At 43.3% G+C, this 70,537-nt stretch overlaps 3 protein-coding genes across 3 annotated transcripts in view; all 3 read left to right on the top strand.

The window, feature by feature from the left end:
• The window catches only part of KATNBL1 (katanin regulatory subunit B1 like 1), a 14,839-nt gene extending 4,580 nt beyond the window's left edge, over positions 1-10,259 (top strand). Inside the window, exons 2-10 of the mRNA XM_084208295.1 lie at positions 3,410-3,537; positions 4,311-4,351; positions 4,712-4,991; positions 6,352-6,470; positions 6,653-6,703; positions 6,788-6,877; positions 7,433-7,522; positions 7,888-7,981; positions 9,465-10,259. Of these exons, the coding sequence (XP_084064421.1) occupies positions 3,424-3,537; positions 4,311-4,351; positions 4,712-4,991; positions 6,352-6,470; positions 6,653-6,703; positions 6,788-6,877; positions 7,433-7,522; positions 7,888-7,981; positions 9,465-9,497 (912 nt within the window). The 5' untranslated portion in view covers positions 3,410-3,423 and the 3' untranslated portion in view covers positions 9,498-10,259. The remainder of the gene's footprint in view (positions 1-3,409; positions 3,538-4,310; positions 4,352-4,711; positions 4,992-6,351; positions 6,471-6,652; positions 6,704-6,787; positions 6,878-7,432; positions 7,523-7,887; positions 7,982-9,464) is intronic.
• A 15,677-nt stretch (positions 10,260-25,936) lies between these two features.
• On the top strand, positions 25,937-31,805 carry EMC7 (ER membrane protein complex subunit 7). Its single transcript, XM_084207391.1, has 5 exons — positions 25,937-26,182; positions 28,416-28,535; positions 29,033-29,171; positions 29,703-29,783; positions 31,349-31,805. Exons 1-5 carry the CDS (start codon positions 25,947-25,949, stop codon positions 31,499-31,501), a joined length of 729 nt encoding a protein of 242 aa, XP_084063517.1. The 5' UTR covers positions 25,937-25,946; the 3' UTR covers positions 31,502-31,805.
• A 16,772-nt stretch (positions 31,806-48,577) lies between these two features.
• On the top strand, positions 48,578-50,877 carry LOC311155115 (fibrinogen-like protein 1-like protein; the record flags this gene model as incomplete). The annotated part of the gene is made up of 2 exons (XM_084208032.1): positions 48,578-48,725; positions 50,177-50,877. The coding sequence occupies 2 exons, from the start codon at positions 48,578-48,580 to the stop codon at positions 50,875-50,877; spliced, it is 849 nt and encodes a 282-aa protein (XP_084064158.1).
• Between the last annotated feature and the right edge of the window lie 19,660 nt (positions 50,878-70,537).

The following is a 70,537-nucleotide window of genomic DNA, read 5'->3' as shown; positions in this document are numbered from 1 at the left end:
ATTGTCAACAGTCTTCATCCCCTTTTGTGAGGTAATTTATGAATATATTGAACAGCATAAACCAATGCAGACTTTCCCCAAGGATCTGGAGGTGATTTTCTGCAGTGTGGAAACTGCTTAGGCAGTTTATGGCTGTTCCTGAGATACTTGTGCATGCAAGAGCTTTCCCTTTTTTTTCACTTGGTTGCTTAGTTTCCTCAAGATTTAAGTGAGGGACTTGGAAACTCAAATAGAGTCTATCATTTAGTTGCCCTTTTTATTTGTTGTACTACCCCATACTCTTAATAAATTCCCTTAATTTTGCAGAGCAGGACTTCACAGAATCATAGTATAATTTGGGTTAGAACATACCTTAGAGATTTTCTAGTTCCAATTTCCCTGCCATGGGAAGGGACACCTTCCACTTGGCCAGACTACTCAAAGCCCCAGCTTGGCCTTGAAGACTTCCAGGGACAAGGCATCAACAGCTTCTCTGGGAAATGTGTTCCAGTGCCTCACCACCCTCTCAGTAAAGCATTTTGTCCTAATATCCAATCTAAATGTGCCCTCTGTCAGTCTGAACTATTACCCTTTGGGCTATCACAAATGCCCTGGTAAAAAGTCCCTCTCCAGCTCACTGTAGCCTCTTCAGGTACTGGAAGGCCACAGTGAGGTCACCCTGGTGCCTTCTCTTTTCCAGACTGTGTTGCCTTAGTGACAGCCAGGCTGAATTTTTCCCATTATATTATTTCTTTGTGTCCACTAAGTCTATTCTTGATTACATTGTTTACTAATTAGTGCAACAGAGATGTCAGTCTGAATCTTCCTTGAGGCTCTTTAAATATTGACTGTGTTTTCCCCGTGTGTTTTCTTTAGGTACTTTGTCAGCTCCAAGGGAGCTAAAAGCACTGTTGTTTCATGCTACTTCTGCATAATCTGAGACCCTCAACAGGTTAAACTATGGAAACCTCTTTAAACTTTTGGACAGTGAAGTCATACAAAAGGATTTTACTTTGCTTCATCAGATGTGCCTTTATATCTAATAGTCTTTTGACCTTTTGAGTTTCTTTTACCAGTTTTTAAGGAAAGAATTTACAGTTCTGTTCTTTCATTCTGTTTCAACTGGGAGGCTGGGGTACAATATGTTCTTGCGTCAGATTTGTTAGAGTGTAAAATTCTCTTAATTTTTCTCCTGGACACACATGACCTTTCGTAAGGAACTTCCTTCCATCCAAAGTCCTGTCTCTCCAGTTCAGATAGCTCCAGTTTGGGTATTTTGAAATATTAGGTGCTCTTATAGCCCAATATTAAAAACTGATAAGCTAATGGAATTTCCTTGGTAAGACATTTTCTTTCTAGCCTTCTAATATTTTACACTTCTTTTAAGCAATAAGTATTCTAGTTATATAGTGCTGTCATTTATTTTGGTGATCAGATTCTTGTGTACTGCTTAGTGTGAAAGATGAGGGTAGATTGAGATAATTTAAATATTCGAGATTATTTAAACATGGAAAAATAAGGAACGGTCACTGTTAGGCATGAAGAATTGTAAGCTGATAGCGTGTTATGGGAGTAGTCACAAAAATTAATCAGAAGAGAGATTAGGGATTTTTTAGCATCTGATGAGGTGGCTGTGGGTTTTAACACTCTGGGGTTGGAGATTGTCCCCCTAATATATTTTAGTTTATTGCTTTCCCCTCAGTATTATTCTCAAACAGTGGATAGAAGAAAAAAAATTCAATACTTATTCAAGTCCTTTTCATCACTGACCTGAATAAAAGGATGGATTTGTTGGATTTTAGGATTGTTCAGTTTTTCTTCAAAAGTCCAGCTCTTCAGCATATGCCTTTGTGTTGTGCTCCAAATACAAATTTTTGTGCACAGCCCATTTTGAGTCCAAATAATGGTTTTAACCGGTCTGATAAGCAGAGGATAAGGTGTTTGTTTATCTGAGTTTTTTTCTAAACTTCAGGGAAAAGTTTATTTACAGACCTGTGTGGAAGAACTAGTAAGTATGGAGAGCTAACAAAGCGATCACTTTTCATCACTGTCTCAAAGTGTGAAAAAGTTAAGGTAATGAACCAGTCTTAAGCCAGGCTTGAATCTGGAAAAATACTGGCCACCAGCTGTTAAAAATATTGCACTAAATAATGCTGTAATTTGAAGTTCCTGTTGTCGTCTGAGGGCTCTATGTTCCCATCTTACAGAGTAAGGGATTCTGTCAGTAAATACTCCAATTTTGAGAGACATCTCAAGTGGAGTTCTTTAATACTGATCCAATTCCAAAGAGTACCAGAATATTTGAAGAACTTTTTTTTCTTCTACTGTATCCTACAACAGGGATTTTAATGTGCCTGAGTATAGCATCTGTCTTGTTTTGGGCCTGCCACCTGCTTGTTTCATTTGATGGCCTTTAGTTACTGCATGGATCTTCATGGCTAATAAGCTGTTTCCCATCTGGCTTATTCAGTGCTCAGTGTCTTAGTCTTTTAAATGCCAAAGTTCTTAATGTGAGATAAATCTGCTACATGGAGTAAAAAGGATAGGGCTGCTGCTAAAGATTGAGGAAGAGACTGGAGCACTCATGTTGAGACCAGAGTTGTACCTTTTAGGGGAAAAAAAAGTAATATTGGAGTAAGTAGTTGTCTTTTAAAAGTAGCATAGGATGTCTTGCTAAAACATTTCAAGAATAATGCCTCTCTGATGATGTAGTAGTTGAATCTAGTCTCAAGCAATGGATCTTCTGATCACTTAAAAAATACGCAAAATCATATGTACAGCTGTCTCAATCTTGGTGTTGATTCTTATAAAAATACTTGCATACTTCAAGACAAAGGACTTTAGGCATAAAATAAAGTTGTGGGTTTTAGTATGAAAAATGGTCAAAGCTCTGCTTTGACAAAAATGGGAGGGTAGGGGGGGACGAACATTTGCCAATAAATAAGGAGATCTTTCACTTTTTTTTTTTAAACTTTTGTTATTTTGATGAAGCTTGCTCTCTTCCTGAAAAACAAGAGTCAGTTTTTTAGCTCCCTTTTGTACTTGGAAACAGATATGAAACCAATTGTTTTTTTCTAGGCGGCAGATAGAATTCCTAGTGTGAGGAAAGAATACTTTACTTGAATTCTTGTTTGTATGGCACCTCTCAGTGCAGGTGTAGAAACTGGTGTGAAAACAAAATCTCTGCCTTGGTTTCTGGGGTGATTTTGGTTTTGTTTACTCTTTCTTGAAAGCTAAATAGGGATTTTGAAATTCTCAACATATTAATAATAAGGCCTCCAGCTAATGTGCACTAAAGGATGATGTCTTGGGTTATATCTAGAATGGAAGATCTTGCAAATAGTTGAATTCTACTGTTGCTAGCTGCATTTGAAAAAATCTGACTGAATGTTTTAGAAAATACAACTAAATATCTTTCTCTTGAGAACAGGGATTTGAGAGATTATGGCATCTGAAGCTCACAATGTTAAAAAACAGAAAGTATTGCTTATTGAAGGTCATCCCATTGATCTCCCCAGAAAAAGAATTTCTTCTTCCACTAAAAAGATCATGAAGGAGGTAAGCTGTTTGTGTTGTTTGTTGGGTTATGTCCTCTGAAAAAAGTGAAATAAAGATTTAAAGTTTATAGTTCTGAGCAGTCTAAATCTAGAAGCACAGCACTACTAAACATTTGATATTTAGATGTGCAGTAGAACTTTAAATTGTTTATGTAGCAGTTATATTATGAAAACGGTATTGTAGTAGATATAGGCAGCGGCTGCACAGATCAGTGCATATTGTCCATCTGAGCAGTAGGTACTGATTGATGCAGTCTTACTCATGTGTGCTTTTTTGCAGTCTAGCCAGAAATGTTTCAATACAGGAATTCTATCATGAAAAATTCTTTCTTTCCAAGAGAGCTACATGGCACAAGTGAGAGGCGGAATAGGTGAAACCCATTGATTGAAATAGATCTGTCGTATAATTGTACAGCTTCACCTAGCATGTTGGTAACACGTAGATTTTCACTGGATTCTGGCGACTCAAAAGTAGTTTTTATAACCTCTTACCTTTGTTACTGGCTGAAGAGTAAGACAGTGGAGTACAGAGGAAGCACTGGAGAGGCAAACTTACTGTAAGACCTCTTCAAACAGTGGTGAAGATGTCAATATCCTCTGTTTATTGAAGTTTTTTATTAAAACTAACATTTATGACAAGTGTTACCAAAAAACTAGCATAACATTATCTTGCTGATGTGCACAATCTAAATGTTACCGTTAATGCTAAATAGTACAGACAGGAGTGTTTGACCCTTTTTAGTAATACAGCTTTTTTTATTTCCTTTCTCCCAGGGTAAGAAATCTCCAAAACAGCTGGCTTCATACACAAACAGGTAGGAGGGCTGTGCTGTTTCTGAGTTTAAAGTGTGACAGAGGTGGGGAGAAAGTCACAGTTGAAATTGATTACAGCACCAAAGCAAACACAAAAGGATGATAGATCTTGGTTTTAATAACAGTTCTTTGTTCTTGTGTTTTCTTCCATAATAATGAGTCTCTGCATTAATAAAAACAGTGAAGAATATTGGTGGCATGACTTCTAATAACCCAAGTGTCATTAAGATTTGTATTGGGGGAAAAATGTTTTCAGCAACCTGAAAGCTGACTGCTGAATTCATAATTATATATCTAAACATAATAATGCAATTGATTTGGTTTGGGTCAACCTTCACTAAAATAGTGCTTTATTGTTGCAGAGTAACGGTTGGAAAAACGGTGACCAGTCCCCTCTCTCTTTTCAAAGTGGTATATTGTAAAAGGAAAGTTCATTGTTATACTCCAAAGCCTTGTTACAGAAAGAAACTGTGCCCTAAATCTAGGGGCCGTGACATGGCAAATAAAGAAAATGAACTGGCTTGTGCAGGGAATCTGCCAGCAAAACTTCACAACAGTCGGACACACTTGCTGAATTCTAGTGACTCTGGCTCGTCTCAAACAGAAGGCCCCTCATCCAAATACAGTGCATTTTTTTCAGAGGTGGGTAGAGTTTGAAGATACCGCAGTTTAAAAAAGAAGTGTTCGTAGTAATTAGCTGTGAAAGTTTTCTTTCTTTAGATTAATTTCCTTCAATTCTGCAAATATAAGGTTTTTTGATTTAATCTGTCCATTTATGGTGATGCAGTTGTCAATAGTAATAGTCCTGTCACTTTTCTTCATATTTGTGTCAGGTCAGAAGCTCAGATCTGCCAGACTTGACTGGGTTAAAATTGTACCAGCACCAAAGGAGAATGTTGTTTTGACCTGTGTAGGTTTCATGAACTGGCAGGACATGTGTCCACGTGTGTGTTTATAGAAGTGTAAGAATGTTCATATATCAATGAGAATAAACTGGTGAGGTAGATTAGGACAGTTTTCAATAGTTTTGCACAAAGTTGATACTGCTAACTTAAGTGTTTGTATGAGTTTTATTTCTTGTTGGGATTGGTTGAGGAAACCCAGACGATGCTTATAGGGCTTCTGAAACTGTCTGAAAGGTCAGATATTTAAATTAAATGGATTTTGTGACAATGAAGGCCATTTAAGGCCCTTAATGTTGAAGTTTGCATTTCTGTCGCAATAGATTTTTGCTACTCCTTGGGCCTTGCATGCATTTAAGGTGAGGCATGGCAGGGAAGGTAAGATCAGAAGCTATCACCATGCTGCTGTCTTGTCACAGTGCTGTAAATGTGGGTTCCCATGAGGGAGAGCCCTAAGAGGCTGCTGGGCTGAAGGCACAAGTCTGCAGCACTCCTGCATGGTTTAATTTGATGGTTTCAAGAAAAGAGCAGAATAGCTACAATAAAGAGGTTGCAGAAAGATGGGCAAAGAAATGAAGATGGGAAGTTTCATTTTCTGAGAAACTAAAGAGCAGATCACTGGCCTCTGGTCTCAAATGACTATTTAACTGGTTGAGAGATGTGTGTGGCTCTGCAGTGTTCATTCCAATCCAAGGTCTAATTAATTAAAATGCCTGACCTTCATTCAGAGAACAGGCTTTTTCAGAAATGAACCTTTTCTGTTGGAGTTTGGAATAATACATGTAATTACTTGTGTCAAAATTAATAGTCATCTAAGTAAAATGTTCTCAGAGTTGGTGAGAATTATAGATTAATGCACATGAATTCTCATTTTAATTATTTGATACCTGTCTTAGGTGGTAAAGAGGTACAAACCCTATTCTTGCAGCTTTTGTGTAAAGTAATTTTCCCAAGGGAAATTTATGGGTTTAAGTCTATTCTTAGATAAATTTCTAAAAGAGACTTATCAACATACAGGTAGAATATACCAGATTATATTTGAGTAGCTTATTGTTTTATGGCTGGCTACTTAACTTTTTTATATTTTTTAAAACGTGCAGGTTTCTCAGGACCATGAAACTATGGCTCAAGTTCTTTTCAGCAGGAATCTGAGACTGAACGTAGCTTTAACCTTTTGGAGAAGGAGAAGTATAAGTGAATTAGTAGCCTACTTAGTGAGGTAAAATAAGTCTCTTCTTTTATATCCTCAAAATGGCAGCAATCTCAAATATGCCTCAGTATTTGTAGCAGTTCTGTAAATGTGACTTAGTTACACTTTTTAAATCATAGTGGAAGCAAATAATTCTACTAGTAATAGAAGGATACAAGTAACACTTTTGATTTTATTCTTAATGTTTCTAGGATACAGGATCTGGGAGTAGTCGTAGACTGCCTTCCTGTGCTTACAAACAGGTACAAACAGAAAAAAATGGGGGATTAAAACCTGCTTATAACCACACTGAAGTTCAAGCACTTCTGAAACATCTTGTTTTTAAGTTTACAGGAAGAAAAACCATATGTTTCAGTTGGCTGCTGTGTAGATCTTTTGCCTTTAGTGAAATCTCTGCTCAAAAGCAAATACGAAGAGTAAGTATCACCTTGGGATGTTTTTGAAACATTATTACTTCCTGGCTGTGAAGAGCGCTGGAAATCAATGGGTTTTAATCCTCTGACTCTTGTTCCCTCTGCCCCTTCTCCCAGCTCTGCCTTTCTCAGGAAATGAGAAGGCTCCAGAATGAAAGCTTTCATCTAAACCTTTATCCTTTAACAAAACAGCAGTGCAGAAATCCTTTCCTGCAACGTTAGGGACTTGGGGGAGAGGATGGGCTTTGTTCTCATGCAGATTTATTTATCCTAAACAGTAAAAAAGAGTAGCACTGAGGTTTTAGTATGCTTTATAGCATGCAATCAAGGCAGAGTTTTCTTCTACTTTTTCAACAAGAACTTCAGGCTACCACTTAGAAATTGCAAGTGTAAGCAAGTATTTAAGTTTACCAATTTGTCTAGATTTTTTTCTTCCAGAATAGAAAATGTGTTGCTTTCTAAATTGCTTACAAAGTTATCTTAATGCTTTATTTATCTGGCCTGTAGATAATCTGCAGGGAGGGGGAAATGCATAATGTGTGAAATGTGTTGTTACAGATACGTGATAGTGGGTTTAAACTGGCTTCAAGCTGTCATTAAAAGATGGTGGTCAGAACTATCTGCACATACAGAAAAGGCAGAAGATGGGTGAGTATAGTGTTGGGAAATATTTAAATGTGTTTCTGTAGCCTATTTCATCTCAATGTGTTCTAATTTTGATCAGTAGGAGCACAACTTGCCTACAAAAGGCACACTTTAAAATTTTAAGCTTAGAAGTATTTTAAGGATAGTTAAGCTACCAGTTTTTTTCTTTTTTTTTTTGTTACTGTTTTAATACATGTCGGATCAGGGATTATACAAATGCTGTAGAAGTTGACTCACAATTTTTCAGATCTTGTGGCAATATCTATTGTGCAGCCTAAGTCTATATGCAGTCTTAATAATTCATTTTAGTAAAAGAGACTAATGAAATGTACTACCTATGCTATAAAGTGCTGTTCATTCTCTTTCAGAAACATTCATATTTTAAAACAACAGCTAAGTGTTTTGTGGGAACAGGAGAATCATCTTACTCTGGTTCCAGGATATACTGGTAATATAGCTAAGGTAAGTTCTGGTTCCTGGTTGTGTTCAGTAATAAACATGGTTGTATCACTTATGCTATTCCTCCTGTTTTACTTATGCTAAACTGTGGTTGGACAGAAACACTTTTGCTTTAGTTACTGATAATGCTCAAGTGTATTGCATTGTTTTTACAGAAATCTGGAGTTGTTTCCTTATGACAGTTCTGTGAATTAAAATGATAATTATCCTTAGGCATCTCCTTAATAACAAAGTAGCTGATAGTAATGAGCCTTAAAATGGATGTGTAAAAGGGCTCAGTTGTGGAGGTAGACTGTAGGAGGGACAGATTTTTTCTCTTAGATCTGTTGTACGCATTGTTGTAAGTGTAATGGAGAGCCTTAGCCCAGGAATGTCATTGGCATTTGCACATCGGGTGACAGGGGCAAGTGACAACATAGTAAATTCTAATCCTTAGAAAATGGTGAGTTTGTAGTGAGCAGAAGAGCCTGTCCATCTGAGATGAATCTCTGCTTGCATTTTTCAGTAGGTTGTGATATCAGTAATATAATGAGGGTGTCTGATAGATCCATGTTTTTCTGTTTGTGGTCATGTCTATAAATATTGCTTTCTGAGATTGGGTACCAAAAGTTGTACTAGATAGAAGCTTCTCCAGGTGGAGGGACCTGATGAAAGTGGACAGTGAGAAAGGAGTTACAGCAGACAGTTGGTTGTGTGCAGGATTTGAGTGAACTTGAAAAGAACTTTAAAATTGCCTCTTTTACTTACATCTTAAGGAGTTTTGGTGAATCTGTAATTCTGTGCTTACAGAATTGATCACTTTGATGTGTCAAACAAGTAAACTTTTTTTCTGGGACTGCTGTGCACCCGTGACTTCAGTTTTGATGTGCCTACAAGGATAGTTACAAAATTATTGCATCGTTTCAGTAAACAGGGATGCAGGAGAATTGATTTCTAACTCCCAACTTGGTAGAGCTATGAGAGCATGTCATGTAGACTGCCTAGTTCTTTTGGTGGATCAGAATAGCAGCTATAGGTAGTGTCAGTTTGTTTCTCTAGAGTTCAGGTTCCCTTTAAGTTCATTTGCTGTCTTCTTAATTTATATCAGGTGACCAAAGTCACCTGAGCAAGTCAGAGCAAAAGTAGTACAAGAGTATTGGAGGGGCTGGGTGAAGGAATGTCATACATAACATGTTTTAACTACATGATCATATGATGATGATGATGATCTTTCCTGCTCATGCAGGGAGCAGAAGAATAGCAGATAAAATAGCAAAAGATTGATAGCTTTGAAAACTAATCCTACTCTTCTGGCAGGCTTTTTAGTATATAAAAAATGTCATTGCAAACATTAATTAAAAGTAATCATGATGATAACTGGTTCTGAAATTTGGGCAAATATAATTATTCTTGTGTCGCGGTCCTGAGGTTGCCCTGTTTCAGACATAGAGTTGATGTTAGAGCTATAAGTAATGTGACAAACACTTTCTCCTTTTTTTCCTTCTAGGATGTAAATGCTTATTTATTGCAGCTACACTGACATGATGGGGAAGCAGTGTGCTTATATGGTGAAACAATCCCCTAAAGTATCACTGAAATATGTGCTGAAAGCCTTTTGAGAAATACTGGCAGAAGAGAACTGAACTGTCGAGCTGTTTAATGAAACCACTAACAAAACCCTAACAATCTACTTCACATTGAAGTGGAAAAATGTCTAGTAGGAGCAACTTTTACTTCAGTGAGGTGAAAGTGCACTATGAAAACTGTATGCCTTTGCTGCATTTGGGATTCGCTCAGTTACTAGGTATTCCTTTAAATGCTACTGTACCTTACAACGTCATCGCATAAAAGAAGATGAGCTGTATTGTCATGAAGACAGCAGAACCAGTTATAAGGAACCAACAAAAACAATCAGCATTAAGAGCTTTTAAATGTCTCTTTCACAAGAGAACTCCAAAATGCACAACTATCTTCCAAGTACATTAAAAAATACAAAAAACTTTGGGATATTCAGTTACTTTTATGTTTTAATCAAATTATTAAAGACAGTTTTTGTTTGCACTATTGAGAAACTATACAGCAAAGATGCCTTAATTACTAGTGTTTCAAAAAGCCAATGTGTTAAGATGCAAATAGCTATTATGTTCAGATTGTGATGAAAACCTACAGAAATCAGGGTTTCACATTGTGTAGTTAATGAAATATTGCACATATACAAAGATTCATGTATGAAAAATATTATAAATACCTGAAGTTAAGCTTGGGTAAACAGTTATTGCAAATGTCAGCAGAATGGTGAATTTATGTCTAACAAATGTTTTTATATTGTATGTGGATTTCTAACATGGTAATCTTGTTCTGTATCATTCAAACTACATGCAAATAAGTAAATATATTAAATATATCTACTGTTTTTTCTTTTCAAGTTAAAAAAAAAATCAATTTCTAGAATAATCTCTTCCACAGTACTTTTTATCATAGATATTTATGTCTCTTGTTTGAAATGTTTACAGCCAGGTGAGGCCATGTTATTCAAATCACACCCTTTTTATACTACCTCCTTTAAGAAACTGACAAAGAACTTCTGCAAAATTGATCGAGTTCTAGCCTGATCAATGATGGCAAAGTCATACCAACAACAGCATTGAGAATACAGCTATAAACTTTTACTGTCATACTGATATGCTGTTCTATTTTAATTTAAAAGATCTATCTTAATAGCTCTGAGGGAGTCTTAATCTTAGGCTTGCTGTTGCCTTTTTTAATTTTGTGATTAGGAAGCACGCTTTTTCAATTAAAACTTACAAAGTGCCAGCTCTTCACTTAAAATTTTACATGCACAGCATGTATGACCAAATAGACTACTTCCTTAAAAATAAGTACTTGCAAGGGTTGTTTTCATACCTAGCATTAAGCATGTGCACTTTTATTGACGTGCAGGAGAAAAGTCTTTTGATAGTTGCAAGTGGTTTTTGCTTTATAGATTAAATTAATTAATTTTAAACTCCTGTAGTGGTCAATAACTTCAGGCCTCTTGTTGCTTAGTTTTGTATTTAGTTTATGTATCATTGTTGGCTGACTTCAGAAGGCCAGCTAGAAATCTGTCATGAGAACTTGGTGCTTTTAGTTGTTTGTTCTGTAAACCACCAAAGGTTTTGCTTTTCCTAGGGCAGTCAGTTACAAAGAGTTTCTGGGGCATCCCAAAATTGCAAACTTTGTGGGACAATTTGGAGACATACATATAGCCAGTCTTTTTGCTCAAGGTGTTATGTATCATTAGAGATATTTCAAGCTCAAAAAGTTTTGAGATAGGACTTTTCAAATGTTCTTACTATCAAAAATCTAAAGGAACTATAGTACAACAACATTCTTAATTACTTTACTGTTCCATTGAACACTTAAATGTAAAAGTAACAAAGTCTAGTTTCATAATTTGGGTGGCAATTGCTGAAATTCCTATATTATTCCTCAAGGAGAATACTGTTTGTGGAAACTCAGTTTGTTTGTTTGGTTTTTTTTAATACACAAAGTAACTCATGGCCATTTATTTCTGATAATATAAGAAAGTATACTTGTAATTGATAAAAGGGATACTCTAGTATTTAAAAATCTAGCTTGAATGTAGATTTAGATACATGGGCTTAAAATGAATTCTGTATGTGGCCATAGAGTTACCAAATCCTAACTGTGGACAGTGCTTTTGTTTTAGAGGCAAGGTAAGATTGATTTGAGGATCATTATGATTTGAGGATCATTACTGAGGAAATACCTAATAAAATAATGCATTCTTTTTACTGCCAAAAGCTATATTTTGACAGCATCAATAATACAGTATTAAACATTGTCATTGGTATCTGTGCCTTATTTTAAATGAATTTTTTACTGTTTTCAGGCAGCTACTAGACTTTAAGAACATTTCAGGTGTCTGTATTATGAAATTATTTTTTCCATCGTGTTCTTAATTTGTTGAAACTATTCGCACTAATATTCAGGCTCAGCTTCTTGTAGTCTCTTTAGCTCTCAAAAGGCTAGGAATCAGTTTTACTGTTACAGAATGTACATGTATAATATCTGATCAAAGTTGGCGTGAGTTAAATGTCTTAACAGCTGTGTAACTCCACTAAATGGATATAGTTGTCTCAGTGAATCTAAGAATTAAGTTTATGAGCTATCCCATGCATAAATTATAATCTTTGTGATACTTTCTAAAAATGCTATTTCTAGGATGTGTCAGAAGATCCAAACAGAATTAATCATTTTCCTATGTGTTCTTGTGATGCAGAAGCACATATGTACTTAAGGATGAAGAATGCCTCCACAAAGCTGTTCTTCATATTATACCCCTTGATATGAAGCTGATGTCTTTGAAAAACAGTGTGTCTTTTGCCTCATTGTTCCCTGAAAGTACCTGAGGCTGTTTTGCTGAAGGAGTACTTTTAAGTGTGACTCAGGATTTGCCCATCCCCTAAACTGAAACTAAAGAAACCTTCTGGCAAACTGTCTCTTTCTGCAGGGCTGAAAAAAAGGCTCGTATTTTGTAAATTGAAGTGACCAAGTTGAGGTATTGCTGATAGTTTGCTGAAGAGTGGAGGTGGAAAAAGCTATGCCATTAATTAGCTGGGTATGAAGAGGTTAGCATGTCTTAATGATTATGTATGTCTCTGTTTTGAAGGAACTATACCTATTTCTCAGGAAAGAGTCCTCTACTCTTGTATCACACAGGTACTGCAGTTCCATACTCCTTAATAGTGCTTACAGATTGTTGCTGGTATTTAAAAAAAAAATAGCAGCAGCCCTCCAAGAGCTTACCCTCCACAGTGAGATATAAATGATTTTTCTTCCCTCCTGTAGGTTGCTTTATCAGAGGCTGCAGTTTTAACACTTGAGATGCAGGAGGGATAGGAGAGTAGGAAAGGACAAAGTACACATGCCCTATGCTGAGTGACATCAGCCCCACTGCATTATAAAGCAGGCTGTATTTTTATTTTCTGGCATCTGAAGTAGGCAAGTTTGGTGTTAAACATCTTTGTGCATTTAGTATTGAAGAGATAAAGGTTTTGAAGATGGATGCTACAGTGCTAATTTGTGATTTTTTGAGTTTTTTTCTTGAACGAGTGGACATTCTTAGTGTGGAAACTTGAAAGTATCTTATGTGAAGCTTACCTTTTAGACTAGCAAGTGGTTGCTTTTGCCAGTTCATCTTGCCAGATCTTCCAGTTCTACAGAAGACTGAATGTCTGTCTTCATGTGGAGATTTGCAGCTATTTTTGTGCCTAGTTTTCTGGTGCAAAGTGAAACTGGTGGTTCATAGTCAACTATTTCAGAATACAAAACCATGCAAATTATGGTACTGGTGTGAAGTTATTCCAGCTTTGTGCAATGCAAATGCTAAAGTTCATGAAAGCAGTCGATTCTTTTGAGAAGAACTTTTTATTGAGCTGGTGTTGCATTAGTGAAGGAAAAAAATGAAGCAGTTTTTAATAGCCTTGGTAAAAGCCAGACAGTGTAGTCTAATTTTTGCCTTCAGTCTGCCATCCTACACACAGTAATCATTGTAGGCTACAGATAAAGATTCACAGAGAAAATAGATTGAGCATGCTTGTGGTGTTAGTGCTTATGTTATCCTTCCTTAAACAATTAATGTTTATTCTATGAGTTAAATAACTTGTTTTATGTCTCGGAATGAGACTAAATGCAAGTATTTTTCTCCCCCTTTCCACATATATTCTTTAGGACTTAATGATGTTATTTATTGCTCATCTACTTTAAATATACTAAGAGTGTGTCTTTTTAGAAGTGAGGAGGGGAAGATGAGAATTCTAGATAAAATGCAGGGCTAGCTATTTAACATGATTCTGTTTGAAGCAACTGTGAAGAATTTCCATCTTTAAAACTTTTCACACAAATTTTGTTAATACCTATAAATTGAAGTGTGCACTCACAGCTCTAAGTTTGACTTTGAACTTGGTTGGAAAAAAATAAAGTGCTTTCATTCTAAATAACTGTAGCTGCAGTATTGTTTCTGTTCTTATTTTTTGCATTGAGTACTAAGCTGGACTCAGATATTAACCTGCCATAAGGGAGGCAGGAGGTGTAGCACTGTCCCTTAAAGGGATAAAATGGAAATATCCACCTAGGCTTCTACTATTGCAGACCTAGAATATTTTTGTTTCTGTACTGACAATGGTTTTGTAGTATATCTCTTTATGTAGATTGTGGCTGCTGATCATTGCTGTAAAATGAGATCTGCTATTTTCAGCTTGAATGTATTCCAGAGTGGTTGTGATTCATAGGGATCACTGCTTCAATTCAAGCAATCATTACTTTGAGTGCTGCAGTGTAGATGAGCAACTGAATGCTGGGGTTTCTAACATCTGTTCTTTGCTGTAACAAACCACAAGGATGCCACGTTTATCATTCCCACCTTTTTATTCTCCTCTTATTCATTAAAGTGCTTAGAACCATTTGTATCCCCTTTGGAAAGTGATAGATGCCAAAATGTGATAAAATGCTTTACAAACGTTCTTCTGACTTCTTTTAATACCATTCTGTGAATAACAAGTTCCTGTGGATTTGGGAAGGAGGCTGTTTTCTGTATGTATAGGCTTGAAATAAACAGAACTAGTGGACTTTACTGATACTGTAATTGTATTCTTGATACTTTCTTTTTTACATAAGCACTAAGTATATTGTGAAACAACCCAAATCTAAATATCAAGATAAAGTTACATTCCAAAACGCCTGCTCTTACAGGTGTAAGTGTTGAAATATATGTGCACCCTAGTATCATACTTTAAAGTGACCTGTAGACAGTTTAAAATAGCTCTTGTAATTGATGATGTCTCTGTCAAATTGAATCTATTGAACTTCACTTTCAAAAAGCCCAAATTATGTTTGGATGTTGCAGTTGCCACTTCTACTCATTTCAGATAGTCTATGGATTTAAAGACTTAGTGCAGTAAGTATTCCACCTTCAGAAAAATAGCTGATCTTTTTGTCTTTTGTGATAACAGGCTTTCATTACATCTCTTCTGCATGAGACAAACTTCTGCAAGAATTAAATAATTTTTAGGATGGTTTCCACATACAAGAAGCCTGTGGCATGTTTGGTTCTAAATGGGGGAATTGAACAAATACAGGCAGCTGTTAGGACAGTGCACATTTCATTACTATTGAGTTGTCTTTTCTCATGTGAATCAGCTATCCTGTTATCTACTTAGTCTAGATGAAAGTGGAATGATGGATTATTGGGGAGTTGAAGTCTTAGTAGCTCTTGCCAGTAAGAAGCTAAAACTGCTCTTTCCATTCTGATGAAATTGCTACAATGAATTTGGAAAGGAGCTATTTTTTGTGTGTTTGGTTTGGACAGCAGGAATCTCTTCTATGTCTGCTAATAGTACTTTGTTTTGAAGCTTAAAGGCATAAACATGTCTGTTTGCTTAAAATTTTTGTTATTAAAATAACAAGTTTGACTGAACAGGAAGAAAAAAACAACCTTGCCGCATTAGTTAATTTGTGAATGACTCTGCCACCTTGTGTTCCAGCTACAGGAAACAGTAAATTTACAAAAATGCAGTTAACCATCATGGTACAGGTAATGATAAAACTTGATTTTCAACATTGTTAGACTATTACTAGTGAAGCAGTAAAGTAAAGCTGGACTGAAGAAATAGTTGTCAAGTTTTGTTCTGAACCTTGTGTTTTGGCAAGTCTGAAAAGCTTGACTTTTTAATTAGCCAAGATGAGTAGTGATTGATGGGAGTGTTAATTCTGGAGTAATTCTATGCCAGCAGCAAGCATTAGCATAAGAATAAGCAGAGTAGCTGGTTGTAAAGTGAAACCTGCCCACCAGAGCAACTGTCTCTTCACATCAATTTTCTTAGAGCCTTTTGATTTTGTTTGGTTTGGTTTTTTGGGTTTTCTTTTATTTGTTTGTTTATTTGTTTGGGGTTTTTTGGGTTTTTTTAAGATGTTTCAGTTCAGGCGTTTTTGGATAAAGAGAGCAGACAGGGAGTTTTCTAAATGTGTTAGTTGGATGATGGGGTAATGCTGCAAGAGGTACCTCTGAAAATACTGTCCTGTGAGTGGTGGCATCAGGAATTGTTACAGAGGGTGGAGGGCTTGAACACAGGCGCATTCTAATCAAGACTGGGACACGTGTGCTGCCCTGGGTGTCAGTGTAGGGAATTGCATAAAACTGGGGAAGGAGGACTATTCAGTACAAACACTCCCATTACCTCAAAAGGGTGCCTGTGATTGTTGGGAGATTGGGGCATGATGATAACTGGAAGTCTTTCCAGTTCTGTGTGCCTAATCCATAGCAGTGAGACACTTCACCAAGGAAGGCTGGAGACCTTATGCACACAGAGCAGTCATCTTTCCTCACAGTTCTGCTTTTCCACCCCTCTGACATGTTGGGGCACATCTGCTTGGCTGAATTTCCAGCTTCACATCCTTGTCACTTATCCAAGTGAGAATAAAATGCCTTCATATTTGGCACACCTAGTTTCCCAAGTGATGTCTTGTCCCTCAGGTCTTCCAGGTTCTCACTACAAAACAACTTAGTGCCATTGAACTGTGAAATCTGAGGGTTAGGCCCTACTCACAGCAACTGTGGAGGCCACTGTGATATTGAAGATGAAGCCGTATTAAGAGGGTTTGTGTGTGTATAAATGTTTTTTAAACATGAATGCCCTACCAGTATTCTATTGGCTGGTAATTAAAAATGCCTATAGTTCTGAACCTTTGCAGATGGCGGGCTGGTGACTAGTTAGAGAGAAATCCTGCTGCTTAGGGGCGAGTGGTTAGTTGGTTTGGGTTGGGGATTTTTTCCTATTCACCCATCTTGCCTCCCCCTCTGAGTGCAGTTCTTTAAATTTCTTGGTGCCAATTTGAATTATCATTTTTACAAGCTTATGTCTTTCATGGTTTTCTGACCACACAAAATAATCAGGATGTCAGGTAGAGTGAGGATACGTTATGTTCACAAAATGCTGTGTAAGCACGTTTGCATTCATTTCTGTGCAGAAGTATCATTTCTCCCTTTCCTCTGCACTCCAATACACTTATGTTTCTAGTGGTGATGGTATGTCCTTTAACATCTCTAAAAGGCTTCTTTCCACCTCACAATTCTTGATTCAAAAAGCAGATTAGTTGCTTTCCAGATGAACAGAGAAGGTTGCTACTAAAGCTAAAAACCAGAAAGGGGTGAAGGACAGCAAGGGAAACGGAGACAGACACGATATGACCCAACAAAAACCACCAAACCACAAACAGCAATTCAAAACTCAACCCAAACCAAGAAATTAGAATTCACTTGTCTCTAGCATAAAGCAGTGCTGCAGCCAAGTGACAACAAATGCTGCCCTCCATTTTTCATTAGAAAGAGGACATAAGAACGCCTTTCTGAGCAAGGAGTCTTTGACAATACAAACTGTTTGGGATTTTTAGGGTTAGTGCACTGTGATTTAGTTTACTTTCTAAGTGAATATTTGGTTTGTGACCTCAGCCACCTTACTCTGAAGGGCTGTAAATAAGAGGAGAACGCCCTTGGAGCTTTTCCTTTACAACTGGCAGCTTGCTAACTTCAGCTTTTACCTTAGGGACTAGCAAGACGTATTTCAGCATTTCTGTTTGCAAGATTTGGCATACACACTTCTGATGCTGCTTTCTTACTTGCTATTTCTCTCTGAGCTCTGGAAAATGAGCATTTAGCCTCTGGTGATTCCTTTAAGTTTAGTTTGGTTGAAACAATTATGATGTCAAGGATTCTGCTTATATGAAAGGAAGTGTAAGACCTCTCTTCCTTTGTAAACTCACCAAATCTAAATCTGGATTGTAATAGGCTTCTGTACTGAGAAATCATTAATTTACAGATCTTGGTATCCTTATTAATACTTTTATTTCCTGACAAAATTGTTTTGTCTGTGGTTCCTTTGTGGTATTTACTCACATATAAGATATTTACTCTTACTAAGATATTTTTCCTGCCTTATAGAGCAGTTTCTGTCCATTAGCCCTAAGGTATGTCTCCAAGATACTGCTGTCCATGTGTTTCTGGTTTAGCATAATTGTCTCATTTTCCAGGCATTTATATGAGGTTGTCTTTTGGCTAGGAAATGCATCCAGAACTTGAACTTATTTTAATAGTCCAAAATAATATCTTCACTGTTGTTTAGAAGCAATACAGTAATTTTTGATGAAAGTATCGATTGTGCTGTCTTGCAGACACATGATTGAATTTTATGTCTCAACAATGAGAGACTAAGTGAGAGGAAGAACTCATTTGAGTCAGATGGCTCCAGCAAGCCCTACCTTTTGTTCCCACATCTGGTGGTGAAATAAAAGGAAGATAAGCAGCAGTTACTGATTTAAGGATGGGTTGAACCCAGCCTCAATCACAGCTGTCTCATATATATGGCTGCTTCTCATGGCACTGGCTGCAGTCAGCTCTGCAGAGCTGTGGCATGTGTGGGGCAGCTGCAGCACTGCTCCCTGATCTGCTTTGTGAGCTTAGGACACAGCATCACCTCTGCTAAGAGACCCTTTTGGTGAACCCTTTGTAGGATTCTTTCCTAGCTGAACTACCCTTAGAAGGTGTTCCAAACTCTCACCTAAAGTTGTGTTGATAATTCAGTTATAAAAGAACCTGGTTTTCTTTCCCATAAGTGCCTGTTCTAGGTTAAGATGTGACTGTGTACTCTGCATGCAAGGAGAATTTTCTAATTTTAAATGCACAAGCTCAGACTTTCTAATCTCCCTGTGTTTTGTGTGCCACAGAGACTGTCCAGCCAGGTATTGGGCTGTGTAAAAGCCTGCAGTGGGACTTGCTGGTGGTTCACCTGAGCTCAAGCTGTCTGTGGCCTTGCTGAAGAATGCTCCTCTTCCAGGTCACTGCACTGCAGCCTTTAAGAGCTCCAGTTGCTTTTTCACTGAGCATCACACTATTTCATGGACAAAGGGATATCACATAAAATAACATTATCACTTTCAGAGATGAGCAGAGGGGTGGGTTGATTTAGATTGTTTGTTTCTTTTCTAGACAGGTATTACCTAAGACCTCAGTGCAATATATATTTTTGTGAAGAGTTTATGCACTGTTTCTTCCCTTCTCTGTCCCACCCACCTGTCCCCACATCTTCTGCATGAAAACAAAGCAGTCCTGGCAACTTGAATTTGTTTCCTCCTCCTAATATTTGGACATGTCAGTATCTAAACACATACCTTTGCACTTGCAAAAAGTAATTCTAAACTAGACAGCGGAGTCTCTGTCACCTGGAATGAACACCAGCTGTAAGATGTTGCTGAATTCTTCAGGCTTGCAGGAGACAGAAAAAGTTGTAAATTAAGTAGAACATAGTTACTTTATTTGCCTAAAATAAGAATGTAAAGGCAAAGCACAAAGTTAAATTCAGGACTTTTGCTATCTGTGGCAAAGCTGCTACTTCCAGTGAGCCCTGGATTTTACCAGCCATTATACAGAGCTTCCCAGAGGAGCCTGCTGTCAAATATATTTACAGTACATATACAAATAATGAAAACAAGTAGCTAGAGGGAAGAAAAGGCATTGCAAGGTCACTCATGCTGTTATTTTCTTCCAAAAATGTATGAGAAATAGAAAAAATGAGCCATTTTTATTTTGCTCAAAAAATGGGGAAAGGAAACATAGGCTTCCAAACCCATGAATCATATGGCAAGTACAAAACTTCATGCTGCAATTGGAAAGACTTTTTATGATAATGCTAGTGTTATAAATCTAAAAATTATTTCATTTAACTCCACAGGGCTTATTTGAGAATTGGCAAATTCTGCATCAGGCAAAATTATTAAAGTTTAAAAAATAGGTATTAATGAAATACAGATGGAACCACTGTACTCCCATAGGACTCTTACTTACCTCTAGTCTGAGGCTGACATAGATACATTGGAGTCAAACAGGAACTACTACTTATTACAAAGCTGTTAATCATGCACCTTTAATGAAACTGTTTAGCACACTGAATAGCAATGCAACAACACATAGAAAATGAGCTTGTTTGCCATTGATTAATGATAGATAATGTGTGCAGTTCCCCACAGCGGGACATTTGAGCAGTTTTCTGTCATGTACAAACTCAGCTTCATTAAGGCATGCCTTTACTTGCACAGTCTGATTCAGCATAAAAACCCACACAAACAGGAATGCACTTTAAAGATAAAAAACAAGATTCATATTTAGCTTACTGAAAGTGTAATGGAGGTGTAATGAATCTCCAAATTATTTTATTCAGATAAACAAGACAAAAATTGAAGGACAGAAGAACAAAAGTTGCTTATTTCAACCACAGCTTGAAGAGAGTTACAGGAGAATTACAAGTCAATACATTGAAAGAAGGAAAAAGTTGCCAGCACTTATTCTTCTAAGTGTTGAATTTCAAAGAAGTAACAACTTGGTAAACTTGTTTAGGTATCAGCTGTGTGCATGTAGGATTATGTATCTCAAATGCCAGCCTTGTATGAAAAAGGTGTGTACAAATGAACTTAAAGCCAAGGAGAGTTATAGTTCTCAGCTTCTCAACAATGGACAGATTTTGTTTTAAGAGAAAAAGGTTTCTACAGGTGCTGCTGAAGATTCACTTCAATTCAGAGCCACTGTAATTTTCTCTGTAAATGAGAAAAGGAGTTTAAGACCCAGCTTTGTTCCTTTTGCTTTGTCAAATATTGTGAGCTCACAGCTTTTACTACTTTTCATATTTAGTTTGAGTCTTATTTAGTTTGCTGATAGTACACACTGTAATAGCTTTTGTAACATTTTTAACAATTCCACTTACATTGTTATACTTTTAAATTCCACTATAAATTGTGTAAACTAAAGCTCCCCTACCCTTCTACCCCCCACCCCCCCCCAAAAAAAAATAAGGAACAGTAAGCTTTGAAATGGTGTAAATCAATCTTTAGTGGGATTTTTCATTCACCTCCTTGAAAACCAGCATCAACTTTCTGATAGGCCAGAAATAGTTTAACTTCCAGCCAGGAAGAGGATTTCTGCTGCTTTTGGCCTTTCTTGCTTCAGGTCCTCCTAGCACAGAAGTAACAGTAGCATAATTTAAGCAACTGCTTAATGCTGTCTGAATTGCTGCAGCCCTTCACATGTCAGATGCAGGATTTCCCAGACTCTCTGCAGGGCAGACAACTTCTAGACCTGCTCTGTGAGCATGTCACACGCTTGGTTCCTGAACAGGCTTCTCTCTGGTAGAACATCCTATGGAAGTGCTTGCAGCTTCTTTGTGTTGCTCTGACCTCCTGTCAGATGTGAGCCAATTCTACACAGCACATAAGCTTCTTGAGCCTGAAATACCAAGGGAAGAATGTCATTTTGTGGTGGTCTGTTACTAACACTGCAGTAAAGCAAAAGCATGCTTTGGTATGCCATTCTGTGGAGGGTGTGATGACAATGCTGTATTATGTGGAGGCCACCTTGTGGCATTGTGGAAGTAAAACCCAGATGTAAAGAAACAACAGCACTTAGACTGCAGACCAAGAAATAAAGATTCTAAACTGCTTATATTTTTAGAACCCAAACATCAGTGTGATGTGTCATTCTAGCCTCATGTGAGTGATTACAGGTGCTGCTCATACAGGTAACAACACAGGAATCTGAGGACGTGTGTAGCACCATTCTGTGGGTCATAGCTTCTTACCTAGTCAGCCTAATGAATGCTGCAGTTATTAAACCTTCTGCTTGCATGGTTAATGCACAATTGCTGCTTAACAGAGATGTAGGGACAAATTTTTACAGTGGAGAGGAGCAGATGAGAAGTGCAAAGTTCTGTAAAACTGACTTCCAGGTTACCATCATGTTGCATATTTGTTCTGCTTGCATGAGGGACTCTGGAAAATTTTACAGCAGGAAAATTATGCTCTTTTCCCTGCACTTAAACTATAAATTGAGTTTTCTCCACTGAAGAATGAATTTGAATTTAGTAAAGATGAGTTCCACTGCCGTCAGACAAAACTGGCCAACATCTTGCAATTTCGATGTCAGCATTTGCTATCTCCTAGGATAAGTGTGCCAAAATAGAGTATCCTGTTCACGGGTTTGGACATACATTATAAGAAGATGAAAACAGTTCATTCCTGAAAAAAAAAACTCCTAAAGAAGTTTATCTGGTCAACTTGAAGTGAAAGCAACCAAGAGAGTAGGGGAATATTATCCCTCTGAGACAGAAAAGTCCTCAATAGTACATGCTGATTCCATGCTGTGGAGGTGGAGATGCAGGAATTATTCTCACAACTGCAGAGTTTGCAGGGGATTAAGGGATTTTCTGCCCCAACATGGAATCATTTAGATTGCCAAAGACACCTTAGGTCATCGAGCCCAACCAGTAACCTGACACTGCCAAGTCCACCACTAAACCGTATCCCTAAGCATCACATCTCTATGTCATTTAAACACTTCCAGGAAAGGGGACTTCACCACTTCCCTGAGGAGCCTGTTCCCGTGCTTGACAATGCTTTTGATTAAGAAGTTTTTCCTAATGTCCTATCTAAACCTGGTGCAATTTGTGGCCATTTCCTCCTGTCCCTTGTTACTTGGTTGAAAAGGCTGATCACCACATTGCAGCAACTTCTTTTCAGGTAGTTTTAGAGAACAATAAAGTCTCCCCTGAGCCTCCTTTTTTCCAGGCTAAAAAAACCTAGCTTCCTCAGCTGCTTCTTATGGGACTTGTGCTTCAGAGCTTTCGTCAGCTACATTGCTGTTCTTTGAATAGACAATCTGTTTGAAGCTGACTGGGATTCTGGAGCAACTGAAGATGGCCTGTGCACTTTCTGCCCCAAGTCAGAGACCCTCTCAGGGCATCTTACATTCAAAAGAACAAGAAGACTGTTGCTGAACTCAGGCTGTAATCCTGACTTTTCTGTCCGTGTTACCATTTCTAGTGTAGCACAGTAAATTGCCAGTAGATGGCAGACCACAATAATTTTTTTTTTTAAATGGTGCTGAAAGAAATATGCAGCACAATTTTCGTTAATTTTGTGCTTAATCATAGTAAAGCTCCTTGGGTAGGAGAGAGCTCAGTAAATGAGTTACCTGGCTGTGGCCTTTCACAGTACCTTTATGCTGAACTCTTCCATCTGTCTTCAGTTTGTGCATTCTCATAAATCTGCTCACTTGGCTGGGCATTTTAATTTCTTCTCACCTCTAATTAGTTTGCCAGAAACCAAATAGGATGTAACTATGAGTATTCCAATGTACATGTAGCTCTTATTTATTCTATGTGTCAGCAAGGATTATATCTTTGCTTCCACAGAGCATTTGTGAACCAGCATTACTCATCTGGTGTGTTGAGTGTTGTTATCTGTGTATCTATATTGGGGGACTGACTCAAAGATTAGGGTAAGATTAGAGGCAGATGGCTGAAGGTGCTCCCTGCTTGTCTGGTCAAAGTCAACACCTCTGCATATTCAGCCTGAGTCACGCACAAGAGATTTTGGACTGCTGCTGTTTGTGGTCCAGTATCTGTCTGGTGTATTACAGTAAACCAGTGCCAATGACAAATCATCTTCGTTTTCCAAAGCAAATATTTAAATACTAGCCAAGGAACTATCAGCTTTATGGAAAGAGAAGCTTTCAGAGCAATTACACTGAAATGTTCCAAGGTGAATTAAATGCTTTACTAATGGTGACCTGTGAGCAAAAGACACGTAGCAAGTTTTGCTAGAATTCTGACTGTGAAGAGGATTCATCAAAAATAAGTTCTGCTACATTTTTTGCAAACCCCTTTTATCCTTGGGAGATTAAAAAACTCTCTTATCCCTTAAGAGTATCCAACAGTTCTCCAAACCACTTCTTTGTAAACAGCTGTGATAATCTTGTTTTCTGATAGATTGGTTTCCTCTGCTTTTTCAGTTTGTATGTGAAACCACAGGTGACAAGAATGTGGAGACAGATTTCAGTGTCACCAGTGTGATGGCATTACATTAATCTAGGCCTTCTCTTTGTTCAACCTGTTAGGGACTGTCAGCTCTCATCCATCTGGCTGACAGCTCTGTACCCTTGGCGGCAGCTGGTTGGAGCAAGGCAGACAAAACCGAAAATTTGCTTGTGAGCAGGGTGGGACTTTCAAGAAACCTGCAATTCTCCATGATGATGCAACTCAAGGAGTGAATCCATCAATGAAGAGACAGCTACAAAATGTGGAGGTCATTCTTGACTGCATTTCACATTCATAGAATTGTTGCTTCCATTGAACAGAACCTGTTACTTAGCAGTTTTATCTGTCTTTGGATGAGAGATCCACTTGAAATCAAGCTGCAGAAACAACTTTGCTAATAGTAAAATTCCTTCTAGAGTAAAAAACAGGTAGCATCTCCCAGCTGATGTACTAATTATTCTGATAAATATATACCTGAATGTTTTTATGTCTTTGTTTCCATTTGTACTACTGTTATTCTGGGATTGGTTCTTTCTACTTAGCAAACACCCATAGCATGATATAAAAACTGACAAAATAGCATTGAGCAATCCACTCAAGCTGCTGTTGTAGCTAGTCTTGCCCAGAAAAAGGCAGTAATCAACCAAATTATTTTTGTTCTCAGTGGTGTACTCTTAAAACTATGTAACTGATATATCTATATGAAAGAGAACTTTTAATATGTAAAGAAGTTACGTGGTAAGAGGACAAGGGACTACTAGCCTAACACTGGAAAGTGCATGCCAGTGCAGCTATTGGATATGGCAAGATGCTCTTTAATTAACTTCTCCATTTGTTAACGGATGACATACAGGGGGAGAAGCTTCTTGTATTAGATTATGAAAGAACAAATAGGAGGGTCTTTTTCTTTGGGCTCTCCAAGGATTTAAACCAAGAAACTGTACTATGTAAGTTATAAAAACAACTTACTAGGATGAGGAAATCCATAAAACTGGAGTGCACGGTCATTCATACTGTGGCCTGACAGTATCCTAATACAGTTCCTTGAGGATATTTTTTTAAAAGGTGCATTTTTACACTAACTGCATGATATGTCACTGTGATTCTCTCTGTGGTATTGTACTGAGTGTTGTCAGTAGCTTTAACATAAATGCTTTTGCTCAGTAGTTCTATTGGCAAGTACTTCTAACACTATTCAGTTCTGGCATTCTTGGGTTTCCACCTGGAAACCCCTGCTGGAGTTTTAGGTGTTTGTGATCTTATGTGACAGAAGAACCTCACAGACCATACATTTTCCCAATTTTCTCCAAAGAAGAGACAGCTCAAAGACACTAATAGACAAATAATTCACGACATCCCACTGACATAGGATGACATATGCTTTTTAAATGATGCTTAGTATAATGTGGTATTTTTATTATCAGCTGATGACCAGGTTCATCTTGTTTAAGGACAGTGTTTTCCACAGGTTTGGTAATTAACTCTGACACAAACCAGGGAGTAAAAGGAAGCACGTGTAGCCACGACGTGCCAGTGAATACATATGACATAACAGGACGTATAATTTTCCTTTGTGGAGGGATATGAGGGGCAGGGAAGGTTTTGGGGCCCTCATGGTTCCTCCCTGAGTCTGGGCCTGCCCACTCAGTAACACCTTCTCATTCTATTGTAACTAACCAAACAAACTGCAGCGCTATCAATCCTTTAACAGATGACACTTCAGGCCAAATTTAATCTTCTGTAAGATTTTTTTTGGTTACTTTTTCTCCTAGAAAATGTTTATTAGCCTTTTCATAACTATTAAAATTTCAAACTACAATGCCTTAAATATACCCACAACCAAGAAAGCTACGCGTACTTCTTACACACCCATTTGCTTCAGGTTGACATTTCGGTCACTGCACACTTCAAGTGCCCAGTTATCCTTTGTTTTTACCCACTCCCCACACCCGAGGCATCCGGCCCGCCTCTCTCTCCGCCCTGCCCGCGCCGAGAGCGGCGGGCGCATGCGCACGGCTCGCAGCGCTCGGGCCGCGGGGCGGGGCCATCGCGGCGCAGGCGCGGGGCGGGCGGCGATGGCGGCGCGGGGCGGGAGTTTGTGCCTGGTGCTGCTCTGGCTCTCGGCGGCGCCGCTGCCCCCCGGCGCCCGCGGCTCGGAGCCCCTCGGGCCGGCGGAGCTGTCGGGCGGCGCGGGCCCCGGGGAGCGCTTTAAGATCGAGGGCCGGGCCGTGGTGCCCGGGGTGAAGCCGCAGGACTGGATCGCGGGGGCCCGGGTGCTGGTTGACGGGGAGGAGCACGTCGGCTTCCTGAAGTGAGCGGCGGGCGGGGCGGGGCGGGGCGGGGCGGGGGCTCGGGCGGCCCTGCCGGGCGGGAGCCGGCGCCTCCCGGGGCCTCCCGGGGCCGTGGGGCCCGCTCGCAGGCCCGGTCCGGCCCGAACTTGAGATGGCGGGCGGCTCCTGCAGGGCTCGGCCGTGTCCCGGTCAGCCACGCACGGCTGCGGGAGTGTGGAATCGCAGAATGCCGGGCTGAGCTGCCGGCGATGCTGTGAACGCTGCGCCCCGGCCCTGTAATGGGCTGGGCACGGCCAGCCGTGCAGCGCGTAGGGTTTGGCCTTGGCCTCCGGCAGACGTGTCCGAACTGATGGCTCAGGTTGCTGAGCAAAAATTTAAGAACGGAATTTTAATTCAAACAATCAAACGAAAAAGCAACAGTCGAAACAGAAACCCCAGACGCGTTTGCACTGTCTGGAGGACCGTGTTTCTTCTCAGCTTCTGTTGTAAATTCTGCCACTTCTTATTTAAGAAACTCACCTTGGATAAGAATTTACCCGATGTGGAGATAGTTTGGTCATGTTAGATGTTACAGTTGTACTTCTTTGTTGAGTACCCGTGAAAAACTGTACTGGTGAAAGCTAATTTAAGGGACGTGGCTTTATTCTTTCACACATCATGCAAATGTAGCTGGAAGCTGTAAAGAATCATTACCTTATTCAGACTCGGGTGGTTCTGGATATATTCAGATAAGCAGAAGATCTAGAGAATCTAAGACACAGAAAATATCCTCAGAATTAAGAACTGAACTAATAAAATTTCAAGAGTAGAAGTAAATTCTAAATTCTTTGTGATTTTCATTACAGTATAATACATTGCTTTTAAAATATGTATAAAAATGAAATTACATGGAATTAAGATATACCCTCATAAACATTCATAATTTTTAATTAATCCCTGTCCAATAGGAGTTAAAGTTAACTTTGACTTTGGGTCCTGTCAATAGGATAGCACTACAGATTCTACTCTGCAGATTTTGTAGAATCCTGGTAGCATAGCACCTGCTAAGCCACTACAAACAAGTTATGAGAGCCTGAAATCATATCTAGGAGCTCATGGAATAACTGCTGGCAGGTTGACAAATTTCTAAATGCTTAATTGAAACTCTGAATTTCTCAAATGCTTAACAAAGTTTAAGAAATGAAAAGGAAATTCCTAGGGAAACATCCTTAAAATAGTTGCAATATAAGATGGTGTAAGCATTCTTAGGGATTCAAATCATCACGTAAAGGTGGTAGGTCCTTAAGTGTTGTGCATACTAGAGAGAGATGTGGTTTGAAGGACATAATGAAAAATTCTTTGAGAATTCACTTTTAAGTGTTTTACTGCTCCATGTTTCTAATGTGTTAGGGTTTATTACATTTTTTGCCCATGTAACAATTTTTTGTCTTTGCATCTTATTTTTAGGAAAGAGATCTTTGATGTTGCTCTTAACAGAGTAGAGAACACTAGGGTTTTCTTATTGGAAACTTCTGGAAACACATAGGAGGAAAACTACTGTACCTTTAAGGCTACTAGTGTTGAAGTTTCCAAGTAACCTTTTACTAATATTTTCATTGAATATTCGAGTTTCATATTTTAAAATAAAAGCCACCTGTCTAAAAATGCCTTCTGTGTATGTGTTCAGAGCTCTTAGTTTCCTTATTACTGTGATTGAGCTTTCCAGCGTGGGCTGGTCCTAAAGGGAGCAATTAGAAGTAAAAACCTCTATTTCGCAACAAAGGTACAAATTGCTATTTTTGCATTGCAAATCGTCCCTAGTACCAACCCACAGTATGTAGGATGTCATTCTGGGGGGGGTTGCTTTCAGCAGAAGCACTAAAGCAAAGTAAACTTCATTGTATGTATTTCAGAAGGAGAAAGGAAGGTGTAAATTGCTTCTGCCATCACTTGAATACATGAAATATAATTTATTTCAGATCTTATTTGGGCTGTTAACTTATTCCTCCAGCAAGACAGCACCTTGAGGGCACAACAAAATCTTTAACCTAGCAGGGAATTTCCGCCCCTGTTGCAGCATGCATTGATGAATTAAAGGGCTTGATCTTGTGAGTGCTGACTGATTTAAATTTTCCTTTTGGTCATTGTGCTTATATTAAGATTTGTAATATAAAATGACACAGCTTCTTAAATAAAAAGAAAACAAGCAACAGAGCAGCTTGTCTTATATTCTGGAGCATACTGAAATGTTGTGGAACTCACTGTTTTTTTCAGGACAGATGGAAGTTTTGTGGTTCATGATGTACCTTCAGGATCTTACGTAGTGGAAGTTATATCCCCTGCTCATAAATTTGAGCCTGTTCGAGTTGACATAACTTCAAAAGGCAAAATGAGGTGAGCCTTTCCTGATTTGCCTCTGTGTTGGTGAGTTACATGTGCCTGACAGCACAGTACAGAAATTCACGGAAGCAGTGCTGTAGGTCTGATGCTCCATCTCAGACTGTATGCGTCAGCTTCTTTTAACATCACTTCTAGAAGCACGTTTCTCAAATTCCAAAGTCTGATGTCTTTCTTCCTATTTATGGCCTGAAATAAGAGAGAAAAGAGACTTTGAAAGTCCATCTGCTTATTTGTTTTTATTATTTTTTATGCAGCTATCCTGAAATAAAATCTAGGCACAGGCTAGTTAACTGCTTTATTATTTTTCAATGCTTTTTTTTTTCTTTTCCATTTCTTTAATAAGTGTACTGTCAGGACTTGGCACAACAAGATTTTTAAATATTTCTGTTGCACCCCCATAGGACACTTGTTTGGATTTTTCTAAATCTTCTTTATTACTTGCCAAAGATTTTGTGTTTTATATTTTCAATTATTTACATTTTGCCTAATAGAGCAAGATATGTGAATTACATCAAACCCTCTGAAGTTGTCAGGCTGCCCTACCCACTCCAGATGAAATCTTCTGGACCACCTTCATACTTTATAAAGAGGGAATCTTGGGGATGGACAGATTTCCTCATGAACCCTATGGTATGTACAGGCAACACACAAGTATTACAAGTATGCTAGGGATCCAAATACAGCTATTCATCAGAATACTAAGAATAAAAACAATTGAGGAAAAATGTGGTTATTTCCTTTGCTTTCCTGAGAGGATTGTTTTCTTGGATTTTCCTTGCTTACAAATGGGAAGTTATTCTCTGACATCTCCTCCCCTATATACCACTGTTAACGTATGTCCTCTGAAAACAGCCTCTAGTCTCTTTAACAATGTGATGCTGTTCTAGTAGTGCAGAGATCAGCATGTTGCAAAATTGTAATTACAGCAGGTGTAAGAGAGAACAACCATTTGCCTTATTGGTCCAACTTTGAAAACTATTGTTTAAAGCACAATACTCCCTTGTCAGGTTTCATTCCTGACAAGTGTTACTGGCTTACTGTTTCAGAATGCAGTAGTTCTAGAGTTTGGCTGTTTAATAGAGCTTCATTTTATTTTAGTAGGTCCTAAAAGTGTTTAGAGCAACAACTAAGCTGAAGAGTTATTTCCTGTTTTCTCTGTAGGTGATGATGATGGTTCTTCCATTACTGATATTTGTGCTTTTGCCTAAAGTTGTCAACACTAGTGATCCTGATATGAGGCGGGTAAGTACATTCAATTGATGCATGTGGGGAGACCAAAGATAATGAGATTTCAGGGCACAGAAAAGTAATAAAAACAAAGCTGTACTTCAGAAAAAAAGCTTAATGGGCATAATTTATTCAGCTAATAGAGTGTTGCTGTTTTAGCAATGAGTCATTTAATAAATGTCAAGTGTGTTGAGAAGGGTGGGGTGTACTGTGGTGTTCTCTTGTGCTTCAGCCTAAACTGCAGTTGACTACACTGTTAAATCCAGATGTCACACTAGTGTGTATGATACAGAGTCTTAATGTAGTCATTAAATTATCTGATTTATTGTCCTTTCATCATGCAAATGCTGAATTGCAGAAGGCTAGGACAAAATGGAGATTCAAGGTGTTTGCTAAATCTTTTATTTTTGCAAGTATTATTTGTCTGTCGTGGGTGGCTGCTTTTGAAGGCTTGGTTAATTAAAAACTCCTTTTTCTGTAAATGACCACTGTCTTCAGTAGTACTTTATAGGTGTCTGAGTAATTTTTTTTTAATAAGTGATACTTTTAAAAAGCCTACCAGAGCTGTATAATGCTCTTTTGGCTATAATTTTGATTGAAAAAAAACAGATACAAAGATATACTAGGTATTCATGGCATGTTTTTCAAACCAAGATGAACTCTGGAAATCGAATTTTAAAAAAAGAAAATCACATAATCCTTACTTTTTCACCGCTCTGACACTGCTTAGAGACAGGCTGTTCTGATGGTGAAATCATCAAAACTTCTGATGATTCAGTTCTTATCAGATACCTGATACGACTTCTTAAGGAGAAATTTTTAAGTTGGAAGAATTTTGCTTGTAATTTAACTTATCTTTAAAGAGTAAGGAAAGTTTTTTTTAAGAACTAAATTGTAATGACATCTCTAGATGACCATGTATTAAATTGTTAAGTGTTAACTTGTGGAGTATATGAAGGTTCTATGATGTTTTTCAAATTAACTTGTTTTCTCTTTCTGGAATCAGCACTGTACTAGCTTGTATATATATATATATAAAAATCCTTTGTTTCCTGAAGGAATGAAAACTCAGATGCAGTACTCTAGTAGCTTGATGTCAGAAAGTAGGACAATAAAAATATCTAATTCCTTCAAACAGCATCAAAAATTTGTTAATTTGCTATAAATGATACTGATTTGAAAAACAAAAAGTGTGACATCTGTGACGACACACATCTGACTATCTAAGCACTAGCCTAAATTCTAATATGGAGAAAAGTAGTGCTGAAAAGAAATAATTTGTATTTTTTAGATTTTTTTTTTTAATCAGATGATTGCCCTGTAAGACTGCTTAAGACATGGTTACTATTTTCCATGCATCGCTGCTTTTAGTTTTGGGGTTTTATGTTTCTGTGTGTAGCTGGGTGGTTTTGGCTGTGGTTGCATAAAACTATGTAGCAATATGTATCCTGGAGGACTACAAAGAGTAAAACAGTGTTTTTGGAAAATTTGGTATCTTTCTCATACAGTCTTTCAACTGATGCCTTAGATACAGCCCAAATTGTTACAAGCTGTTAAGATTATCTGGTCTTTTCATGCAGGAAATGGAGCAGTCAATGAACATGCTGAATTCCAACCATGAGCTGCCAGATGTGTCTGAGTTCATGACAAGACTTTTCTCTTCAAAATCTTCCAGCAAGTCTGGTGGTAGCAGCAGTAAAGCAGGGAAAAGTAGTTCTGGGAAAAGGAGGTAGTTAAATCTTCCTCCTACGTCTGAGTTTGCACAGCTATTTGTTATCATATGGTGTCATGTTTAGTTATCTTGAAAGATCAAAAAGCCACTGCTGTAAACTTTAACCAGGCACAACCTACATTATGCTACAAGAGTGGTTTGTAGCTTTTTTTTTTAGATTGTATAAGCTGTTTTGTACTTGACAGGAAGCAAAGATAACGTGGCTTCAATACTGTATATGTATAAAGTTATTGATGATATGGAATTAACTGTATTGTTCTGTAGAGAATTCAAATAAATTATACAATGTGCTTCACAGTAATAAATGTCTTAAGACAATGTATAAAAAAATTTCAAAGATAATAGAAGTGGAGTTCAGTTTTAAGATATCTCCTATGTTTTATACTTGTCGAGTTCTGAAATGAGCAACTCATTCTTTCAAAATGGAGTTGTGAGTTTACTGGGTAAGTAATTTGCTGTATCAGCTTGCTACATGTTACATATAAAATCATTTCATTTTACAGAATCACAGAGTGGGTAAGGTTGGAAGGGACCACAGTGGGTCCTCTGGTCTGATCTCCCAGTCAGGGTCATCCTAGAGCACATGGCACAGGATTACATCCAGATGGTTCTTGGATATCTTCAGTGAGGGAGACTCCGCAGCCTCTATGGGCATTCTTTAGTTCTAAGATTTTCCGCTATGTATTGCCCAGTTTTACTCTGATCTACTTTCTGCTAAAAACTCTTTGGGAGGAAAGAAAGCAAAGTATCTTGCATGAGGAAGTAATTTAAGCTATCAAGATCTTGAATCTATCTTTTCTAAATTACATGTATCACTTCTGCAACAGAGGCCTTTTACTGTTTTTATGTGTGCTGTGCTTTCAACTTACCAGTGAAAGGATTTGAGGCCAAACACAGAATTTTAAATGAAGTTCAAATTAACTAATTTTAAAATGAAAGAAAAGAACTTAAGGTGTGGTAGGAAGCTAAATTCTGCTCACCTTATAAATTGCATTCCAAAGTATATGGCTCTTGAGGAATGCTAAGTCACTGGCAGAACTTTGTTCTTCAAGCATGCCTGTATATCTGTTATGCAGTTATCTTCTTAAGCTACCCAGAGAAAAGTTGAAAAAACTGATTGTCTTTTACTAGTTGAACATTTGCATATTAAAATGACAGCAATACTTGCCAAGCCCTATTCGTAACAGTCCTTTTTATATTTTTTTCACTGAAAATGCTGTTCGTCTTTACAGCTGGTTACTTTGGTAACAGGGTCAATGCAGCATAGGTAATGTATATCTGCTTCCAAAAGTGGTATTTAACATCCACTTACAATACATCTGAAGCAAAATCAATTCTAGTGCATGTATTTGTTCTGCCTTACACAGAGGAGGGCTATAAATTTTCTTAAAATACATATTTAGAAGTTATGCTGGGAAACATAAAACTGGCAAAAGACTAAATGCTCATTGATAAGATTCAGTCAGTTTTTGAGGTGTTGGAGAAGAAATAACCCAGTGTTTTCTCTGGACAGTGAAAGATTTCACTCTGCAAAGGAAGCTGCATATTTTTGCTCTCTCTGTTTTGCTTGAATAGTCTTTTTGTTTCACATAATAAGTAAATTATTTTCAGTGGAGACAAGAAGATATTTGGATATTCTTGCTGGAAGGATCTACTGAAATAAGTGCAAGTTGCACTGATGAAGGAAAAAAACCAAACTATTAAAAAACCGACTCTTTCAGCAGTATCTTATGAAAAAATTATATGAAAAACAGCAGTTTTTGAAGATGGAGCAATTAGCATTGTCACGTGCTATCCTGGAAAGTACAAGCAATGAGTTACTTTTCTTTAACAATAATTGAAATAACAATTGAATTGCATTAGCTTATAATTAATAATAGTGATGCGGTTTTCCATGTTCGGAACATGGAAAAATTCCAAAGGTAGGAACTAATATTTCTGCCTTCTTTTTGGTGACTGTTCATGCTCTTGATTTGCCTTCAAGACAGAATAGAAAATTCAGGCCATTAAAAAATGGAAGTCCTTATTTAAGAGTTCAGAGTGATAAAAGTTCACAAGAATTGTAAAGATTGTAGTAAAACTTTAGAAGGAACACATGGAATATTCACCAGTTCTCCTTTTCTTAGGACTTTGGATATGAAAGTTGAGGCAGATTCTTTGTGCGTCAGGATCAGATGCAATGTCCGCTCTCAGAAACCTGTTAGCAGAAAAAAATCCAAGCCCAAAAATCTTGTACATTATTCACCTCCTTTTAAGACACCTTTGTGACAAAGCAGTTTGTAGAAGTGTGTTAGTTTGCTGCTGAACTACTGTAAGTTACAATTTTTTTTCATTTTAGAGCTGGAATTTTTGTGTCAAGTGAGCAGAGAGGTTCTAGCCAGAGTGCATTGGTCACTGCAGTCAGTTGGTCACTGTTGTAGTTTAACCTCCTCCAACAGCCCAGCCCCACGCAGCTGCTCCCTCACTTCCCCTGGTGGGATGGCGAAGAGAGAGAGAAGGATAAAAGAACATTTGTGGGTCAAGATAAAGGCAGTTTAATAGGGGAAGCAAAATCTGCACACACAAAGCAAAACAAAGAATTCACAACTTCCCATGGGCAGGCCGGTGTTCAGTCATCCCCAAGACAACAGAGCTTCAGCACACCTAATGCATACTTGGGAAGACAAAGCCATCACTAGAAACATCCCACTCTTCTTTTCCCCACTCTATGCAGAGATGGTGCCTTATGGGCTGGAATATCCCTTTTGTCATTTGGGGTCAGCTGTCCTGGCTGTGTCACCTCCCAGCTCCTTGTGCACCCCCAAGCCCTTTGCTCCTGGGGAGGGGTGAGGAGCAGAAAACGCCTTGGCTCTGTGGAGCACTGTGTGTCAGTAATGAAAACATCTCTGGATTATCAGCACTGTTTCCAGCACAAGTCCTGGGCATGGCTCCACACCAACCACTGTGAATGTTATAACTCTACCACAGTCAAAACTGGCACAGTCAGTTAAAGCTGTAATGTGGCCTTGGACTATCGTAAATGCCTCTAGGCAAAATTTACTTGATCCTGAAGCAGTTAAAATGCAAGGTTGCACTTCTGCAGAAAATAAAGTTTGCTGTAGTTCAGTTTTATTTTCCTATTTACAGATTTTTAGGAGTAAGTCTTCTGTGTTAGGTCTGGCATCTCCATTTTCAAAAAAAACCCAAAACAACATAGCTGCCTTTTCGTAAGGCTTCTTGAGATAACATAAGGCAGACTCTAAATTGAAGCAATTGATACCTCAGAGCAGAAATTAAAAATTTACTTGGACTATAGACAAGCTGATTTTCTTATTGCCAAAAGGAGGAAGTAGGCTTTCTCAGCTTGGACTGGATAACCCTGCTGCCTTCCGATTACAAGTTCTGGTACTTCTCAGGCTTTGTCATGCATTGATTTACAAGCAAAATTGGTTCATCAGTCTGCTGGAATTCTGTTATGTTTTAGGAAGTTAATTCAGCTCACAGAAGGATCAAAGAAATCCCAGCACAGCAGAAAGTTAGCACCAGAAACATTCAGTCAGAGGCAGGAATTCTCTGTTCCTGGCAGTGACTGTGAATGATACAGTGAGCTCACTGCATCTTGAGGATTTGCAGCTGAGGAGCTCATTTAGCCACATTCTGAATGAGTGGGCAGCTGAGCTTATGACAAGCCATGTAGAAGGGAGAGGAGACATATTTTGCTGAAGTCTGTTTTAGCTATTAGTCACTTCAGATGATCTGGAAGGTGTTTGGAACAGTTTGAGATAATTTTGCCAATTGCATCATCGAAGATGCTCACATTCTAGTCATATAAGGAAGAAATATAATGTACAGCTATCTCCCCTTTGTTTTAAACAAAAAAAAATTGTTGGTGCTCTTTGTCTTTTTGATGCAGTGGGGGTGATAATGACTCCATAAATGGGGTGTGTATTGCTTTGGAGAGACAGGCTTGCTTGTGATTAAGGCTTGTATTTGTGAAGAGAACTTTAGTATCCAGTGCCTTGAGTTTGGATGCAACTGTCAGACTGTACAGAACATCTATTATTTCTGTTTCAATTTCTTGTGTATGACTTATGAGAAGCTCATCTCATAAAAGTAATTGTGAAGATAAATTTAGTAATGAGTATTGAGTACTCAGATAGTGTGACAATGAACTTAATAAAAAAAATCCAGTATGTAACCTTGTTAAAGAGTACCCTTGTTAAGCATTATTGTGTAGATGTTTATATTTATCTGTTAAAACAACCCTTTTTAAGTAACTGCATGTCAAGATTTCAAAAAAAATCTAGGCAATTTAAGTACATACCATTTCCCAACTTAGTGAAAAGTGCATTAAATCACTAAGATCTATTTAAACATCTCCACTTGGGTGTTAATGTACCCTTAATTGCATAAAGGTTATGTATGATCAGTAGCTCAAAGAGGGTAAAGTTGGTTTTACACTTTGATAAAAGGACCCTGGGCTAACAGTGATAAAAGCATCTTAAAGTAATAAAGGGATTTAATTTTCATGTTTAAGACATCTCTGACCTTAATTTTATTGCTACTGGTAGTTACTAGATAGTGAATTTGTATTCCTTCAATTTTATGTGTCATTTGAAACCTATTTCTTTTAGGAAAATAACCAGTATAAAATAAATAGTAATGAAGCCTTAGTGGTTTGCATTTTGATGTGTCAAAATAAAATATGGATATATATGGCTATATGTTGTGGTAATTTAACAAACTGGAGGAAAATGAAAGTGTTTACATCTACTGTTGATGGGCTAAGGAATACAGAAAGAACTTCAAATTTTAAACTTGAAATCAGTGGAAAAGCAGATTTACTGAGCAATGTTAAAAGGTTGAAAAGATTACATATGTAGATTTTGCCCATTCTTAGGCAGGAGAAGCACAAGAGGCACCTTGTGGTGCACAGGGCATTTGGAAGGTCCCACTTAATAGGCGTAATCATGGTCTATAAATCTTGTCAAGCAGGAACTGGCACAGAGGCCAGCTTGGCAGGAGGAAACCCCTGTGCATGCTGTGCTCTCCAAAACAGAGCTCGGAAGCACTGTGGCTCAGGAGTCATTGATTGCCCATGCTAACTTTGCTACCATATCCAGGAATTCCTGGGAGGGCAGGGAGGGTGTTGTTATTAGGCACATTCCAAGAATGTATTGACAGCTATTGCCCAAGCAATACTACGAATCAGCAGATTCCCATGTCCAGGGAAGTTCTCTGGAAGTGTTTTATTTAGTAAGATTCTTGAAACCATAATTAATTGCAAGGAGAAAAATTTGGAGAAAGCCCCTAAAGGTAGAAGAAAAGGTAAATATTGCTATCATGACATATTTCACTCAAATATTAAAGTTTGCAAAAAAATTGTAGCTGGAAGATGTTTCCATGATGTCCTACAGACATTGTTTTCTAGGTGAATGTAGTGTTGGCAAGTGACAAGTGAGCAAATGACCTGTAGCCACAGCCTTCAGGAGAGCACTGACTTCTTTGCCTATTTGGTATTTGCCTATTGCCCATGAGAGTGAAGAAAAAGCAGTTATCCCATGTTTCTTTCCATCTGAGAAAGATTGCTATACCATTCAAGAGATGAAGTTCCTCAGTCTTTCCCTCCATCACTAAATAAAAACTGTGACTCATTTAAGGCTCTTCCCCAAGTGGTACAACCCAGCCAGTTTTCCCCCACTCAGTGCAGGGTTCATTCTGTGTAATAGTCTTCTAATAAGTCTGATAGTCTTCTTTTTGGAACTTTGAGTTCCAAAAAGCAATCAGTATTGATTGTGAAAAGAAATAGAATTTTAAAGAATCTTACTTCTTTCATCATTTCAGTGGCTTTAGAGACTTTAGATCTTAATGACTATTTTGAACATTTTACTGTGTATAATCTGGCAATTCAGGCCGTATATTAGTACAGCATTCAGGGAACTTTTAGGCATAAAATTGTCTGTAGGAATAGTATTGAGTTTTAGTCTGTTTTCAGATTGAGCTACTGAAAGCTTCTTGAGGTCATAAATAGGCTGAGGCATTTTAATTTATTTTGTTTCTGTGTTTCAAAAGCCATAAAGGATTATTCATCCTCTTTCATAATAAATATTGATTTTTTAGGAAAACCGGTTCACTTTTGAAATTACAAGGTTATTCCTTCAATTATGCTGTCAGTAACCTTTATGTGATATCTTGCTTCTAATAAGGCTATAAAGATTTAATGACAAAATAATTTTCTGTGGAAAAACAAGTGGAACTCAAACTAGTTAGGTCATTTACTGATGATGCACAAAACACCACAGTTAGGATCATTTGTGTTATGTGTTTGGTTCTGCATGGCTGGTAGGAATAAAAATTTATTAAAGATTTCAGTCAAGGGCAAAAGGTAGTGAATATGCAACAGAAAAACCTTTTGTGGTATTTTTCAAACAAAACTGAATTTTTGACTGATTCTTTTCATTTGAATACAAACATTTAAAAAGTAATATAACAGGTGGTGAAGCTCATTTACAAACACAGCAGGTAAAAAAGGAAACATATTTTTTTAAATGAACATTTTTTCTGTCTGAAATATTAGAATGTTCTCCTAGGAAGTTCTCTAGATTGTTTAATGGTCTACTTGCTGTCTGGTACACGGGTGTGAGTTTTCCACTGTGTTTCAGAATGGAGAATAGGGCACCCAAGCTCATAATCTGGTGCGCAGGGCACAGGACTGCTGTTTACCATGCAGATGCATGAGGAATCCAGTTAAATACCTGGTACTAATATTTTCCATTCCTGGGACCAGAACAGAATAAGACTTGGAACAATTTTCTGGTGGTAGGGAGGAGCGTTTCTTTTTCTACCAGTTTGTTTTCTCAGTCATCCATGGATGTGGGTCAGAATGCTTACTCTTGGCAGGTGAGAAATGCATAAGCTGAATTAGTAAAGAGTATCCATAAAAATTTGAGGTCAAACCTCCTAATAAGCCTGTATTTTTGCCGTGCTAAACATTCTGCCTTAGAAAGAGGAGGAGCTCAGAAGAGAGGTGGAGCAGTTACTAAAAGTTACTGAAAGACAGGCTTGTAGAGGAATAAGTACAGAATCCATCATCATATATATCAAAAGTGATGAGAACTGAACTATGGTGTCATTGCCAGGTTTGTAATTAAATGTTTGCTTCATAAAAATAACACTCCTACCTGTAGCTTTGTAAGAATCCCCCACATTAGACATGAGCATCTACAATCAGTAGAGATTCCTAGAGGAAACTTCCTGAAATCCTCTCATTTTTTGTTTTGAATTGTAGTCTTGATACTCCCTCTTTTCTTTTGATTTGTTTTTCTGCTTGGTATTTGCACCGAATTTTTTCACTTCTTTTTGCCCTTCGTTTTTATGAAGATTACAAGTGGTTTTGAAATTGCAGTAGCAAGCTCTATTGAGCTGGTTCTGGCAGAAATAATTGTACACATCACTTGTTCTTTCAAGTGTTTCACTGGTAGCAACCAATTATTTCTATCACCAGGTAGCTGACTAATGGTGGAGAGGTCATTTGTCCTGGAAAGGCCTGATCAAACTGCTGTGCTTTCTTTGTAATATGTTTAAAACTTGTTTTATTGTTAGAGTTGTTTTTTTGCCTTTTTTTTTTCCACAGAAAGTGTGAGTGTATACCGAGGAGAGTATTAGAAGGATTTTATAGAATCCAACACAGTTCACTGCAAATATAAGAGTTTAACATAATGCACTGTTTACAGCTATTTCATTGGGAAAAACGATGATTGGATAAAATGTCCAAAGGATCTGGATAGCTCTTCATGAAAAAAGTAATCTTAAATCCCATTAACTAAGACCAAAAGTCACCTGCTGCTTTTAACCCACTTCATCAGTATCACATCGTAAAGAAACCAATTTGTAGAATTCTGCCTCTCAATCAAATCTGTTGATTACAAAAAATTTGCATGCTCTTGTTCATACATTGTACTTCTTTATATTTCTTTTTTATATGACAGAATACACTTGCCCTCTGAAGCTCCTGAAGTGCCTTTACAGCTTTGCAGTCCCTCATTAGCCTTTTTTAATCTTCTTGAACATTGTTTAAATTTGTAGCTTTTTTTTTTAACTAAATAAACTTCTACTTTCTAAATTTGCTTCTTTGCAAAATATGAGTTCATCTAAACAGATTTAAATTTCTAACTTGATTTAAGCACTGTTTATAGGTTTGAGAGTATTTTTAATGGTGTTTTATTGTCTATTCTGTCCTTATGTACTTTTAATATTTGATATATATAGTGTGTATTTACATGCTTTCACATCCTAACAATTCCTTCACATTCCAAGTTAGGGATTTGAATGAGCAAATGTTTCTGCAATAAGAATATTATTCTCTTTATCAACAGAAATCTGAACCAGGAATTAGGCTCTACTGTGTTTACTATTTTTAGCAGTGCTTACTTGCTTCAGTTAGTTCCTTTCTGAACAAAATACAGATTAAAGTTGCCAGTGCAGGCAGGTTCCCTTCATAGCTGTGGAGAAATACGTGCACACCTCTGAAGATCTTGCTCTGCTATACCTTGTTCCTTATGAAAGGAACTTTCGTATTCTGTCTCCAGCCAGTGCAAGGGGTTTTGGTCTCAGCAGGTACTGGTTTCTGCAGGTACATGTGATGAAAACCTCCCAGCCTACCCTGTAGAAATGTACTTTCAGCCTGTGTATGGCTCCTGTAGCATTTCCAGACACTGTTGTCTGAGTGACCATCCTCTGTGTCCCAAGTGTGCCATAACCATGCAATACTCCAGTAGCCAGGAAAGGGCATTCAGGTTGAAGGAAGGGTAAATAAGAGTTTGAACCATAACCTTGAGATCTGTTCATGAACTTCCCTTAATTTCTAAATTCTGTAGTATTTTTTCAGAACCAGCTTGTTACAGAGGTATTGCAGGTTTTCTAGTCCGTACAAGTTCTTAGACTATAGTTCCTTAGAATCTTTCAGTAGTCATTGAGCAATCTGACTAATTCTTATGATATGATCTCAACCTCTCTCCTGGGGAGAGCTGTGGGCAGTAAAATGTGTTGTTTTGACAGAATTTTTTTTTTGCTCCCACCCTATCCACCCCCTGTGTATTATTCATGTTGCTATCAATTTTCCTTAAACAGTAGGATCAAGAAACTAAGTCACGTACTTAGTGTGAGACAGTGAAATCTGTGATAAACATAATTTCCAGGAGATTGATTCCACAGTCATTTGCAAAGACTCATGTTAGAGTGGTGGGATATATGTGTTTTGGTTTGGGTTTTTGGTTTTGTTCTTTTCCTTGGTCTCACAATCAGACTGAGAATTTACTTTGCTTACTAAAAGCCTGCCTTATGTTTTGAAGCATTCTTTTCATGATTCTTCCAAGCCCCCCTCCCCCCCCCCCTTTTTTTATTTTTTTAGCAATGCTACTGAGCTGTGAGGTTGCTAAAGAGCAACACAAGTCACAGAATCTCTCTTTGGAAATGAGATGGTTGCCATGGCAAAGCTTCCAGCTGCTTCTTGTCCCAGTTGAAAAAAGAATTTTCAGACTCCTATATTACAAGGTTAAGCTATAATGTTTAAAACTAAATCATATTGCTAATTGATTTAAAATTAAGATCAACACATTGCTTTTTAAATATCTTAGGGCTGATAATAATCTGCAATTCTTCACTCAAATATTTGCGCAGGTGCTTCTCAAATATTTTTTTTTCTATTTGTTCAAGTACTTGAGGTAAAACTAGTGCATTCAGATGGAAAATATTTTCAACTTACTGATTTTAGTAGATGTGTTTTTGTAGTAGAAATTATCCTGAAAGCTGACTGCTACCTAAATATGTAGTGTTTAAAATATGACTCTGAGTTTGACTCATACTTTGCAATATGCCAAATCTGGATCAGATCTGAAATGCTAGGTACTTTTAAAGTTTATTTTCTCTGAAGTCCAGACAGTTGATGAAGTGATGGCTGTTTTGGTGGTCCCTAGTCAACCTTACTTGGAGCAGGATTATCACCAACATCCATTCAGTCATATTGTGTCTAGCCAGTATTAAAAATCTCCAAGTATGGAGGTTCCACAACCCATCTGGGAAACCTTTTCCCCTGTTCCCTGCTCCTGGTGAGCAAGCTTTCCCAAGTGTCCAGTTTGAATCTCCAAGTCACAGGCTGTGGCCACTGGACTGTGTTATTGTTAGACTATGGGATTAAGAATGCTAAAAGCCTGGTGAGATTTGGGTGAATGGTGACATGCAGAGGAGCCCTAGTCAGCATGATCAGTGAAAATGGAAGGGACAGACTTCTCTGCTCCTAAGGTTATTGTTCGACCGTTGTGTGTCCCTGGTGTGACACCCAAATAAAAAATCCCAGAGCTTCTGGCACAGTGATGCACTGCCTACAGGGGATTTGCTATGGGATACAGGGTAAAGAGCACTATGCAGCTGTTTAAAGGTTATTATAGGATACTTGTAATGTCACTCTGGGACCATGCAGAACTTCCTATGAAATGTTTAGTGAAAGGACCAAAGGTCAGAAAAGGAGGGATCCATGTAGCAAGGAAGAACAAACCTGGTTTGATTTCTTTCTTGATTTCTTTATTTCTTAATCAGTCTTTGCTGGCTGCTTGTCATCATCTTATCATCCACTGTTTTGTTTGTTTGTTTTGTTGTTGTTTTTGAGGGGTTTTTGTTTGGTTTTTTTAAAATCTTATTTTCTGTGTTTTGAAAGGTATCTTACTCTTCTTTATTTTGCTTAGCTTTCCCCCTTTTTAAAAGATAGGCCCAATGAAATCCTCTGGGACCTCCATTACTTCTAAAATGTAAATGGTTCAGAGAGGACTTTCGCTAGATCGTAAGGTACATACACAATTTTATCTCTCCTTGTGACTTTGAAAATACTGAACTACTTCAGATTTTTGGAGATGCTTTTCACTTAATCTGGCCCTCAGTCTTACTCCTTCATTAAAAATCAATTTATAAAGTATCTGATCACTGCTTATGAAGTCTGCAACAAAAATATCAGTGCCATTTACCCTTCTTCCTCATAAAATAATGGGGTTTTGGGTTTGATTCTTTTTATGTCCAATCTATTTACAGAATATTTGTTGGGGTTTTATGTCCCTTGATAGCGGTAACCTTTTTAATCTTAACCTTTAATTTTATCATGATCAGTTATTGTGCTATCCTATATAGTCACTCTTAGGATTTGGCGTTTGACTCCCCTTGCTTACACACCTTCATTCTGACTTTCAGATTTTTAAAGAACTTTTGAGCTAGACCTTTTGCAGTCTTACTATGATTCCTGTCTTTCTTTATGAGAAATAATTTGTTATTTCATCCTCACTACAATACCTTTTATTAATTGCCAGCCTGCTCAAAGAGCCTGTCTCTCTCAGACTCTTAGCAAGAGAGAAGATGGTTGCCCAAGTTTATTGGTCTGACTTTTACTTTTTAAAATATATTGTCCTCACAATGCTGCACATACTTTTCCTCAGAATCACAAATTCAGTTATTTTCCAGTGTCTTCCATGATGATTGTTTTGATTGTATTTTTCAAGTTAGGTCAGTGTTTTTGTTGAAAGAAAACCCTCTTCAATTCTGTTAAGTTTCTACACCCTTAGAATTTAGTCTTGGGTTCAACAGGAAGATACAAAGAATATGTTTTTAGTTTTTACTTCAGTTCTTTCATAAGAAAGATTTTCATAAGAGATCTCAATAAATTTGCTGAATATTTGAAAAGTCAAATGTTTCTAAGAGTGTAGCATTTGTTCTGTTTTACATTTAGCCAAAAAATATACTTTGATTCGTTCCGCAAATAATGGTTCATCTCACAAATACTGAAAGTGTAAAAAGAGATTCAAAATTTGTATTGAAAACAGCCTTATGTGCAATGTGTTTCAGCAGTTAATAACTGCTTTCTGCATTGTCAGACAAAACACACACTTCATATGCCAATGCCAGCTCATAAGTTCAAGAACAAGTGAAAGCTGTTATGAACATTTTTTTTGTTGCTGATCCCATGCAAGGATATCAAAGTGCATTTAGCCAAGGCTGCAAAGCAATTCAAAATCTCTCAAAGCTGCAGAAGTATTTCTGTGGCCTGATTTTGTTGTTTGGTGGAGCTTTGTTGTTAGTTTGTTTTCCCAAAGCAATCACTTGTGCCATGTGCCCATGAAACTTGTTTCAGCAAAGATACTAACAAACTTTGTTATGTGTTTTATGTGTTTTGTCAGCTTAGAGCTTTGTTTCTTGTGTTCCTCTGCATGTACGCGTTCTTGCATGTAAGAGAGCATTTTGCATGCTTCTGGCAACCATACAAATCCATAAATCACCCATGCCAAGCCTTTTGAAGGTCCTGGGTATGCAAGTTGCCAGGCTTTGCCAAAGCCTTTCCCATAATGACAGATTCCATCTTGGGCACAATGATCAGATTTTTAAATTCTTGGAGAAGGAAGGAGGGGGGCCAGCAGAACTGCCTTGGATTTCCAGAGAGATTGGCCCCCATCCTGAGGTGCAAAGGATGTTCTCCAAGAGGGAAATCTTAGATGCAGGAGCAAGCTGTCCCATGTGCCAAAAGGCGGCGAGGAAGAGTAGCCTGGCTGAACAGAGAACTTGGACAGGAACTCAGAGAGAAAAGATTTTATGACCTTTGGAAGAAAGGGCAGGAATCTCAGAAGAATTACAAAGATAATGTGAGCATATGGGGAATACAATTAAAGGGGTCAAAGCACAACCAGAATTTAATCTCACTACTGCCCTAAAAGACAATAAAAATATTTCTATAAATGCATAACCAGCAAAAGGAGGGCTAAGGATAATCTCCATTCTTTATTGGATGCAGAGGTAAACAGTGGCAAAGGATGAGGAAAACATGAGGTGTTTAAAGCAGTTAACAACAAGTTATTCTCAAGCTACTCAGCCCTGTGAATTGGAAGACAGGAATGGGGAGCAGAATGAAGTCACCACAATCCAAGGGGAAATGGTCAGCGACCTGCTCTGCCACTTAGGCACACTCAGGTTTGTGGGGCCAGGTGGGAGCTGGCAGAACTGCTCACTGAGCCACTTTCCACCATTCACCAGCAGTCCTGGCTGACCAGGAAGGTTAGGGAAATGCAACATCTGTCTACAGGACTGGAAGGAGGATCTGGGAACTGCAGGCCTGTCATCCTGACCTTAGTGCTGGGGACGTTCATGGAGCAGAATATCCTGATGGCACTCAGGACAACCAGGGGATCAGGCCCACCAAGCATGGGTTTCTGAAAGACCCTGACCAACTGGGTCTCCCACCACAAGGTGACCCACTCAAGTGGATTAGGGAAAGCCTGTGGATGTTCACCTGGATCTTAGTCAAGCCTTGGACGTCGTTTCCCACAGCATTCTCCTGGACAGACTGGATTCCTATGGCTCGGATGGGTGCACTCATGTCTGGGTAAGAAAGTGGCTCAATACATGCCCAGAGTGGGGGTGAGTGGTGCTACATCCAGCTGGTGACTGGTCACCTGGGCTGCTCCCCAGGGCTCCTGTTCAATGTCATCAGTGATTTGGATAAGGGGATCTAATGCACCCTCAGTCAGTTTGCAGACAAGGAGCTGGGTGGAAGTGTTGACCTGCTGGAGGGCAGGAAGGCTCTGCGGAGGGAACTGAGCAGGCTGGATCCATGTGCCATATGGATATGAAGAATGTGCAAAGAGTATTTCCACACAGGAGAGCCTGAATTGGAAAAATTCAAATGAATGCTTATCAGTTAAAGCTCAGCAGAATCAAAAGAATAATTAAAAATTCAGCATACTGTAGAGAAGGAATGTGTGGTCATTGGGCTAGGAAACAAAGTATCTTAATTAACACGGCTAACAACAAGTCATTGTAGCAATGTTTCATTTTGAAATCTGTATATTACCAAACCATACCTATCTTAAGTACTCTGACCTTAAGATCTTGCTATAATTTCTGAAAAATTATTCTCAGAATGCAGAGCACAGAGGGAGATGCAAAGATTTTAATTGTTTTTCAAAGTTTTCATCTACAAAAATAGATGCCTTTCTGAGCATGATTGAATGAATGCTGGTGCCCTTCTCTCTTCTAATTAAACACTTCCCACTTCACTTCTGCTCTGGCACCTCAGATAAAAGAAGCAAACAGCAAGAAAGTAAAGAAAAATGGAAAGGCAGGAGAGGGGATAAACAGTGATGAAATATATGGGAATCAAAGGCACCAAACATGCACCCCAATTTATATCAGAGTGATGAGAGGCCTATCAATAAATACCACTAGGGTCAATGGTGTTTTTCAGAGTGTATCTATTTGGACAGAGTGGAAAGGTACCTTCCCTCACTTTTTCTTAGCATGCTATTTCAGCAAGATCTGTATATGTTCAAAGCAATTTTGTATTTCATAAGTTACCATACAGTATTTTCATGCCTTAGGCAAGGCTTGTAATACTTGTAACCAGCCATAAATTAGATATTGTCAAACACACAAATATCAGAAGTTCCCTGAGCTTCATAATGCTAAAGAAGAGAATATGTATTCTTAAACTTTTCCCTGTAGCTCTACTACTGATCAGTGTCAGGGAGAAGATACTGTTCTGACTCTCTGTGGACATCCTCCTGTGTAATAGATTGCTTGTACTTTAAAAGGGAAGAGAAAGATCACTGAATTTTAAATGCTACAAGCAAATATTTCCCAAGACATTTGCTGTGGGTATTGATTTAATTGTACATGAAATACAAATCCTTGCTGAACATGAATTATTGAAGAACAGAAATTATGACTTGATATGAATTCCGAAGTAGAGCTTGCACAGGTCTTAAATGTTGCATCAACTTTAATTTTGATTTGTTTTAAGGAAGGAATCTTATCAAAGCAGGTTGCAGGGTGAATGGGGGAGCTCAAAAACTTAAGAGTTGCCTAATCTTTGAAAGGGTAAATGTAGACTAGACATCACCTAAAGGCTGGGCAGACAGACAGTAGAACTTTCAGATACATAGCTTTATAGCAGTAATTAATTTATTTAGTTCTTGACAGTTTTGATCTGAGTTGTTGTTAACTGACTCTTGTTATTTCACAAAAACTAAAATAGAAGCCTGTTGACCAGCCCGTTTTGCTTTTGGTTGCTGTATTTTTAGAGCTCTCAGACACTGTTTCTGATTCATTCACATTAAAACACGAACAACATGGTTTATAGCTGGGTTGTTCCTAATACTTAAAAATCAAGTAATCTCTGTGCAATATAAATGTGACTACATTTCAGCAGAGCTTTGAGTTAATTCATCTATGCAAAATAGCATAGTAAATTTTGGCATCTGCCTGTGTCTATTTAAGCAACATAAATAATTTACTGAACTAAAATTTCTTCATGGTTCTCCACCACTATTGGTTAACAAAGGAAATTTAATTCAATTACTAAGTCATTTTAATCATTATGGAAGAACTTTGTACTTTATAATTCATACATTCTTTATTGCAAGTATATGTCAGAGCAAAGTCCAGCAGATTAAGCACAGTGTGAAATAAGGAATATGCAATTTTGCTGCATTTGAGATAGCGCATTGGATCTGGTTTATTCACCTGGGCTGAAGTAGCAGGCAAAGTACAACTGTAGAGAGTGAGCTCATTCTCATTCATGTTCCTTGCCAGTCTTCACTTGAAAGAGGTAAGGTGCCTGCCCAGTGCTGTGTTTCTTGGGTGCTTTCCTAATAATTTTTAATACCAATTTCGATTCTGGAATTAAATTGATCTTTAAATCAATTTTCAATGTTTATGCATAAATATAAGTGAAGAAAGAAGGCTGACTCATTCAAAACCACTAAAAGGACCAAAACAGTTCAAAAAATAACTCCAGATCCAAGTTCAAATTTCATGAAAATCAAGATTTGGGCTTGTGGATTAGGGTTTGATTGAAAGTAATTAATAATTTAATATTTCATAATAGTACCAATAATCAAAGCTTTCAGGGAAGATGATACATGACAGTAGAAAATACAAGTACAGCAGAATTTAAATGCTTAAAGAGAAGCACTGAGCCAGATTTCATGGAAGGTTACTTTCCAGTTTATTATGATCCCAATGTCAAATGACCAATTTTGCATAAAATGGCAAATAATGTTTTAATATTAAACCATAGTTTTTACTGAATAGTTTTAGGTAGAATAGAAAATTCTGGTTTGCTGGCTTTGTGTATGGTAGGCAGAAAAATAATTAACTCTCAAACCTGAACTTTATTACAATGATTTATCTTGGACATTTTTTAAAAAATGCACTGAATTTTTTCATTCTGGAAAACTGTTTGCTGAATCTACTGCTAAGTCATTAGATTTATAAGGAATGTGGTTACAACATAAGCCACTATAGAGAAGGGTACTGGCCTCTGCAGACTGTGCTGACACTGGCAGGAAATAAGCCCTGAGGGTGAATAAAATGAGGCTCAAAGCTGTTTCAATTCAGTATATTGAACCCTTGTGGGATTTGAAGAGACTAAAGAAAAGTTCATTTGCTTTATTTACTGAACTTTTTTAAAAAATGTGATTGAAACCTGTGACCTGTTATTTCAAGCTGTAGATAGAAATTCACAAAATAGCATAGTTCAGGTTGAGTTCTCCAGTGCATGGAGACCTTCCCAGCACTAGGAAAGCCACGTCTCTGAATACTGTTTGAGCTACAGACAGCCAGCAGAGCCAAGGTCACTGCTTCTGTCCCTACGACCATTGGTGTCTCTATTTCACTATAGTTTGGATTCAGGCAGTAAGAAAAATTCAACTCTGATAATTAAAAGTTGTGCTTTTTCTTTTGTCACTACACCACTCTTGATGGCTTTTTGCCACACTCAAAATTGCATTATGTTTCATTGCCTAGCACGGCACAAGGTGACAAGTGAGAGAGGTTCTAAGTGTCTCAGCACAGCACTCTGTCAGAGAAATGAATGATTTGTCAGAAATGAGACATCAGGAAAAGAGAGTCCTTCAAAGATGGGAGAAGCCAACTTTGACAGAGGCACACTGTATTCAAGCTCGGTATTTCAAAACTTTTCTCCTTCAGGACTTTTGTACTAGAAGCCATAAATATTGCCATTTTCAGCTCCAGTCCTATATTGCTGCAGGAGGACTGACGCAGAAGGAAGATGCCACTGAGGAGCTCAGCAGGATTCCTGCTGCTCTTGCTCTCTCAGTGCACTGTGTCCCTGGGCACCAAAGAGGCAGTGGTCCTGGCTAATGCCCACCTCCTCCCCCAGAGAGACTATGACAGACTGGGAAACGCCCATGAGAAAGGTACTCATGAAGACAATGAGTGATTTGGAAGTGTTCTGTGTTTGCTTTATTGCTTTGCTGTAACATTTTCAACCAATATATACCAAAGCTAGCCCTGGAAGAATAATTTGCCATATGAATGTGTCCTGCCACAAAGTCCTGAACCTGTCTCTAGAAGCTGTTCTATAATGATCACTGAGAAGGGCAACTGTGAGGGTCACTGTGTGTATTACTGGCTTGGACATCACCATCACCATATAAATTACTTAAATAATTCTTCTATAAAATCCTGGCATCATATTTGGAGTCAGGTAAGCTATGTCTACCAGGCAAATGTAATTTTACTGAATTTTACTCATAGAGATAATAAAATTGTCAAGTTTTTATTAAATGCATATTACAAATATTTCACAGTTTAATGACATAAGGATATGCCTTTCAACTCTATGGATAGGTGAGTGATTTCAATTCATAAACATATTTCTGAGTAACAGAGCAATGAATACCATCCTTTCTATGAAAGGAATTCTCTCTCTTTAAGTTCATACATATGTAAATGTATATTTAAATAAATTATGTTCTGGCTCTTAAGAAGCCTCAGAATCAATTGTAAAATTCAGAGCATTGTGCTGCAATCTCAGAGATGCTTGATATTATAATAGAGCAAGAAGTTACCTTATAAACATGTTACATTTAAAAAACACCAGTAAATATTTTAGCCCAATAGAGAGGGTCAACCCAAGCCTTATATGCCATTTTTGTCACCCTCTGAGTCTACTGGATAAGTAATAAAATGAAAAAACAGTTCCATCCATCTTCCCAATCCTGGTGTTCAGCTCTGAACAGAACTGTAGTCCTATCTGCAAATCCATTATAAAATTTAGCCTGGAGTTTGAGTGAAAAGAACTCATCCTAAGAAAATCTTCAGATGTTTATAAGCTTTATGTTAACAAGATATGCTTTAATATCTCCCTTTTATCAATGAAAACATGGCATATATTTCAGAATTTAACACAAGGATGTTAGAGATGCCTGATGTATAAATTGGTTCAAGAGAAATTAATTTGTTCATTGAGGAAAAGACTAGGTCTAGCTATCAATTGTCCTACAGGTGGCACAGGGAATTGCAGACTTGCTGAGTACTCAGTCTGGAAGAACACTGGTAGAAAAGGACTGTACACAGTTTTTGGCTTTTCAACCATATTTCTGTCATAAATACAAAATCATACTTCTGGTGTATGACAGAGTAACAGAGTAATTTTTTGAATTTCTGAATATCTCCTGCGTGTTCCTCACAGAAATCTTCCCCCTTTAGCTGGATAAATTGCCGTCAGCTGCAATGAAGTCAGTCAGCTTCCAGTCTGAAGAGAGTCATTCAGTCACTCTAAAGGACAGAGTTCAATTTCTGAAATTAATTGTTTGAACAGAATTTACTTTAATTTTTTGTGTGTGCTTGTTTTTTTTTTACTCAGACTATCCAAGGGATTGTTTTGAGATTTTAAAGCACTCCAAAGGAAATTCCAGGGATGGCCTTTACATCATCAAACCAAAAGAGGAACCAATTGTTGTCTTTTGTAACATGCAGGACGGTGGCTGGACAGTAATCCAGCACATTACAGCCAACAGCACTGTCGACTTCGACAGGACCTGGCAGGACTACAAATATGGATTTGGCTCTGTTCATGAGAACCACTGGTTAGGAAATGAATACATGCATCAGTTAACTGGCAGCTCAGTGCAATATATACTTGGGGTTAAACTTGTAAATTTAAATGCTGAAGTCAGATGGGGACAGTATGAGCCGTTCCTGATTGAGGGGGAAGAGTCTCAATATCGGATCAGGGTTGGTCTTTACAAAGGCAATGCCACCGATGCGCTGACCCTGGACACAGAAGCTTATCTCCATGACAACCAGAAGTTCACCACCAAGGACAGGGACAATGACAATTACTTTATGAATTGTGCTAAGCTGGAGCTCAACGGCATTCCCGGGGGAGGCTGGTGGTACGACGCATGCGCCGGAGCAAACCTGAACCGCAGGAATGTGATATACTGGCAAAAGGACTGCAGCAAGCAACACCCCTGCAAGTTTGCATGGATGATGGTCAAACCCATCGAGCACCACCAGTCGTACCCTACCAAGGCCTGCCCCTGTCAGAAAGTTGAACTGTAGACAAGCCATGTGTGTTTGACAGGAACAGGGACTCTTTTCTCATGTGACTGAAGTGAACTCACTGACTGAGTAATAACCCTAAGTAACTACGACTGGAAATTTAAATTGGTCCTCCCTAAGGGCATATTGTCCAGTACTGGAACATGTCCCAGAAATTTGCCAACCACGCAAGTGAGAAACTGTCAGAAACTGAGGCCTTTACAACAAGATTTAAATAACCAGAAGATTTAAATAATTAATTTTATACTATTTTAGCCATAAGACAAATCCAATATGAAATCCAGTCTTGTACAATATATACATGAATAAAAAATGCATTTCAGAAGGTTTTGCTCTGGTGTCAATGTTCATGATTGATTGCACATCCATAACTGCGCTTCTTCATATATCATGGAGGGAGGAAATTTCCAGTGAAATTCCTACATTTACAAAGTGCACACTGAAGTGGACTGTGTACCATAGGATTCCAACAGGTCTTTTCTTTCTAACTTTAGTGAATGGTATCTTAAAATTGGAATTAACCTCATCTCCCATGGCTCCTTTCCCCCTTCATTGACTTTGCCTTTATCTCTACTTTTTAATGATCCCATACACAGTGATGTATTCAGTACAGGCTTTTCTTTTCTGCCTTCATTTTAGAGCACTCAGCACTAATGGGATTGCCAGATTCCCCATTTAAAGTCACTGATCCAAAGCTTACAACACCTAGGGGCTGCTCGCAAGGAAAAGGCCGTGGAGGCAGGCATCTTGTGGCAATTTTGCACTCCCCTTGGGATGCCTTTCGCAGCTGCAGTGTGCCTGGAGCTGGGGGCTTTGTGGTTTCCGAGATGCTAACCCTAGGCGTAACCCTAACCCTAACCCTAACCCTAACCCTAACCCTAGGCAGGAAAAGCAGGCCTGGCCTAGGGCTGCTCCCAGGGAAAAAGCCGTGGAGGCAGGCATCTTGTGGCAGTTTTGCGCTCCCCTTGGGATGCCTTTCGCAGCTGCAGTGTGCCTGGAGCTGGGGGCTTTGTGGTTTCCGAGATGCTAACCCTAGGCGTAACCCTAACCCTAACCCTAGGCAGGAAAAGCAGGCCTGGCCTAGGGTGCTCACAAGGAAAAAGCCGTGGAGGCAGGCATCTTGTGGCAGTTTTGCGCTCCCCTTGGGATGCCTTTCGCAGCTGCAGTGTGCCTGGAGCTGGGGGCTTTGTGGTTTCCGAGATGCTAACCCTAGGCGTAACCCTAACCCTAACCCTAACCCTAACCCTAGGCAGGAAAAGCAGGCCTGGCCTAGGGCTGCTCCCAGGGAAAAAGCCGTGGAGGCAGGCATCTTGTGGCAGTTTTGCGCTCCCCTTGGGATGCCTTTTGCAGCTGCAGTGTGCCTGGAGCTTGGGGCTTTGTGGTTTCCGAGATGCTAACCCTAGGCGTAACCCTAACCCTAACCCTAGGCAGGAAAAGCATGCCTGGCCTAGGGTGCTTGCAAGGAAAAAGCCGTGGAGGCAGGCATCTTGTGGCAGTTTTGCGCTCCCCTTGGGATGCCTTTCGCAGCTGCAGTGTGCCTGGAGCTGGGGGCTTTGTGGTTTCCGAGATGCTAACCCTAGGCGTAACCCTAACCCTAACCCTAACCCTAACCCTAACCCTAACCCTAGGCAGGAAAAGCAGGCCTGGCCTAGGGCTGCTTGCAAGGAAAAAGCCGTGGAGGCAGGCATCTTGTGGCAGTTTTGCGCTCCCCTTGGGATGCCTTTTGCAGCTGCAGTGTGCCTGGAGCTGGGGGCTTTGTGGTTTCCGAGATGCTAACCCTAGGAGTAACCCTAACCCTAACCCTAACCCTAGGCAGGAAAAGCAGGCCTGGCCTAGGGCTGCTTGCAAGGAAAAAGCCGTGGAGGCAGGCATCTTGTGGCAGTTTTGCGCTCCCCTTGGGATGCCTTTCGCAGCTGCAGTGTGCCTGGAGCTGGGGGCTTTGTGGTTTCCGAGATGCTAACCCTAGGCGTAACCCTAACCCTAACCCTAACCCTAACCCTAGGCAGGAAAAGCAGGCCTGGCCTAGGGCTGCTCGCAAGGAAAAAGCCGTGGAGGCAGGCATCTTGTGGCAGTTTTGCGCTCCCCTTGGGATGCCTTTCGCAGCTGCAGTGTGCCTGGAGCTGGGGGCTTTGTGCTTTCCGAGATGCTAACCCTAGGCGTAACCCTAACCCTAACCCTAACCCTAACCCTAACCCTAGGCAGGAAAAGCAGGCCTGGCCTAGGGCTGCTCCCAGGGAAAATGCCGTGGAGGCAGGCATCTTGTGGCAGTTTTGCGCTCCCCTTGGGATGCCTTTCGCAGCTGCAGTGTGCTTGGAGCTGGGGGCTTTGTGGTTTCCGAGATGCTAACCCTAGGCGTAACCCTAACCCTAACCCTAACCCTAACCCTAGGCAGGAAAAGCAGGCCTGGCCTAGGGCTGCTTGCAAGGAAAAAGCCGTGGAGGCAGGCATCTTGTGGCAGTTTTGCGCTCCCCTTGGGATGCCTTTTGCAGCTGCAGTGTGCCTGGAGCTGGGGGCTTTGTGGTTTCCGAGATGCTAACCCTAGGCGTAACCCTAACCCTAACCCTAACCCTAACCCTAGGCAGGAAAAGCAGGCCTGGCCTAGGGCTGCTCCCAGGGAAAAAGCCGTGGAGGCAGGCATCTTGTGGCAGTTTTGCGCTCCCCTTGGGATGCCTTTCGCAGCTGCAGTGTGCCTGGAGCTGGGGGCTTTGTGGTTTCCGAGATGCTTACCCTAGGCGTAACCCTAACCCTAACCCTAGGCAGGAAAAGCAGGCCTGGCCTAGGGCTGCTCCCAGGGAAAAAACCTGGAGGCAGGCATCTTGTGGCAGTTTTGCGCTCCTCTTGGGATGCCTTTCGCAGCTGCAGTGTGCCTGGAGCTGGGGGCTTTGTGGTTTCCGAGATGCTAACCCTAGGCGTAACCCTAACCCTAACCCTAACCCTAACCCTAGGCAGGAAAAGCAGGCCTGGCCTAGGGCTGCTTGCAAGGAAAAAGCCGTGGAGGCAGGCATCTTGTGGCAGTTTTGCGCTCCCCTTGGGATGCCTTTTGCAGCTGCAGTGTGCCTGGAGCTGGGGGCTTTGTGGTTTCCGAGATGCTAACCCTAGGCGTAACCCTAACCCTAACCCAAACCCTAACCCTAACCCTAACCCTAACCCTAACCCTAACCCTAACCCTAACCCTAACCCTAACCCTAAACCTAACCCTAGGCAGGAAAAGCAGGCCTGGCCTAGGGCTGCTTGCAAGGAAAAAGCCGTGGAGGCAGGCATCTTGTGGCAGTTTTGCGCTCCCCTTGGGATACCTTTCGCAGCTGCAGTGTGCCTGGAGCTGGGGGCTTTGTGGTTTCCGAGATGCTAACCCTAGGCGTAACCCTAAGCCTAACCCTAGGCAGGAAAAGCAGGCCTGGCCTAGGGCTGCTCCCAGGGAAAAAGCCGTGGAGGCAGGCATCTTGTGGCAGTTTTGCGCTCCCCTTGGGATGCCTTTCGCAGCTGCAGTGTGCCTGGAGCTGGGGGCTTTGTGGTTTCCGAGATGCTAACCCTAGGCATAACCCTAAGCCTAACCCTAGGCAGGAAAAGCAGGCCTGGCCTAGGGCTGCTCCCAGGGAAAAAAACGTGGAGGCAGGCATCTTGTGGCAGTTTTGCGCTCCCCTTGGGATGCCTTTTGCAGCTGCAGTGTGCCTGGAGCTGGGGGCTTTGTGCTTTCCGAGATGCTAACCCTAGGCGTAACCCTAATCCTAACCCTAACCCTAACCCTAGGCAGGAAAAGCAGGCCTGGCCTAGGGCTGCTCCCAGGGAAAAAGCCGTGGAGGCAGGCATCTTGTGGCAGTTGTGCGCTCCCCTTGGGATGCCTTTCGAAGCTGCAGTGTGCCTGGAGCTGGGGGCTTTGTGGTTTCCGAGATGCTAACCCTAGGCGTAACCCTAACCCTAACCCTAACCCTAGGCAGGAAAAGCAGGCCTGGCCTAGGGTGCTCGCAAGGAAAAAGCCGTGGAGGCAGGCATCTTGTGGCAGTTTTGCGCTCCCCTTGGGATGCCTTTTGCAGCTGCAGTGTGCCTGGAGCTGGGGGCTTTGTGGTTTCCGAGATGCTAACCCTAGGCGTAACCCTAACCCTAACCCTAGGCAGGAAAAGCAGGCCTGGCCTAGGGCTGCTCCCAGGGAAAAAGCCGTGGAGGCAGGCATCTTGTGGCAGTTTTGCGCTCCCCTTGGGATGCCTTTTGCAGCTGCAGTGTGCCTGGAGCTGGGGGCTTTGTGGTTTCTGAGATGCTAACCCTAGGCGTAACCCTAACCCTTACCCTAACCCTAACCCTAACCCTAGGCAGGAAAAGCAGGCCTGGCCTAGGGCTGCTTGCAAGGAAAAAGCCGTGGAGGCAGGCATCTTGTGGCAGTTTTGCGCTCCCCTTGGGATGCCTTTCGCAGCTGCAGTGTGCCTGGAGCTGGGGGCTTTGTGGTTTCTGAGATGCTAACCCTAGGCGTAACCCTAACCCTAACCCTAACCCTAACCCTAACCCTAGGCAGGAAAAGCAGGCCTGGCCTAGGGCTGCTTGCAAGGAAAAAGCCGTGGAGGCAGGCATCTTGTGGCAGTTTTGCGCTCCCCTTGGGATACCTTTCGCAGCTGCAGTGTGCCTGGAGCTGGGGGCTTTGTGGTTTCCGAGATGCTAACCCTAGGCGTAACCCTAACCCTAACCCTAACCCTAACCCTAGGCAGGAAAAGCAGGCCTGGCCTAGGGCTGCTCCCAGGGAAAAAGCCGTGGAGGCAGGCATCTTGTGGCAGTTTTGCGCTCCCCTTGGGATGCCTTTCGCAGCTGCAGTGTGCTTGGAGCTGGGGGCTTTGTGGTTTCCGAGATGCTAACCCTAGGCGTAACCCTAACCCTAACCCTAACCCTAACCCTAGGCAGGAAAAGCAGGCCTGGCCTAGGGCTGCTTGCAAGGAAAAAGCCGTGGAGGCAGGCATCTTGTGGCAGTTTTGCGCTCCCCTTGGGATGCCTTTTGCAGCTGCAGTGTGCCTGGAGCTGGGGGCTTTGTGGTTTCCGAGATGCTAACCCTAGGCGTAACCCTAACCCTAACCCTAACCCTAACCCTAGGCAGGAAAAGCAGGCCTGGCCTAGGGCTGCTCCCAGGGAAAAAGCCGTGGAGGCAGGCATCTTGTGGCAGTTTTGCGCTCCCCTTGGGATGCCTTTCGCAGCTGCAGTGTGCCTGGAGCTGGGGGCTTTGTGGTTTCCGAGATGCTAACCCTAGGCGTAACCCTAACCCTAACCCTAGGCAGGAAAAGCAGGCCTGGCCTAGGGCTGCTCCCAGGGAAAAAAACGTGGAGGCAGGCATCTTGTGGCAGTTTTGCGCTCCTCTTGGGATGCCTTTCGCAGCTGCAGTGTGCCTGGAGCTGGGGGCTTTGTGGTTTCCGAGATGCTAACCCTAGGCGTAACCCTAACCCTAACCCTAACCCTAACCCTAGGCAGGAAAAGCAGGCCTGGCCTAGGGCTGCTTGCAAGGAAAAAGCCGTGGAGGCAGGCATCTTGTGGCAGTTTTGCGCTCCCCTTGGGATGCCTTTTGCAGCTGCAGTGTGCCTGGAGCTGGGGGCTTTGTGGTTTCCGAGATGCTAACCCTAGGCGTAACCCTAACCCTAACCCTAACCCTAACCCTAACCCTAACCCTAGGCAGGAAAAGCAGGCCTGGCCTAGGGCTGCTTGCAAGGAAAAAGCCGTGGAGGCAGGCATCTTGTGGCAGTTTTGCGCTCCCCTTGGGATGCCTTTTGCAGCTGCAGTGTGCCTGGAGCTGGGGGCTTTGTGGTTTCCGAGATGCTAACCCTAGGCGTAACCCTAACCCTAACCCAAACCCTAACCCTAACCCTAACCCTAACCCTAACCCTAACCCTAACCCTAACCCTAACCCAAAACCTAACCCTAGGCAGGAAAAGCAGGCCTGGCCTAGGGCTGCTTGCAAGGAAAAAGCCGTGGAGGCAGGCATCTTGTGGCAGTTTTGCGCTCCCCTTGGGATACCTTTCGCAGCTGCAGTGTGCCTGGAGCTGGGGGCTTTGTGGTTTCCGAGATGCTAACCCTAGGCGTAACCCTAAGCCTAACCCTAGGCAGGAAAAGCAGGCCTGGCCTAGGGCTGCTCCCAGGGAAAAAGCCGTGGAGGCAGGCATCTTGTGGCAGTTTTGCGCTCCCCTTGGGATGCCTTTTGCAGCTGCAGTGTGCCTGGAGCTGGGGGCTTTGTGGTTTCCGAGATGCTAACCCTAGGCATAACCCTAACCCTAACCCTAGGCAGGAAAAGCAGGCCTGGCCTAGGGCTGCTCCCAGGGAAAAAAACGTGGAGGCAGGCATCTTGTGGCAGTTTTGCGCTCCCCTTGGGATGCCTTTTGCAGCTGCAGTGTGCCTGGAGCTGGGGGCTTTGTGCTTTCCGAGATGCTAACCCTAGGCGTAACCCTAACCCTAACCCTAACCCTAACCCTAGGCAGGAAAAGCAGGCCTGGCCTAGGGCTGCACCCAGGGAAAAAGCCGTGGAGGCAGGCATCTTGTGGCAGTTGTGCGCTCCCCTTGGGATGCCTTTCGCAGCTGCAGTGTGCCTGGAGCTGGGGGCTTTGTGGTTTCCGAGATGCTAACCCTAGGCGTAACCCTAACCCTAACCCTAACCCTAGGCAGGAAAAGCAGGCCTGGCCTAGGGTGCTCGCAAGGAAAAAGCCGTGGAGGCAGGCATCTTGTGGCAGTTTTGCGCTCCCCTTGGGATGCCTTTCGCAGCTGCAGTGTGCCTGGAGCTGGGGGCTTTGTGGTTTCTGAGATGCTAACCCTAGGCGTAACCCTAACCCTAACCCTAACCCTAACCCTAACCCTAGGCAGGAAAAGCAGGCCTGGCCTAGGGCTGCTTGCAAGGAAAAAGCCGTGGACGCAGGCATCTTGTGGCAGTTTTGCGCTCCCCTTGGGATACCTTTTGCAGCTGCAGTGTGCCTGGAGCTGGGGGCTTTGTGGTTTCCGAGATGCTAACCCTAGGCGTAACCCTAACCCTAACCCTAGGCAGGAAAAGCAGGCCTGGCCTAGGGCTGCTCCCAGGGAAAAAGCCGTGGAGGCAGGCATCTTGTGGCAGTTTTGCGCTCCCCTTGGGATGCCTTTTGCAGCTGCAGTGTGCCTGGAGCTGGGGGCTTTGTGGTTTCCGAGATGCTAACCCTAGGCGTAACCCTAACCCTAACCCTAACCCTAACCCTAGGCAGGAAAAGCAGGCCTGGCCTAGGGCTGCTCGCAAGGAAAAAGCCGTGGAGGCAGGCATCTTGTGGCAGTTTTGCGCTCCCCTTGGGATGCCTTTTGCAGCTGCAGTGTGCCTGGAGCTGGGGGCTTTGTGGTTTCCGAGATGCTAACCCTAACCCTAACCCTAACCCTAACCCTAGGCAGGAAAAGCAGGCCTGGCCTAGGGCTGCTCCCAGGGAAAAAGCCGTGGAGGCAGGCATCTTGTGGCAGTTTTGCGCTCCCCTTGGGATGCCTTTCGCAGCTGCAGTGTGCCTGGAGCTGGGGGCTTTGTGGTTTCCGAGATGCTAACCCTAGGCGTAACCCTAACCCTAACCCTAGGCAGGAAAAGCAGGCCTGGCCTAGGGCTGCTCCCAGGGAAAAAAACGTGGAGGCAGGCATCTTGTGGCAGTTTTGCGCTCCTCTTGGGATGCCTTTCGCAGCTGCAGTGTGCCTGGAGCTGGGGGCTTTGTGGTTTCCGAGATGCTAACCCTAGGCGTAACCCTAACCCTAACCCTAACCCTAACCCTAGGCAGGAAAAGCAGGCCTGGCCTAGGGCTGCTTGCAAGGAAAAAGCCGTAGAGGCAGGCATCTTGTGGCAGTTTTGCGCTCCCCTTGGGATGCCTTTTGCAGCTGCAGTGTGCCTGGAGCTGGGGGCTTTGTGGTTTCCGAGATGCTAACCCTAGGCGTAACCCTAACCCTAACCCTAACCCTAAGCCTAACCCTAGGCAGGAAAAGCAGGCCTGGCCTAGGGCTGCTCCCAGGGAAAAAGCCGTGGAGGCAGGCATCTTGTGGCAGTTTTGCGCTCCCCTTGGGATGCCTTTTGCAGCTGCAGTGTGCCTGGAGCTGGGGGCTTTGTGGTTTCCGAGATGCTAACCCTAGGCATAACCCTAACCCTAACCCTAGGCAGGAAAAGCAGGCCTGGCCTAGGGCTGCTCCCAGGGAAAAAAACGTGGAGGCAGGCATCTTGTGGCAGTTTTGCGCTCCCCTTGGGATGCCTTTTGCAGCTGCAGTGTGCCTGGAGCTGGGGGCTTTGTGCTTTCCGAGATGCTAACCCTAGGCGTAACCCTAACCCTAACCCTAACCCTAACCCTAGGCAGGAAAAGCAGGCCTGGCCTAGGGCTGCACCCAGGGAAAAAGCCGTGGAGGCAGGCATCTTGTGGCAGTTGTGCGCTCCCCTTGGGATGCCTTTCGCAGCTGCAGTGTGCCTGGAGCTGGGGGCTTTGTGGTTTCCGAGATGCTAACCCTAGGCGTAACCCTAACCCTAACCCTAACCCTAGGCAGGAAAAGCAGGCCTGGCCTAGGGTGCTCGCAAGGAAAAAGCCGTGGAGGCAGGCATCTTGTGGCAGTTTTGCGCTCCCCTTGGGATGCCTTTCGCAGCTGCAGTGTGCCTGGAGCTGGGGGCTTTGTGGTTTCTGAGATGCTAACCCTAGGCGTAACCCTAACCCTAACCCTAACCCTAACCCTAACCCTAGGCAGGAAAAGCAGGCCTGGCCTAGGGCTGCTTGCAAGGAAAAAGCCGTGGACGCAGGCATCTTGTGGCAGTTTTGCGCTCCCCTTGGGATACCTTTTGCAGCTGCAGTGTGCCTGGAGCTGGGGGCTTTGTGGTTTCCGAGATGCTAACCCTAGGCGTAACCCTAACCCTAACCCTAGGCAGGAAAAGCAGGCCTGGCCTAGGGCTGCTCCCAGGGAAAAAGCCGTGGAGGCAGGCATCTTGTGGCAGTTTTGCGCTCCCCTTGGGATGCCTTTTGCAGCTGCAGTGTGCCTGGAGCTGGGGGCTTTGTGGTTTCCGAGATGCTAACCCTAGGCGTAACCCTAACCCTAACCCTAACCCTAACCCTAGGCAGGAAAAGCAGGCCTGGCCTAGGGCTGCTCGCAAGGAAAAAGCCGTGGAGGCAGGCATCTTGTGGCAGTTTTGCGCTCCCCTTGGGATGCCTTTTGCAGCTGCAGTGTGCCTGGAGCTGGGGGCTTTGTGGTTTCCGAGATGCTAACCCTAACCCTAACCCTAACCCTAACCCTAGGCAGGAAAAGCAGGCCTGGCCTAGGGCTGCTCCCAGGGAAAATGCCGTGGAGGCAGGCATCTTGTGGCAGTTTTGCGCTCCCCTTGGGATGCCTTTCGCAGCTGCAGTGTGCTTGGAGCTGGGGGCTTTGTGGTTTCCGAGATGCTAACCCTAGGCGTAACCCTAACCCTAACCCTAACCCTAACCCTAGGCAGGAAAAGCAGGCCTGGCCTAGGGCTGCACCCAGGGAAAAAGCCGTGGAGGCAGGCATCTTGTGGCAGTTGTGCGCTCCCCTTGGGATGCCTTTCGCAGCTGCAGTGTGCCTGGAGCTGGGGGCTTTGTGGTTTCCGAGATGCTAACCCTAGGCGTAACCCTAACCCTAACCCTAACCCTAGGCAGGAAAAGCAGGCCTGGCCTAGGGTGCTCGCAAGGAAAAAGCCGTGGAGGCAGGCATCTTGTGGCAGTTTTGCGCTCCCCTTGGGATGCCTTTCGCAGCTGCAGTGTGCCTGGAGCTGGGGGCTTTGTGGTTTCTGAGATGCTAACCCTAGGCGTAACCCTAACCCTAACCCTAACCCTAACCCTAACCCTAGGCAGGAAAAGCAGGCCTGGCCTAGGGCTGCTTGCAAGGAAAAAGCCGTGGACGCAGGCATCTTGTGGCAGTTTTGCGCTCCCCTTGGGATACCTTTTGCAGCTGCAGTGTGCCTGGAGCTGGGGGCTTTGTGGTTTCCGAGATGCTAACCCTAGGCGTAACCCTAACCCTAACCCTAGGCAGGAAAAGCAGGCCTGGCCTAGGGCTGCTCCCAGGGAAAAAGCCGTGGAGGCAGGCATCTTGTGGCAGTTTTGCGCTCCCCTTGGGATGCCTTTTGCAGCTGCAGTGTGCCTGGAGCTGGGGGCTTTGTGGTTTCCGAGATGCTAACCCTAGGCGTAACCCTAACCCTAACCCTAACCCTAACCCTAGGCAGGAAAAGCAGGCCTGGCCTAGGGCTGCTCGCAAGGAAAAAGCCGTGGAGGCAGGCATCTTGTGGCAGTTTTGCGCTCCCCTTGGGATGCCTTTTGCAGCTGCAGTGTGCCTGGAGCTGGGGGCTTTGTGGTTTCCGAGATGCTAACCCTAACCCTAACCCTAACCCTAACCCTAGGCAGGAAAAGCAGGCCTGGCCTAGGGCTGCTCCCAGGGAAAATGCCGTGGAGGCAGGCATCTTGTGGCAGTTTTGCGCTCCCCTTGGGATGCCTTTCGCAGCTGCAGTGTGCTTGGAGCTGGGGGCTTTGTGGTTTCTGAGATGCTAACCCTAGGCGTAACCCTAACCCTAACCCTAACCCTAACCCTAACCCTAGGCAGGAAAAGCAGGCCTGGCCTAGGGCTGCTTGCAAGGAAAAAGCCGTGGACGCAGGCATCTTGTGGCAGTTTTGCGCTCCCCTTGGGATACCTTTTGCAGCTGCAGTGTGCCTGGAGCTGGGGGCTTTGTGGTTTCCGAGATGCTAACCCTAGGCGTAACCCTAACCCTAACCCTAGGCAGGAAAAGCAGGCCTGGCCTAGGGCTGCTCCCAGGGAAAAAGCCGTGGAGGCAGGCATCTTGTGGCAGTTTTGCGCTCCCCTTGGGATGCCTTTTGCAGCTGCAGTGTGCCTGGAGCTGGGGGCTTTGTGGTTTCCGAGATGCTAACCCTAGGCGTAACCCTAACCCTAACCCTAACCCTAACCCTAGGCAGGAAAAGCAGGCCTGGCCTAGGGCTGCTCGCAAGGAAAAAGCCGTGGAGGCAGGCATCTTGTGGCAGTTTTGCGCTCCCCTTGGGATGCCTTTTGCAGCTGCAGTGTGCCTGGAGCTGGGGGCTTTGTGGTTTCCGAGATGCTAACCCTAACCCTAACCCTAACCCTAACCCTAACCCTAACCCTAGGCAGGAAAAGCAGGCCTGGCCTAGGGTGCTCGCAAGGAAAAAGCCGTGGAGGCAGGCATCTTGTGGCAGTTTTGCGCTCCCCTTGGGATGCCTTTCGCAGCTGCAGTGTGCCTGGAGCTGGGGGCTTTGTGGTTTCTGAGATGCTAACCCTAGGCGTAACCCTAACCCTAACCCTAACCCTAACCCTAACCCTAGGCAGGAAAAGCAGGCCTGGCCTAGGGCTGCTTGCAAGGAAAAAGCCGTGGACGCAGGCATCTTGTGGCAGTTTTGCGCTCCCCTTGGGATACCTTTTGCAGCTGCAGTGTGCCTGGAGCTGGGGGCTTTGTGGTTTCCGAGATGCTAACCCTAGGCGTAACCCTAACCCTAACCCTAGGCAGGAAAAGCAGGCCTGGCCTAGGGCTGCTCCCAGGGAAAAAGCCGTGGAGGCAGGCATCTTGTGGCAGTTTTGCGCTCCCCTTGGGATGCCTTTTGCAGCTGCAGTGTGCCTGGAGCTGGGGGCTTTGTGGTTTCCGAGATGCTAACCCTAGGCGTAACCCTAACCCTAACCCTAACCCTAACCCTAGGCAGGAAAAGCAGGCCTGGCCTAGGGCTGCTCGCAAGGAAAAAGCCGTGGAGGCAGGCATCTTGTGGCAGTTTTGCGCTCCCCTTGGGATGCCTTTTGCAGCTGCAGTGTGCCTGGAGCTGGGGGCTTTGTGGTTTCCGAGATGCTAACCCTAACCCTAACCCTAACCCTAACCCTAGGCAGGAAAAGCAGGCCTGGCCTAGGGCTGCTCCCAGGGAAAATGCCGTGGAGGCAGGCATCTTGTGGCAGTTTTGCGCTCCCCTTGGGATGCCTTTCGCAGCTGCAGTGTGCTTGGAGCTGGGGGCTTTGTGGTTTCCGAGATGCTAACCCTAGGCGTAACCCTAACCCTAACCCTAACCCTAACCCTAGGCAGGAAAAGCAGGCCTGGCCGAGGGCTGCTTGCAAGGAAAAAGCCGTGGAGGCAGGCATCTTGTGGCAGTTTTGCGCTCCCCTTGGGATGCCTTTTGCAGCTGCAGTGTGCCTGGAGCTGGGGGCTTTGTGGTTTCCGAGATGCTAACCCTAGGCGTAACCCTAACCCTAACCCTAACCCTAACCCTAGGCAGGAAAAGCAGGCCTGGCCTAGGGCTGCTCCCAGGGAAAAAGCCGTGGAGGCAGGCATCTTGTGGCAGTTTTGCGCTCCCCTTGGGATGCCTTTTGCAGCTGCAGTGTGCCTGGAGCTGGGGGCTTTGTGGTTTCCGAGATGCTAACCCTAGGCGTAACCCTAACCCTAACCCAAACCCTAACCCTAACCCTAACCCTAACCCTAACCCTAACCCTAACCCTAACCCTAACCCTAACCCTAACCCTAAACCTAACCCTAGGCAGGAAAAGCAGGCCTGGCCTAGGGCTGCTTGCAAGGAAAAAGCCGTGGAGGCAGGCATCTTGTGGCAGTTTTGCGCTCCCCTTGGGATACCTTTCGCAGCTGCAGTGTGCCTGGAGCTGGGGGCTTTGTGGTTTCCGAGATGCTAACCCTAGGCGTAACCCTAAGCCTAACCCTAGGCAGGAAAAGCAGGCCTGGCCTAGGGCTGCTCCCAGGGAAAAAGCCGTGGAGGCAGGCATCTTGTGGCAGTTTTGCGCTCCCCTTGGGATGCCTTTCGCAGCTGCAGTGTGCCTGGAGCTGGGGGCTTTGTGGTTTCCGAGATGCTAACCCTAGGCATAACCCTAAGCCTAACCCTAGGCAGGAAAAGCAGGCCTGGCCTAGGGCTGCTCCCAGGGAAAAAAACGTGGAGGCAGGCATCTTGTGGCAGTTTTGCGCTCCCCTTGGGATGCCTTTTGCAGCTGCAGTGTGCCTGGAGCTGGGGGCTTTGTGGTTTCCGAGATGCTAACCCTAGGCGTAACCCTAATCCTAACCCTAACCCTAACCCTAGGCAGGAAAAGCAGGCCTGGCCTAGGGCTGCTCCCAGGGAAAAAGCCGTGGAGGCAGGCATCTTGTGGCAGTTGTGCGCTCCCCTTGGGATGCCTTTCGCAGCTGCAGTGTGCCTGGAGCTGGGGGCTTTGTGGTTTCCGAGATGCTAACCCTAGGCGTAACCCTAACCCTTACCCTAACCCTAACCCTAACCCTAGGCAGGAAAAGCAGGCCTGGCCTAGGGCTGCTTGCAAGGAAAAAGCCGTGGAGGCAGGCATCTTGTGGCAGTTTTGCGCTCCCCTTGGGATGCCTTTCGCAGCTGCAGTGTGCCTGGAGCTGGGGGCTTTGTGGTTTCTGAGATGCTAACCCTAGGCGTAACCCTAACCCTAACCCTAACCCTAACCCTAACCCTAGGCAGGAAAAGCAGGCCTGGCCTAGGGCTGCTTGCAAGGAAAAAGCCGTGGACGCAGGCATCTTGTGGCAGTTTTGCGCTCCCCTTGGGATACCTTTCGCAGCTGCAGTGTGCCTGGAGCTGGGGGCTTTGTGGTTTCCGAGATGCTAACCCTAGGCGTAACCCTAACCCTAACCCTAGGCAGGAAAAGCAGGCCTGGCCTAGGGCTGCTCCCAGGGAAAAAGCCGTGGAGGCAGGCATCTTGTGGCAGTTTTGCGCTCCCCTTGGGATGCCTTTTGCAGCTGCAGTGTGCCTGGAGCTGAGGGCTTTGTGGTTTCCGAGATGCTAACCCTAGGCGTAACCCTAACCCTAACCCTAACCCTAACCCTAGGCAGGAAAAGCAGGCCTGGCCTAGGGCTGCTCGCAAGGAAAAAGCCGTGGAGGCAGGCATCTTGTGGCAGTTTTGCGCTCCCCTTGGGATGCCTTTTGCATCTGCAGTGTGCCTGGAGCTGGGGGCTTTGTGGTTTCCGAGATGCTAACCCTAACCCTAACCCTAACCCTAACCCTAGGCAGGAAAAGCAGGCCTGGCCTAGGGCTGCTCCCAGGGAAAAAGCCGTGGAGGCAGGCATCTTGTGGCAGTTTTGCGCTCCCCTTGGGATGCCTTTCGCAGCTGCAGTGTGCCTGGAGCTGGGGGCTTTGTGGTTTCCGAGATGCTTACCCTAGGCGTAACCCTAACCCTAACCCTAGGCAGGAAAAGCAGGCCTGGCCTAGGGCTGCTCCCAGGGAAAAAACCTGGAGGCAGGCATCTTGTGGCAGTTTTGCGCTCCCCTTGGGATGCCTTTCGCAGCTGCAGTGTGCCTGGAGCTGGGGGCTTTGTGGTTTCCGAGATGCTAACCCTAGGCGTAACCCTAACCCTAACCCTAACCCTAACCCTAGGCAGGAAAAGCAGGCCTGGCCTAGGGCTGCTTGCAAGGAAAAAGCCGTGGAGGCAGGCATCTTGTGGCAGTTTTGCGCTCCCCTTGGGATACCTTTCGCAGCTGCAGTGTGCCTGGAGCTGGGGGCTTTGTGGTTTCCGAGATGCTAACCCTAGGCGTAACCCTAAGCCTAACCCTAGGCAGGAAAAGCAGGCCTGGCCTAGGGCTGCTCCCAGGGAAAAAGCCGTGGAGGCAGGCATCTTGTGGCAGTTTTGCGCTCCCCTTGGGATGCCTTTCGCAGCTGCAGTGTGCCTGGAGCTGGGGGCTTTGTGGTTTCTGAGATGCTAACCCTAGGCGTAACCCTAACCCTAACCCTAACCCTAACCCTAACCCTAGGCAGGAAAAGCAGGCCTGGCCTAGGGCTGCTTGCAAGGAAAAAGCCGTGGAGGCAGGCATCTTGTGGCAGTTTTGCGCTCCCCTTGGGATACCTTTCGCAGCTGCAGTGTGCCTGGAGCTGGGGGCTTTGTGGTTTCCGAGATGCTAACCCTAGGCGTAACCCTAACCCTAACCCTAACCCTAATCCTAGGCAGGAAAAGCAGGCCTGGCCTAGGGCTGCTCCCAGGGAAAAAGCCGTGGAGGCAGGCATCTTGTGGCAGTTTTGCGCTCCCCTTGGGATGCCTTTCGCAGCTGCAGTGTGCTTGGAGCTGGGGGCTTTGTGGTTTCCGAGATGCTAACCCTAGGCGTAACCCTAACCCTAACCCTAACCCTAACCCTAGGCAGGAAAAGCAGGCCTGGCCTAGGGCTGCTTGCAAGGAAAAAGCCGTGGAGGCAGGCATCTTGTGGAAGTTTTGCGCTCCCCTTGGGATGCCTTTTGCAGCTGCAGTGTGCCTGGAGCTGGGGGCTTTGTGGTTTCCGAGATGCTAACCCTAGGCGTAACCCTAACCCTAACCCTAACCCTAACCCTAGGCAGGAAAAGCAGGCCTGGCCTAGGGCTGCTCCCAGGGAAAAAGCCGTGGAGGCAGGCATCTTGTGGCAGTTTTGCGCTCCCCTTGGGATGCCTTTCGCAGCTGCAGTGTGCCTGGAGCTGGGGGCTTTGTGGTTTCCGAGATGCTAACCCTAGGCGTAACCCTAACCCTAACCCTAGGCAGGAAAAGCAGGCCTGGCCTAGGGCTGCTCCCAGGGAAAAAAACGTGGAGGCAGGCATCTTGTGGCAGTTTTGCGCTCCTCTTGGGATGCCTTTCGCAGCTGCAGTGTGCCTGGAGCTGGGGGCTTTGTGGTTTCCGAGATGCTAACCCTAGGCGTAACCCTAACCCTAACCCTAACCCTAACCCTAGGCAGGAAAAGCAGGCCTGGCCTAGGGCTGCTTGCAAGGAAAAAGCCGTAGAGGCAGGCATCTTGTGGCAGTTTTGCGCTCACCTTGGGATGCCTTTTGCAGCTGCAGTGTGCCTGGAGCTGGGGGCTTTGTGGTTTCCGAGATGCTAACCCTAGGCGTAACCCTAACCCTAACCCTAACCCTAACCCTAACCCTAGGCAGGAAAAGCAGGCCTGGCCTAGGGCTGCTTGCAAGGAAAAAGCCGTGGAGGCAGGCATCTTGTGGCAGTTTTGCGCTCCCCTTGGGATGCCTTTTGCAGCTGCAGTGTGCCTGGAGCTGGGGGCTTTGTGGTTTCCGAGATGCTAACCCTAGGCGTAACCCTAACCCTAACCCAAACCCTAACCCTAACCCTAACCCTAACCCTAACCCTAACCCTAACCCTAACCCAAAACCTAACCCTAGGCAGGAAAAGCAGGCCTGGCCTAGGGCTGCTTGCAAGGAAAAAGCCGTGGAGGCAGGCATCTTGTGGCAGTTTTGCGCTCCCCTTGGGATACCTTTCGCAGCTGCAGTGTGCCTGGAGCTGGGGGCTTTGTGGTTTCCGAGATGCTAACCCTAGGCGTAACCCTAAGCCTAACCCTAGGCAGGAAAAGCAGGCCTGGCCTAGGGCTGCTCCCAGGGAAAAAGCCGTGGAGGCAGGCATCTTGTGGCAGTTTTGCGCTCCCCTTGGGATGCCTTTTGCAGCTGCAGTGTGCCTGGAGCTGGGGGCTTTGTGGTTTCCGAGATGCTAACCCTAGGCATAACCCTAACCCTAACCCTAGGCAGGAAAAGCAGGCCTGGCCTAGGGCTGCTCCCAGGGAAAAAAACGTGGAGGCAGGCATCTTGTGGCAGTTTTGCGCTCCCCTTGGGATGCCTTTTGCAGCTGCAGTGTGCCTGGAGCTGGGGGCTTTGTGCTTTCCGAGATGCTAACCCTAGGCGTAACCCTAACCCTAACCCTAACCCTAACCCTAGGCAGGAAAAGCAGGCCTGGCCTAGGGCTGCACCCAGGGAAAAAGCCGTGGAGGCAGGCATCTTGTGGCAGTTTTGCGCTCCCCTTGGGATGCCTTTCGCAGCTGCAGTGTGCCTGGAGCTGGGGGCTTTGTGGTTTCCGAGATGCTAACCCTAGGCGTAACCCTAACCCTAACCCTAACCCTAGGCAGGAAAAGCAGGCCTGGCCTAGGGTGCTCGCAAGGAAAAAGCCGTGGAGGCAGGCATCTTGTGGCAGTTTTGCGCTCCCCTTGGGATGCCTTTCGCAGCTGCAGTGTGCCTGGAGCTGGGGGCTTTGTGGTTTCTGAGATGCTAACCCTAGGCGTAACCCTAACCCTAACCCTAACCCTAACCCTAACCCTAGGCAGGAAAAGCAGGCCTGGCCTAGGGCTGCTTGCAAGGAAAAAGCCGTGGACGCAGGCATCTTGTGGCAGTTTTGCGCTCCCCTTGGGATACCTTTTGCAGCTGCAGTGTGCCTGGAGCTGGGGGCTTTGTGGTTTCCGAGATGCTAACCCTAGGCGTAACCCTAACCCTAACCCTAGGCAGGAAAAGCAGGCCTGGCCTAGGGCTGCTCCCAGGGAAAAAGCCGTGGAGGCAGGCATCTTGTGGCAGTTTTGCGCTCCCCTTGGGATGCCTTTTGCAGCTGCAGTGTGCCTGGAGCTGGGGGCTTTGTGGTTTCCGAGATGCTAACCCTAGGCGTAACCCTAACCCTAACCCTAACCCTAACCCTAGGCAGGAAAAGCAGGCCTGGCCTAGGGCTGCTCGCAAGGAAAAAGCCGTGGAGGCAGGCATCTTGTGGCAGTTTTGCGCTCCCCTTGGGATGCCTTTTGCAGCTGCAGTGTGCCTGGAGCTGGGGGCTTTGTGGTTTCCGAGATGCTAACCCTAACCCTAACCCTAACCCTAACCCTAGGCAGGAAAAGCAGGCCTGGCCTAGGGCTGCTCCCAGGGAAAATGCCGTGGAGGCAGGCATCTTGTGGCAGTTTTGCGCTCCCCTTGGGATGCCTTTCGCAGCTGCAGTGTGCTTGGAGCTGGGGGCTTTGTGGTTTCCGAGATGCTAACCCTAGGCGTAACCCTAACCCTAACCCTAACCCTAACCCTAGGCAGGAAAAGCAGGCCTGGCCTAGGGCTGCTTGCAAGGAAAAAGCCGTGGAGGCAGGCATCTTGTGGCAGTTTTGCGCTCCCCTTGGGATGCCTTTTGCAGCTGCAGTGTGCCTGGAGCTGGGGGCTTTGTGGTTTCCGAGATGCTAACCCTAGGCGTAACCCTAACCCTAACCCTAACCCTAACCCTAGGCAGGAAAAGCAGGCCTGGCCTAGGGCTGCTCCCAGGGAAAAAGCCGTGGAGGCAGGCATCTTGTGGCAGTTTTGCGCTCCCCTTGGGATGCCTTTTGCAGCTGCAGTGTGCCTGGAGCTGGGGGCTTTGTGGTTTCCGAGATGCTAACCCTAGGCGTAACCCTAACCCTAACCCAAACCCTAACCCTAACCCTAACCCTAACCCTAACCCTAACCCTAACCCTAACCCTAACCCTAACCCAAAACCTAACCCTAGGCAGGAAAAGCAGGCCTGGCCTAGGGCTGCTTGCAAGGAAAAAGCCGTGGAGGCAGGCATCTTGTGGCAGTTTTGCGCTCCCCTTGGGATACCTTTCGCAGCTGCAGTGTGCCTGGAGCTGGGGGCTTTGTGGTTTCCGAGATGCTAACCCTAGGCGTAACCCTAAGCCTAACCCTAGGCAGGAAAAGCAGGCCTGGCCTAGGGCTGCTCCCAGGGAAAAAGCCGTGGAGGCAGGCATCTTGTGGCAGTTTTGCGCTCCCCTTGGGATGCCTTTTGCAGCTGCAGTGTGCCTGGAGCTGGGGGCTTTGTGGTTTCCGAGATGCTAACCCTAGGCATAACCCTAACCCTAACCCTAGGCAGGAAAAGCAGGCCTGGCCTAGGGCTGCTCCCAGGGAAAAAAACGTGGAGGCAGGCATCTTGTGGCAGTTTTGCGCTCCCCTTGGGATGCCTTTTGCAGCTGCAGTGTGCCTGGAGCTGGGGGCTTTGTGCTTTCCGAGATGCTAACCCTAGGCGTAACCCTAACCCTAACCCTAACCCTAACCCTAGGCAGGAAAAGCAGGCCTGGCCTAGGGCTGCACCCAGGGAAAAAGCCGTGGAGGCAGGCATCTTGTGGCAGTTGTGCGCTCCCCTTGGGATGCCTTTCGCAGCTGCAGTGTGCCTGGAGCTGGGGGCTTTGTGGTTTCCGAGATGCTAACCCTAGGCGTAACCCTAACCCTAACCCTAACCCTAGGCAGGAAAAGCAGGCCTGGCCTAGGGTGCTCGCAAGGAAAAAGCCGTGGAGGCAGGCATCTTGTGGCAGTTTTGCGCTCCCCTTGGGATGCCTTTTGCAGCTGCAGTGTGCCTGGAGCTGGGGGCTTTGTGGTTTCCGAGATGCTAACCCTAGGCGTAACCCTAACCCTAACCCTAACCCTAACCCTAGGCAGGAAAAGCAGGCCTGGCCTAGGGCTGCTTGCAAGGAAAAAGCCGTGGAGGCAGGCATCTTGTGGCAGTTTTGCGCTCCCCTTGGGATGCCTTTTGCAGCTGCAGTGTGCCTGGAGCTGGGGGCTTTGTGGTTTCCGAGATGCTAACCCTAGGCGTAACCCTAACCGTAACCCTAACCCTAACCCTAGGCAGGAAAAGCAGGCCTGGCCTAGGGCTGCTCCCAGGGAAAAAGCCGTGGAGGCAGGCATCTTGTGGCAGTTTTGCGCTCCCCTTGGGATGCCTTTTGCAGCTGCAGTGTGCCTGGAGCTGGGGGCTTTGTGGTTTCCGAGATGCTAACCCTAGGCGTAACCCTAACCCTAACCCAAACCCTAACCCTAACCCTAACCCTAACCCTAACCCTAACCCTAACCCTAACCCTAACCCTAACCCTAACCCGAACCCTAACCCTAAACCTAACCCTAGGCAGGAAAAGCAGGCCTGGCCTAGGGCTGCTTGCAAGGAAAAAGCCGTGGAGGCAGGCATCTTGTGGCAGTTTTGCGCTCCCCTTGGGATACCTTTC

This window comes from Fringilla coelebs, assembly GCF_963513975.1.
Source record: "Fringilla coelebs genome assembly, chromosome: 6".
In the NCBI taxonomy this organism is placed as follows: Eukaryota; Metazoa; Chordata; class Aves; order Passeriformes; family Fringillidae; genus Fringilla; species Fringilla coelebs.
The sequence above is the reverse complement of the archived record's forward strand: the minus strand, read 5'-3'. Positions and strand labels throughout refer to the sequence as shown.

Coding starts and splice junctions, on each gene's coding strand:
- EMC7 (XM_084207391.1), top strand. CDS start 25,947: ATGGCGGCGCGGGGCGGGAGTTTGTGCCTGGTGCTGCTCTGGCTCTCG. Junction 29,172..29,702: donor ATTTCCTCATGAACCCTATG/GTATGTACAGGC, acceptor TTTTCTCTGTAG/GTGATGATGATGGTTCTTCC. Junction 29,784..31,348: donor GTGATCCTGATATGAGGCGG/GTAAGTACATTC, acceptor CTTTTCATGCAG/GAAATGGAGCAGTCAATGAA.